Below are 60,948 nucleotides of genomic sequence, written 5' to 3'. Positions count from 1 at the left end.
TGGTGGTTGCTTACCTTTTTTTAACGGCGGGATTTAAATAATGTGTTAATGATGCAGTTTTATGTTGTTTGAATATGCCCCCCAAATATTCACCTCTGTCTTATTGGCTCTACGCCACAACACCTGTTGAATTCTCTGTCAAGGACTTGTCCACCGGTTGACGCGTTGTAGACTTTGGGGAAGTTGTTCTTTATCGCTGATCTGACATCAGTTTTGCTTTCACATATGTAGTGATAAAGATCGGGGTCTGAGCGGGGAGTGCTGCTCCTAGATCTGCGTAAAAGGGCCGCTTGACTTAGGAGCGCCGACTGTTGTAACGACATCAGTTACTCTCTCAGGGTTGTTCCGGGTTTAGGTTTCACTATTAGGAGACCGTCTATATTTCCCCCTGGACGCTACAAGTCTTTACACACCATGGCTCTTCTCTTGGATAATCAGTTCCCACCGCTTCCCGACAATAAAGAAGTCGATACGAAAATCTTTTTGGAGTCTGTCTCACATCTTCCGCCTTTCTTCGGTGAGTAGTTAAGTACAACTTGTTTCGCTGTGATTAAAGGAGTGGAACGCTCTTGGCTCGTGTGACATACATTGATCCGTAGAACCAACTTGCTGAATTTCAACGTTCTAAGACACTCTAGGACTGAGAAAAGACTAGTCTTCGTATGCTGTAGACGTTGATGTGAAGATCTATTTCCTTCACTATTAACTTCCTACGCTAATTATGTCAGATAGACCGACTAGCCCACGGTTCGGATATTGACCTACAATTGAACATTTCGCAATAGCATCTCGGCATCACACGAATTCAGCACTCATAATACGAAATGCCAGATTCCTAATCGAATGAAAGCCTAGATACTCTACTTGAACTGTCAGTTTCAGAAGCATCGTGCTCGTTATCACAAGAAGTCAGGCTGGCTGTATTGTCCACGCAACCTTGACATTTTGTGAATAAGTCCCAGTTGTTCTAACGTCATCCTTCCACAACACCTTCAATTCATAAGTGTTCCGCATCTGTTAAGAAGTCAGGCCATTGTTAAAGAGAGAGAGGATGTTTATTGTCTGGTACGTGTCCGGAGTAAACAGTATCGTTGAATCAGACGTTTGTTTTACAGTTTTTCCTATCGTTCATCCTTTTCTGAATCATGGACTAATTAAAAAAAGAAGTGAATAACAGAAATTTCACACAAATTTCAAACTGACTGACCAGAGATCAAGAATTATGTTACACAGAATTATTTAAATATCGCTCAGTTTCAGGTTTTAAATTCTGACTTGAACATTGTGAACTGGGTTTGTAAGAAATGATACAAGCACTTGAAAAAAAAGCCTCTGGTTCGCTCAAGAATTAGCTAAATAATTAACAAGTAGACAATGCAACTCCTCCCAACTTCTCTGAAGCATGCCAGCTCTGTTATTGTAGATATATACTGTCAGTAATCAGACAATCATTATGGTATAAAAACAATCAGTGAGGTACACTGACGTGTATCCTAGTTTGGAGAGGATCCGATGGCTACCGCGGTTTACAACAAATCTCTCCTTAATAAATATTAGGCTGTAGGGGGAGAACTGCGTAAAACGAGCCACTGGGTAAGATGAGACACCCCCAGTCTCTAAGCAACCATAAACAAAATAAATCACGTGACAGCATTTTTTTAGGAGGAGACAACTATTTCATTCAATCTACAGTGGAGGAGAGAACGCGGAGAATGTGGTCACTGATGTCCAAAAATGGGATTTTTCCCTTTTCGACTGAATTCCATTGAAGCTCAGTGTCATGACGATTTGAGGAAAAGAGAAGCTGGAGATTTTTCAGACACACTACGGTTAAGTTTGTCCTTTTCGTACCCTATGGTGTGAGAGCTGAAGAATCGAAAATAGCCCATTACAACTATTGTGTGAAGCAGTTTTGTCAAAATGCTGATGGTGGAGTTACATGAGACAACAGGCCTGGGGCCAGTGGAGTCACTGGTTCAACTTGCCCCATACTTATGCCATACACAGCAAATTATGTTTTCTGTCATTTACATGCCATGCAGCTCTACAAATTAATGTAGTGAAATGACCCCCCCAACCCCCCGGTATCACAGAGCACGTTTCAGGATGCCATGATTGTGTAAAAGGAAAACAGACAGGGGTTGAACTTCTCTTGAAGATATAGAGGGAGCAGTTGAGGCAGTGGGGGGTGGGGGGTCAATTTGATCACTTGCAAGGGAGTCACACTGTACGCAAATTAAAAGGCTTTTAAACACCGTTAGCTTAATCACTAAACGTCAGCAGAGTATTAAGTTTAGCTTTGTGGAATAATACAGCAAGACGCAATAATATTGCGTGATTTACAACATGGCAATGAGAATTTTGACTGAATTATGTAAAGAGTGTTTAAACAGACAGCAGGTCTATAGGCATGGATGCTGTAAGTCTCTCCTTCAGAAGTTTTGGAAATCTTTTAGAACGTAAGTAGGTGGCTGATAAAGACAATATTTTAAAGTGCAAGAGAATTAAACTGTCAAGGTATTTCATACCAACAGAATCAGGAGCCCAAGTTTGCTATGTCACAGCCTATAAGCCAGGGGCAAAAACTGACTGAAGTTAATGCACAGATCATGGGCACACAAGGTCGTAACCAACTCAACTTACCCCCCTGATCGGCTCAATTTACCCCTCACCTGGGGTAAGCAGCGCTAAAAGACGAGATTTTTAGCAGACTGTACATCCATGTTAGTATTTTATCTAAATGGAGGATGCTGATTCCCATAGAGGAACAACAGGTATTATTTGGTGTCTAAGTTGAAGAGATAAATACGTTTGACTTAATGACAAAAAGCGAAAATCATTTAAGCAGTGATAATACCATAAAGCTGCATTTTTTAAAACCTTATTTAACTTGGTTATAGCAGCCTGATCCAAAGTGTTTGATATTGCATTTGTCTAATCCTCATAATAAACTCCCTTTATTTCAGACTGCCTAGGTTCAAAAGTTTTTGCTCCAGTCAAATCTGACATCAGTGGAAACATCATTGTAAGTTTATACACTTGCATATACAAACAACTGAATTCGTTTCATTCAGTCACCATGGAGAGCGGGCAAGATGAATGGTGACACATAATGGCTTCTTAAAGGCAGATTTCAGTACGCTTTACGATATTTACAATCGTGTTTAGAAAATCAAGGCGGTCTACGACTCAGACCCTGAGAAGTATGCGACACTGCAGCAGATCCTCGAGGCGGAGAAGATCACGTATGGAGCGGAGTGGCCCAAAGCGGGCGCCACACTGGCGCTCATGTGGTTAAAGAGGTGAGAGCTTCTTCAGTTTCTCCAGAAACTCCTGATGGTCAGAAACTCTCCGAAATCCGCTCAGAATCCGGTGACGTCATTGAAAAAAAACGTCGTTTAAGTTTTCCCCACGGTCACTGTATGTCTACACAGATAATGTATCTTCAATGCTGTGTCTGTAGCCACAAGGGACTCTCACAGCACTGAACGGAAAGAGTGGAAGGTCACTGGAATAGTTCGATCGGCATTTAGGAGAAAATGAACGAGTCGAGTTGTTTTGGGTGATCGTTCTATCACCAAATATATCATGTCAATTTCAACGCAAATACCAAAGGGTAAAAGAAATCGCTTGTACTGTTAAACTAATCGGGATTTTAACGATTCCATTAATGTTCAAAAAAGGTGACATCTTTTATTTCTTTGTTCCTCCTCTTTCACAGAGGCCTTCGCCTCATTCAGGTTTTGTTGCAAAGTCTGGCCGACGGGGAGAAAGACGAGAACAACCCCAACCTCATACGCGTCAACATCACCAAAGCCTACGAAACAGCGCTCAAAAAATACCACGGCTGGCTGGTCCAGAAAATCTTCCAGGTGGGTGTTTTAAAGCCTGAGGGTAAGGCTAAAGCAAATAATCTGTTTAACATGAACATTTCGTACACTATGCAAACATAGCAGCAGAGTGCCCAAAACAAAATGGGGCTAACAACATGTTTACTTTCTTTTTTGTCAAAGGATTTTACTGGGGCGGTTTTTTGAGAATGTAATTTATTTCTTTATTTCTCTCTCTATCTCTTAGGCTGCTCTGTATGCTGCTCCTTACAAATCGGACTTTCTTAAAGCCCTATCTAAAGGACAGGAGACTTCCGAGGAAGACTGTCTTGCCAAAGTCCGGCAGTTCTTAGTCAACTTTACTGCCACCGTGGATGCTATCTACGAGATGTACACAACTATGAATGCAGAACTGGACTATAAAGTATAGAATCTCCACCAATCACCACCGAGCTCGTCCCCTCTCAGGTCACTGAACGTAACATTCAGATAACACCACCAGAACGTGACTCTTTTTCTTTTTCTTTTCTTTTCTTTTCTTTCTTTCTTTCCTTTCTTTTTTTTTTTTTTGATGCTTTTAAGTAATCGCTTAGAAGGGCTGCGTTTAAAGAAAGTGTTGCAACTTTCGCAAAACATTACCGAAAATGTCTCAGACATTATTCGAGTGATTAACACATGAGAAATATAGGAATAATGGAACTAATGTTTTAAACCTCCAAAATTAGGAACTGCGCATTTTTAGTGGACTTTGTCTTCAATGAATTTCTTGAGTAATTAGTTGTTGTTTTGTTTAACTTGGTAGGGAAACGTTTTGCCTCTGTTTGTTTGTTTTTTTGTTGTTTTGTTTTTTTTTTCCCCTCACAGTAGCATGGGTTTGCTGTTTTTGACTGTAATTTAAATTCCGGAACTAAGGGTTTGCTGTTCAAAACGTCCTGAAAGAATGTTTCAAGGACGTGTCAATAGCTGACCGTGCGGGAAGGTGCTCTAATTCGGGGGGGGGGGGGGGGGGGGGGGGGTTGTAATTGTTCTGTTTTGCTGAAGACATTATTACAGCTATGCAACAAAAATACTCATTCACCTGAATGGCCTCAAAAGAACAAGTAACAGGCGGCATCCCTGGTATGAGTTGTCATATATTACTTGAATAACCGTTCAGGATTTTATATTGTACCTGTCCATGTGTTTTTTCTGTGTTTCTGTACTTAAAAAGATGTTTGAAATGGGCTTTTATGCACAATTTGAAAAGACCACATAATTGCAGTGCAATTACCAAGGGGAATTTGACAGTAATCCCAAGTTTGGAAAAATGCAATGGCACAGAAAAAGATTGCAACAGAAAAACAATTCCAACAGAAAAAAACAACTGGCATATCCAATGTGACTTTAATAAGCTCGTTTATTACAACGCAGAACGCGAAGAAATAACCTCATGTAACACATGGGTTAGAACTATACTGAACTTGTCTCGTCACGTTTTCTTTTCGGCATGTTTGATAGGCACTGATATTAGGATATAATAATGTGTTATTTTATATCCTAGATAACCCAAAACACGCCGATAGTGTTCTTTTCAAAATGTGTTTCCTCTGAACACTGAAACAGGTATCAACACATTTTGCCCATACCAGCTGTTCTGTAAACAGTTTTATTAAATAGGCCTATTTTAAACTGAGGGACAACCTAAGATAAACGTCTACGAAGCACAAACATTTGATCAATGTATGTTTGAAGTTATGTTTAATAACTCTAGAGGGCGCTGTACAGCCACGTTTCATTTCATAGTCTGTCCACAGACAATCGTGATTGAATTCAATGACTGCGTGTTATCTGACCTCCTGTCTATATATAAATCTGGGCAGATTTCATCGCTCAGTTCTGAAAATATATAACGCCATGAATAATTTCACATCAAGACTGATATATTTTTCAGTTATTATTCACAGGGATGGTGCAAAAAAGGGTTACAGCAGTGAATAGTTTGGTGTTTTATCTGTCTTTGTTTTTCTTCTTTTTGAAGTGTTGCCTATTTGTCTAATAAGCAGCAAAGACACTAACACTGAAGATCCTGTATGTTCCTTTTTAAATGACTATCAGATGTGTTACACTAAGATCTTTTGACAAGTACCTAACTTATACTGGGTTCACGCGCACTGGTTCTTTCCTCATGGATGCGAGCGGGTAATACTACATTCTTACTGTGAGACTTTGGTTTCATATTAATAAACACAGTGTTCATCTGCAGCCGTGTCTTATTTTAAGCGGTCTAGGCAAAACAGATTTCTGTTTGATTGGAGCCTAGCAAGAGAATGGGAGCACGTGGAGCTTCTGATTAGCAATCAGCAGCCCGGATTTACTGGTTCTGAACAGCTTTCCATCCGCGGGGGAAATCAAGTCAGGCAGACCAGAAATGAATGCTACCTCTCTGAAACACAGCAACGTATGGTAACCCCGCCCCCCCTCCACTCCCGCCCCAGGGTTCCCGCAGCCTGAGGACAATGCAAATCTTGTGGCACCTCCCAGAGGAAGGTAATCCGCTTTCTGAATCTGAACAGGGCTGGTAATCCTGCAGTTTTATCAGCACAGCTGCCTCACCGCCGGGCCACGCAGGACAGCCAAGGCCGCGCCGTGACGGCTATGGCAACCTCTTATCTACAACTGTATTCCGCAGAACACACACTGCACTCCGCTTCTCAGGCGTGTCAACGGCACCGGGGAAAACAGTCCCCTTCTCTGACCTGACACCATGACATGGCGCTTTGTTAATAACGATGTTTCTATTTTTTATTACCATGGGATCAGGAGGGTGTGTGTGTGTATATAGCAGGTCAATTACAAGTCCAAAACCAGACAAGTAACACGCTCGGAGTAGAGCCTAGCCTATGCCAACACAGACTGTTTTTCCTGTCTGTCCTTACTGTTCTGCTTACAACCATCTGAGTGTTTTCAGACTGTCTGTTAATATAAACTAATATATTGATCTAGCTGTGTTGTCATACTGTTGGTTAAAGTGTTTCTTTTAAAAGACTTTACTATGAGAGATCAGTGGTGTTTTGGGGTGAGAAACCGTTTTCTATGTGTATATTTCTATATTAGCAAATGATATTAGTATATTCTGTATAACCACATGACAGTGTTTCCCCATCACTCACTCTGCAAAAAGACATTTGTGTGAGGTCAGATGCGTAGCCAAAACAATCCCCAGACAAATGAAAATCTCTGGAATTATATAAAGCATAATTTAAAATAAAAAAATCACGATTAAGGTTTTGAAGGGGTATTTTGGGGATGTCAAAGTGCGTTACATAAAGACGTCTGTCGTTGTGTGTGTGTGTGTATATGTGTGTGTGTGTGTGTGTGTTTTCTTACTGGAAAAAGCGCTCGAGAGCCGATAAAGTGCTGTGCAGGGATATTCCATCATTTTCGCAAAGTGTTGGGAAAACACTGTTCGGGAGATCTCGGAATAATGGGATCATATGCTTATTAAAAGTAATATATTCCAACATGTTTAACCTGGGGAGACGGCACATTTTTCATACAGAAATGCAACACTGCAGGGCAGGAGAACCCTCGTCTATAATTCCCCATTTCCATATATATAACTTATTCAAGACCACAATGGTCCAGGCTCCACGTTTCTCGAGCAGACTCACATTTCTACGTGACAAGAAGGCAGCGCAGCGTATAAAGACGTTTCCCCCTGCCAACAATAAAATATTGTTTGGATTCAATCAGGATTTTTAAATTGGATTATATTAAAACATGACTTTCAAAGAGTGGCAGTTGGTGGGGAAAAGCCTTTGATATCACTGGCAAAGAGCTAATTGCGCCTGATGACTGAATACAAACCCGGTTTTTAACGACTGTACCATGTATCTACTGACGCTACGCTACACCCTCCCCAACCCCCCCCCCCTTTTTTTCGTTTATTTTCAGCTGAGTGGTCTGTGGGTGGAACTAATGGTTGTTATGTGTACTAGATTCTGAGAACACTTTTCTCTCTCTTTCCCTCTCTCTGCTCCTTCTGCCCTTGAAGCACTGATAAAAGACGCTGAGGAGACGTGTGTGGGCTCAGGTCACACTGAAAGCTGATTAGCCTTTGTCCTCAGGGCCAGAGAGGGGATAAGGCAGGAGAAACCTCAGTGGCCTGCCCTCCGAGACTATCACTGTTACACTTCATCAAAATTAGAGGGGCTGGGATACAATTTAGGCAATCTACAGAACCCATCTCTTGGCAAAACAATTTCCTCAAAATATTTTCAGCACGTTAAATAAAAAAAAGAAAAGAAAAAAAAGGAAAAAGAAAGAAGAAAAAAAAAAAAACGGTAATCAAAAGTAATTTGAAAATGTAAAATACTGATATGGCAACCACAAAACTATTTGAAGTAGTGACAAAGGAAGTTGGGGGGGGGGGGGGTGAATTTGGGTTTGATGTCTGGTGCCCATTTTGAGATATTATTCATCATATAACTTAAGAACGTTCTGAGAGACCTGTACAAAAGCAGTTCTGTCGCAGATCTGTTTACCAGGCCCATCCCACAGTTCCACTGGGAACCGTTTTACAACCCAATGCAGTAGGAGGAAAACCAAGTGTGATATATTTATCTTGAGGAATGATGACAAAGTGTTGTAAAATATTATCGACAACTTAAAATGTAAGTGTGTAACAGCTCATTTGGGACTTGTTTTGTTAAAGTTCAGAATCTTTTGAAAAATGTGACAGTAAAGAGTCTTCACGCAGGGAGGAAGTACAATATAGTCTCCATCATGGCGTGAATATTTTTGAGTTATAAATATTTTACTTGGGAAACTTTTTTTTTTACCCCCTCCCCGACAGTTTTCCCTACAGGCACAATTTGCCAATAACTTTGAGTGCAGAAAATCTAGCAATGGTGTGAACATAGCAGGGAAGCAGTGTGAGCTAAAGAATCTGTCTTATCTCGTTCCGAAAACTTTAGCACCTCTAAAGTGGAGGTGCCACATACCAAAAATATACTTATCATATGAATCTCTCCAATACGAAAGTGTCGTCGCGTCTCGGTCTTGCAAGAGTATTTCCTCAAACGTAAGAGTCACAGGAAACCAACCAAGCTAACTGGCTCGAGAGTGCTTTGATCAATTCTTTTTGTGGTCGTTTGTGGCAGACGCCACAAGTTACTGTTGGACAACCGAGATTTGCACGGGGGGGAGGGGGGGAGAGAAAAAAAACCAGACACAGTCGAACAGGTATGAAAAAAAACATCCCTAAATTAGATTTATTTGACAATCTTAATTAAGATCAAGGAGAGGGTTTCAGTCACACACAGTCAGTCTGTAATTGTAGCGTCATACAAGGATAGGGCTTCTCTGCTGACATTTTAATTGCACTTAAAAAAACATCTTGCCCATTGTATACAATTTTTTTTTTTTTTATTCGACTTAAAACAAAGCTCCAAAACAATTCCAAACTCGGCAAAATTAGAAAAGAAATGACGTAGAAATGATTGATCAAGTCTTGCATCCCAGACTTAAGAGATTCAACTGTACCTCATATACTGAACAAGTCCAAACATCAATAAATTAAAAAAACAAAAACAAAAACAAAACAAAACAATAATGAAACCCCATGAATGAGATCCAGTGTATTCTCTGACCGCTGGCTGTCTGTCCTGCTGTGAGCAGGACGAGCCATGGAGCTAAACGGCTAATGCCTCAGCTCCGCTAGCGTGTTGAGCCTACCCATCTGTCCCCCTGGTTCTCTTATCAGCTCCCAGAGACACAGATGCCAACAGCATGCCACTGCGTCAGCTTCGTTAGTTTCAGTAATAATAACCAGGCAATGATTCATGGGAAAGCATAATCACATGGGCCTTTGGATTGAACCAAACTTCTGACACATATTGGTCACAAAGAAAATATATGTATGTATGCATGTATGTATGTATGTATGTATTATATATATATATTATATATAGAGATGAAACAACTAGAAATAAACAAATATCATAAATATGTTTACCCATCAGCAGCTAAAGACATAATACAGCAAAAATATTCAAGTTTTTTTATTTTAAATTATTATTATTATTATTCTTTTGTAATTGCAGAATAATCTTCATTATCTTATAGCAGTGCAATAATGTTGTAATAATTTTGTTATATGCTTTGTTTTGCTTTTGTCTGTCAGAATGGATTTTTTTTTCCCAAATACGTGTTAAAGTAAGGACAGCGTAGACCTGACAAAAGTCACAAGCTTCACAAGTTTCCAGTTATGTTTTTGGCAGCTTAATATGAAGAGGTTTCCTTTTGTGTTATCCAAGTTATCCAAACAAAACAAGAGGAAGTGAAAAACAATAAGAAAAATTCTTTGTTTGCGCTAAAGAAAGTCCATCTGGGGAAATTTGAGAGGGAAAGAAAGAAAGAAAGAAAGAAAGAAAGAAAGAAAGAAAGAAAGAAAGAGAAAGAACGAAAACCATGACACGTTGACCTTCACTATTTGTCAGGATAGCTGTTACCCTTTTGTCAAAGACCAGGTGAGCCCTTTTTCTTTTAGAACACATCGACTCAAAGGCATGTGTCTGATACAAACGAACCCATCCCTCCACTGACTGAACTAAATATCCCATACAGTTCCATGTTATGGTTTGACAGCGTCCGCCCGGGTTGTCCTATCTGAACACAGGCAGCTGGACGTGTACGGACTGGTGATCCAGGAGGTGGGGCATCCCCAGCGCCTCGTACCCCCTGCCCAGCATACGCTCCTTAATGCAAGGGGGGTGGATCTCGCTGATCAGGCACTCCAGAGACTGCAAACTGCTGCTGAGGACAGAGGCGTGGCACAGGTTCTTGCCGGGCAGGCCGCAGCAAAGCGCCAGGCCCCTGTCCGGGGGGTAGTGCTGGGAGGGGCCGTGGGGGCGGGCCAAGGCAGAGTCACACGCTCTGCCCATGACGGCGCCGCTGGCCGGCAGGTCTTGCGGGTTGTAAGAGTCGCCGTCTGGAGTGGTCAGCACGGTGTTCCACAGCGGCGGTGGCGGCGGCGGTGCGAAGAACTGGCTGACGGAGAACTCTCCGTGCATGGCGGCGCAGTTCAGCGGGGAGGAGCCGACCTTGTCCAGCACGCCGTTCGTACCGCCCGTCGCCGTGCCGAGAGGGTGGGACCTGAATGAGAGCCCAGCGCTGCCTAACACCGGGACGCAGACCTCCGGAGACCAGCTCACGGGTGCCCTACCGCCACCGCCGCTGCTAGCACCGTATAGCTGCAGCCCATGCTGATACTGTTGTTGCTGCTGCCTGGGGTGTTTGTGTTGCCACAGAGAGTAATCCACGCTGTCCATATAAGCTCCAGCCTTGGCCATGTCTGCAGTCTGAGTAGGCAACACTGCTCCTGAATAGCCAAGGCTGCTGTGAGGGGGCGCGGCCACGGCGAAGCTGGAGTCTGTGCAGGCGGCTGCCGTGGCAACCTGATGAGAGGGACTGAGATGACAGTCGCCGGACTGCAGAGGCCCCTGGGCGGGACGGGAAGGACGGCTCATTTGTCGCACGATGCCCCGGACGGGCAGATCCGACCGCGGGGCCAGAGCCAAGCTCTGACCCCCTGAGACGGAGACGGCGGACGCCCCCACGATGACGTTGGGCTGCGCGGGAATATTCGGCACTTCGGGAGGCTTACACAGAGCCATGTCGTAGGGCCTCAGCCTGTGTCTGTTAGCTACGCTGCCGTTAGCGGGCGGGGCGTACGGAGCCACCGCTATCTGCGCGGGAGAGAGTTTAGTCCGCTTGCCCTCGGAATTCTTCACCAGGCCCTTGGTCACGGTGGGAGCCTTGACGATGGCCAGCAAGCCTTGGTATCCTCCGGAATAAGGGTACGAGTAAGGGCTGAAGCGTTGCCCCGTGGTGTCTAAACCGTTGACAGTCCGGTTAATTTGTTTCTGCTGAGGGACCCTGATATTGGACGGGAAGATCTTGATGGATAAGGGGCTGTCAGCCGTCCTCTGCGCGTAGGCGTCGAGCTCGGCCGCGGTGGGATACCGAGGGGAGAGCACAGAGCCCAGTTCACCTACAGACAGACACAAGACACAAACAGCTCAGTTAGGTCCCTGGCTTAAACAGTTCAAACTAACATTTCAGATAGCAGCAAACATCCACGCTTAGTTCTCCGCTGCTAAGAACAAAAACATAAAAACGTACACAAACAGTTTCTCAAGCTTTGATCATCATATGAATGAGAGACGTCTTCCACCAAAAAGATTAGGATTAGATTAGGAGCGAGAGAATATGGTATATATACGGCGAAAATGGGTAATATATTCACATCGTGTAGAAAATATGAAGAAAACCCCCCATTTAAAATTTAAGATCGTGCTGCCCAATGGAGCTTATTATCCTAGAGATTCTTCGCTATAAATACAGAAAACTGATAGACTGAATGAATAAAAATGATCAGAAAGTAGACAGAAGACAAGAAAAATTGTTCAATAAAAACAGAGATATTGGAGTGTCTTCTTTCTCCCCCCCCCCCCCTCTCCTGCTCTCACATACTTGTCCTCTGCCTCATTTCCTCCCGTGGATGTTCATCCTACGACATCTGCATCTGTCTGAAAACTCATTTTGTGCAGGCAGACACCTCAGGCAATGTTTGATCAGTGCATTATGAAATTAATTCGGTCTTTCTTCAAGACAAAATTGGATTACCCTGGGAAATCAAAAAAAAAAAAGAGATTTGGGGAGGGAGGGGAAAGCTAATTTTGTGTGGTGGCTTGAGTGGAATTCATTTAATGCCGTTTGGCTATGCAACACACTCAACTGCGTACAAATATAAAGCGAGGGTTTTGCGTTGGAAATGAGCACAGTAAGAGATTAAGCTACGTGTGGATCGCTAATGCTAAGCACGGCGTCCTTTCATGTCGCTACTATCAGAAAAACAGAACAATGACATGCTCCCAGAGTTACTTTCGCCCGTTTTAACGTTTAATAAAAATAAATAAATAAAAAACAAAAGTGGATGAGTCTACAGGTAACTACCAAATTAGAAGAGTGATTACTTGACTACATGATTGACAAAGTACATTGAAAGCAGGTGCTTCCACACAGGAAACGTTCCTGTGTTAATGAAGTTATTAACCTCTTCTCATGCTTAGGGTCACGTGTTAAAAATGGTAGCCTGGCCCAGTCATCCATTATTTTGGCTACTATAGGTAGGAGAAGAGATCTCAATGACTGTGAAAAGACAGACGAATGTTGGGGCACACTAGGTGTGAGCTCTACAGACCAAGACTGCTCAAAGTTCTTCAGGAACAAACAAGGAAATCTAAACCAGACAACTGCGAGTGTCAATTCTAGGACGTTAACAGTCCAAGTCGTGAAACAATTTCCTAAAAATAACTCTACTTTGGTGCTGTAAAGATATTGTACAACACCAAGACAACTGACTTTATCATCTGATCGCCGGAATCATTGCTTTACCATGGGTGTGTGAGTGAATGATCTTGTCGTTACTACAGAATCTTTACTCAACACAGTGGTTCTTTGATTATGTCAACAAACCAGGGTAGGCAGCTGATGAGTGATACTGAAGAGTGATACAGGTAACTAGAGAATTTTACTAGTGGACCGCTTGTTGTTCAATGCCATTCATCCCCAGACGTCGTCTGACAAATAGCTCCTTTGCAGTCGCACTACGTTAAACAGTGGCCGACCATCACGACGCCGGCTAGTTAGTTTCACTTGAGTGAATTAACTAGCTAGCTAGCTAGCTGACATGAATTCCCTCCATCCAATGTCAGACTGATAAACTTTCAACCAAAGTTGAAATGCTTTTCTTTCAATTCAGTTTGCGCAAAGGGTTGAAATGCACGTTAAAATGAGGTACCCCTATATATTTTTATTTTCATCGCAAGACTGTCCTGGCGGAGGCCGGCAACATTTACATATAAATATCAACTAACCCCTGTGTTTACTTTCTTCACTGACACGGACGAAAATTAAAAGACTGCATCGATCAACGCTCAGCTTTGAGAAGGGTAGAGCTACAGGACAAGATGAGGAGATGGAGAGAAAAAGAAAGAGTTAAGGTGACGGAGAGGAGAGGGGAAGAGCAGGTACAGCCCACTGAGCCCAGGATAGGATTAGCATTATGTCCCTGTGCTGGTCAACACAAACAAAACCCGACTGACCCCGATCACATTCAAACAATGTAAGCCTATTTACCACAGAGATATACGTACTTTGGTAACCACAGCGGAACCTACAGGCTCAATTTAACAACACCACAAACCTAGCATAATTATAGTGTCAAAATATAGTGTTATTGTACAAATATATTATTGTACAAAACATATTTTGCTCACGTTTATGTACTGTTTGAGACACATCTCTATCATTCGAATCCAAAATGATGCAAACTGAAACACAAAGATGAAATGAAGAAGGTGTATATAATTTTACTAAATTATTTTTTAATACACTTTGGCAGGAGAGACAAGTGTGGCGTCACGGAGGAAGGGACAGGCGGCGAATACAGAGGGAGAGAGAGAACAAAGAGTAGAGGACAGAAGGAGGAATGAACAGAGAGAATGTAATGCTGAGGACAGAGAGGCAAGGCACACATACAAAATCGACACTGCTGCTCCAATATTTGGTTATGATTAGATCTCAATGGTGTCTGCAGTGTGAATTTCCCTTTACTTGAACAATTTGATTAAAACATGGTCAGCATTCATTTTCAGATGCTTCGTGATTATTTTAGCCCCTTTCTGCATTTCCAGATTGTACTGTGGATCATTGCAACATTTAACCTGATTCTCATGCATTACTGCTTGACAGATAATTAGCGCTACTGCCCACTGACATGGTTTTAAAGCTATTGTTACCCAATTTTCGACCTCCAAACGTCTTTAACAAAAGAACATACGTAGATCAGAGAAATCACGCATGCTCCCCGAACCCCCCTGGCACGCTCGGTTTTTCGGACCTCGGCATTTCCAAAACCCTGTGTGCGGCCACGTCACTATGGTCGGGTTGCGGTGCATAAGCCGCCTGTTGGACCTACAGATGCCTGTTTGCTAAGTCACATGGGGCAAAGAGTACAGGCACTTATCAAATGAGCAGTGGACTAAAAGTCATACTGTCAGATGAGTCATCATTCACCCAGTTCTTGAAAAGCGGATAAGCATGCACGTGGTAGGCTATACAGCAAAATAAACTGATTGACCTGATAGCTTGTTTCCCACGGCGATGAGTTCTAGAGTCAGGTGCGTTTTCCAGGAATGGTTTAGAATTGTTACGAAGCCAAAGTAAAGACAGAAATAAACACAAAGCGGAACAGCCACCTGGTGTTGTAACTGAACACAGGATGCTGGATACGTCCAGGCAGGTGATCCAGCTTATGGTGAAGCACTTCAGTGCTGATGGGAGTAGTCACTTCCAAGATGACAATACTCCCTATGTGTATGACCCCGTGTGATCACTAAGCGGTCTCACGAATACGATGACCATTTAAACCATATGACATGGTCAACGGCAGTCAGCTGATCTGAACCTAAAAACGAACATTTATGGGAGATTCCTTTGGGTGATGGCCTGAGACAGCAATTTCCACCACCATAAACAAAAAACGCCGAATGACCTGAATCTCTCACGGAAGAATGGTGGCGCCTTCTTTCCACCGCGCGGGATCCAGAAACACCAGTAGAATCTTTTTTTCCAAGGCACACTGTTGCTGTCCTGTCAGCTTGGGGTGGCCCAGGGCCCTATTAAAGGACACTTTATGTGGGCGTTGGCAGTATTTTTAGCTGGACTTCTGAACAAACAATGAGAGTAATAATCCAGGGGTAGGGTTTTATAATGTGCTGATGTCATGCGATGCATGTCCAGCCACAGTAACTGCACTGAATAAGTGAAAGCCCGCACCTGTTTACCTTGGGTGCTCAGCAAAAACCCCTATTATACATTCTCAATATCTGAACAGCTAAGGTACCTCAATTTATCACCGGAGAACATAGATCCATATTTACAGTGGCACCGGAGCAATATCCGCACTTGTGTACTTTGGTTTTAAAATGGGGGGGGAAAAAAGCAAAAAAAAACATCAGTCTCCAGAGAGACCTACATTCGGCTGCGTACGGCAAAGCTGGAGGGACAAAAACCGAGATTGGATTTAAAACACCACCATTCAGGCAATTTCATGGTTGTTTAGCTCTCCGCAACAAAGGAAAGGGCTGCAAAAGTGTTCCATTTATAAGCAATAAATCTGTTGGCAGAAATGACTGCCTGCCCTGAGACTGACACCTTTATGGAATTTTCTGACATGAAAAGAAAAGCGTCGAAAATGAGCGAGATTACACCAGTCAGCGAAAAAAGAAAAAAAAAAATCACTGCAACTATTAGAATAGACAGGCTGAATGGAAGAGAAACCACAATTTTTTTTTAAATTTTATTTTATTTTATTTTTTTTTAAACAAAACAATTCATTTCTTTTTCAATAACAAAACCCCATATTAAGAATCTTCTCAGCCATGCAGTGCACAGCTCACTTATCGCCCTTGTTCAGGATTGATTCGGGAGTTCATTTCATTTCGAGCCCCACAATGAGCCTCCGACTGTGAAAATGATTCAATCTACAAGATCCATCTCATAAAGGAAATAAATTGGGTGTTTAAAATGGAAGAAAGAGGAGGAGAGGCGGAGTGTGCCGTCACAGAATCTCACCGAAAAAAACCCCCAAAAAAACCCCCCACAGTACAACAATCCGCTGTCTCCTTTCCCGAACCTCACCGAGTTGCTACGGCAGAACAGTGACAAATTTCACCACAAATCAAAACAAAACAAAACAAAAAAACACCTGAGGTGCTGGCACGAGGAGGGCTGAAGCATTTACTTTAAAAACTGCTCATGATTACGTTTTCTTTATCATATAACAGCAAAGCTCTGCTGAGCTCCGTAGCTTTTAACGTTTCCTAAACAAATACCATAGCTTGAATGTGAAGAGGGTGTGAGAGCGCTTCATGCTTGATCAGTTTCAATGGGCCTGAGGTCAGTTAAGTCCCTGAGAGGTTACCTTGAGCCAGTGAGGAGAGGTGAGTAACACATGCGCAACTGAAAACCACAGTCAACTGAACCACCAGCTGTTGTTCTCAACCTGCTCCTGATAAACACATTACCGTTAGGGTTAGGGTTTTCCAGCCATTAGTTAACATGTCATCTTGCGACACATCTTACAAAAAACCCTCGGACTATTAATCAAAGTCACAAGTATTTAAAGTAACGGTTCAGAATCATTTTTAACTAAAACGTGCAAGTGATTATTTACTTTCGATTATTTAGCAGGAATTCAATGCTTCTCAGACGCGCCCATGAAGTCTGAGCAATCGCTAAAGTAATAGATTCATCATAAATTTCAATGAAGAAAAATGTAGTCTACTCCAATCCCGCTAATTAACTTTTGAACTTGCTTGTTTCAAACAGACGTGAACCAATTAGTCTTCTTTGGCAGCAGTTCAGTGAATAAAAATATCAAGTCTGAATTAAAAAAAAAACAACAACAAAAAACTAATCGTTTGCGAAAGGCAAAGAAAATTATGTGGAACATATCTCTGACACTTAGATTCGTTTGTTTCGTGGTGACAGAGGGAGGTAATTAGCGCTCTGACCTTAAGCAATGAGCTAATCACCTTGGGCACGCTAACTCCTCAAAACGCTAAACTGTCCGCTTCGTTAAGACTCAATCCATGGGCTCAAGGTTCATATCACGTCATCATCTCAACTCTTCTTATCTAAAAATGTCACATGACGCGATTCATTACCTGCTTACCAGTTTTGTGTTGGTCTGATTTTGTAATTGAGGTCTTGGCTAAGTTTCCTTTACTCAATATGTACTTGGTGGTATAATGGTCTTTAGGTGTAAGTAGCTTTTTCGTCATGAAGTGCAGGACCACAGATGAAGTACTTGTTCTGCGTGCACAACATTCTTCACACACACTCAAAGATTCTCATTTCATATTCTCTCTCTCTCTCTCTCTCTCTCTCTCTCACACACGCACACACGCACACGCACACACACAGCACTGAGCAGACTAAACCAATACTTCTTGCAAGGACCAAGGTCAACCTTTCAGTTGAAGGCACCACTTAATGGTGACTTCTTTTCAGATTATTTCGATCTCTGGAGGGAGGAAGGGGAGTTGAAGAGCAGTTCTGAAATCTCAATTAACACTCAGCTAATTAACCGCACACACAATCTGATACCAAAAGAACCCTTTAAAGTGGGAAGATAATGTCATCCAGTGGGGGGGGGTATTGAAGGGGGAGGAGACACGCCTTGTGATCCAAGGGGTGGATTGGCTTGTTTTGACAGAGAAACCCCTTTGCGAACGCTCTTTCGTTGTACGGAGAGATGCGAAACGCAGAGGAAGAAGGCAAAATTTGGACGCAGGGCTAACACAAACATCACAATTCCGTTATCGACGCTAACCTCTGTACCGAGTCCATTTTCCCCCGTCCGAGTTGTTTTCAGTCACAGTAAGCTCCCTAATCTTTTTTCCCATGGTCACACTTAAAGCTATTCCCCTTTGGATCAGAGTGGAGACCTCATTGTTTTGTAGCTGTTTGAGTTAATCAGTGATTAACTGGGAAAACAAGCCTCTGAGCCATGTCTAAAAAAAGGAGTTGAACTCCCTCATGAAATTTCCACAGACCTCTGACGACCAGACCTCAAAACACCTCTTGACAAAAAAAAAAAGAAAAAAAAAAAAGAAACACCAGCAAAAACGGCAAATTGGAGAGATTACTTAAAATCCTTGCAGTGAGACAATAACTCTTGACAAATACCAGAGAGTAAGAAAATGTTCAGTCATATCTTCAAACCACTGGCTCTACAGAGGTTTTAACATTTGGAGTAAACAAATTTACAGAGAGCTGCCGGCCTGTTTCCATTCAGAGTCGTGGCATATCTAGCGATAACACAGACGTCATAAAAAAAAAAAAATCCTGTTTACATTAACATCTTGATTCTCAGAAACAAAATGGTTATTAAGCCGTGAAAGGGATGGTTCACCAAGACAAATCACAGCTACTTTATCTTCTCTTCACGTTAATGGCTAGGTCAGTTGTCAGCGGCACAGGTTTCCCGTTATTCAGTTCAATTTGACGGCAGAGCACTGACATTACCGCTATTTGATGAGTCAACACTGCAAGTTAATGAGGCAGTTCAAGTCAAATCAAAGTTCTATGCCTGGGAAAGATCTTTCTTTTTTCTTTTTTTTTTTTTCTTTCTTTCCGTCTGTCTCTGTACATAGATAGTTAGATAGGTAGGTAGCCAGACTTTTATGCTTTCTCTATCACTCAATGGCACGACCACAGCGGATCTCTTTCTCTGTACTCTAAGCCTTTCAACATCGTGGAAAAAAACCCCAAAACAAACAAAAAAAAACAAACAAACACAAAAACAAGGGAAAAAAAAACAAACAAAACGGAAACCGTGGCAACGTCTTTCAGGCTCGTCCAGATTAGACAATAAGTCTTTACCGACCCAGCTGTCAAGACCCATGAAATGAACCGGGTCTGTGTCTGTCCAGTGAGTCTATCAAAAGTGTCACCAACTTAAACAGAGAGATACCACTTGAGCCAGCTCTCAGTCTCACACAACGTTCTGAGGTGCACCAGTGCGGTTCACTCCCACGATCAAGTCTGAGAGTAACCCACCGACAGTACAAACAGGGATTATATTATACACACGATTATACACAGGAGTGGGAAAAACATGCAGTACAGAACCTCACCAGAACCTAGAATGCCTTGCACGTATGACAAGCACAACTCCATTCAAAACACAACACCAGAGTAATTCAAAAAAAAAATTAACTTGCAAAGTGCACAGTCTGCCAGATTTAAAAAAAAAGAAAAGAAAAGAAAAGCCTAAAGCGATTTCTGATCACGCTGGAGAGCAAACGCTGAAAGCACGTAGGTCATGTTAGATCTATCATAGACCAGTAACAGCTGGCCAACAGAGTCAGGGGTATGAAAGAAATCACCGAGCTCTACACACACACCCACACCCCCTGAGGAGAACTGTGCCCTCATGAACCTCCACTGCTCATGCCAAAGTTCCAGCAGACCCTTCTTCCCCATTATTAATATTAACACAGCTTAACATTAACTGACATGAACCTCCAATACAGGGACCCATGTGCACACAAGAGTCATCTTCCAGCTTTACAGAGTAGTGAAGATAGAGATACCACCCTTTTTTCATGAGGACCTATGTGCCAAGACCTATATGTGCAACTATGTGCCTTATATCTGAGCAAAAGAGGAACCTGGACCACATTGGTCCCAGCCTCTTATAGTTCTCTATTGAACTGAATAACCTTGGAGCAGGGGTGGAGAGCAGGGGCCAATGGGGGAAACGGGGAACTTATTTATTGGTTCTTGGATAGTCTTTGAGTGGATACAGCTCCGCAGCACTGTCACTACCCATTTGTCTCTTGGCTGCCTGGCTGTGCTGTGCTTTGCTTTGCTTTGCTTTGCTGTGCTCTGCTTAGGGCAGCACTTGTTTCGATTCAGCCTTCAGGAAAAACAACAACAATAACAACAACAACAACAAAAAAAACCAGGCCAACAGAACAGTGTGGGAAAAAAAAAACCCATCCTTCCCCATCATCTTCACCTCATGCACGAGACCACTTTAACCCAAAACAGAGCTCTCATTAACACCGATCCAAGTGACAGAGACCGGAACCTCAATGTCTGCTTTAGTGCCTACCTCTTCTTCTTCTTCTTCTTCTTTTCAGTTAACGCAGGAAAAAAAAAAAACGAGAACGAGGAGGGGCAATGGAAAATCCAAGTGAACTGAAATGACTCCCACCTCTATATTAATCCGCAGCCCATACACACACACCACACTCCTCCAGACGAGATTTCGAATGGCAAGATATCTTAGAGGATACAGTCCAGGACTGGCTTTGTCCTCAGGGCAGCTGTGATAGAGGATCTGGCCTGTCTGTGGAGGACTAGCCGAACACTGGATGGAACCGCTACTCTCCTTTAGGCGAGAGACAATTATTGTAGCGAAATACCATCCCTACACCTCACTTGACCCCAGGGTAGTTTCCTCAAACGTTAATGAAATGCAAACACATCACTGACAGGCTGGGAAGGGTGTTCGAGATCTCGGCGACGAGCGCTGTAGTGCCTGAATGAGATTCTAGGACTACAAGAGGCGACGCTTGGCTTTGGGCGAGTTCTGTTGCGACGTACTTTTTTTCCAATTTCAGCTCCAACCTCATACTCATACCCCCCCCAAAGTTTTTAAAAGGAACGAGACGCATTAGCTTCGACCTGTCGTTAAGAGCGGTATTTTTTTTATCTGACAAACTACGCGCAAACTGTGCCCTATGTGCCGGTCCTTGTTTCAGCCTGCGCATCGGGGGGGTGGGATGGGGGTTTGCGAGGCGTCGGCTGGTTGTTGTCGTTGCGCATAAGGTTTAGGGGGGTCTGCTGAAGCCTGCAGGTAAACAGGAGGGAAGAGAGCCCCCACCCCACCCAATCCCCCCCCAGGCTTTGCCTGCGGCAGGCAGGGCCCTTCTGTTGCAGCATTTAGCAGACAAGTGCTCTGCAGATTCCAAATTAATATTTAATAACACAGAGACAATGAGGATTTACCCCAATGGTACATGGGCATGGGGAAACGTGTGGGTGGAGGAGAGAGAGAGAGAGAGAGAGTTACTGAAAGGGGGGGGGGTGTGGGGAGTTGTAAAATATCTAAAATCTTCAATCAAAGCAGACATTTCTATGGCTTCTGCATTTATTATTATTTGGAGATTCTTCTCAACATAATGACCAATAAACGGATATCGTCAATGGGTTTTTCAATTCCCACTGCTTTCCCAACAGCTAACATTCTCTCCCCACATACATACATACATATATATATACACACACACACACACATATATATATACACACACACATATACACACACACACACACACACATATACATATATATATATATATATATATATATATACATATACACACACACACACGCATACATATATATACACACACACACACACACACACACGCACACAATACATACATACATACACACACACACACACACACACACACACACACACATATATATATATTAATGTGTGTGTGTGAGCAACATTCTTGAACTGCTGGTACAATACAAGACAACATAGATTTACTGGGAGACAGAGAGAGACCCAGGGCTGTGGATCAGAAAGAAGGTCAGCTTCACTCGAAGGCTTTGCTGTGTGGAAGAATCAAATCAATAATAGCCTGGGCACTGCCTTATCATCGTCAGACCTTTCCTAAGCCACTGTCTACGCCAAGCTCACAGCAGCTCAATTAAACACAGAAAGGTCAAAGCACATATTTCTGACATTTAAACATTTCTCTGTCTCTCTTCCTGGGCCCCCACCCCCCTTTTTCTTTACCATCATAATTTCCTGATGTTCAAAAGAGCATTATGACAGTACATCTTGATTTAAATGGAATATATCAATACATGTTACATGTACGGCAATAAATTACAGATTTGACAGATTAAGACTAGAACTGGTTCACCGATGAAGGAAGACAAAAAAAAAATCCTTATTTGACATTAAGAGTAAACTTTGCTCCAAGTTCCACCCAATGACTTCCTTATGATATTTTCTGTGGAACGAAAGAGGAAGAAGAAGAAAGCAAACTGCCCCTGTTTAAAAAAAAACAACAACAACAACAACAACAAAAAAACCCAGCAGGGTTTTGGTTCAGGAGTGCGATGTGGCGGGTTGAAGTCTGCCCTTGGAAAAGAGAAACAACGTCAGCCTGTACTCTGTGACCGCGCTGATCAATGTGCCCATGAATTAAATTAGAGCAGGGTGTGATGGGTGTCACTGATAACAGACACAGGCGGGATCTGAGGAGATCTCTGACTCTGATAAAGCTTGGACTCAATTTTCCTGGGATAGGCCAAGGTGAACCTACCTCTGCTCCTGGTAACTAACATCAACAACAGTATACCCACAACTTGTCTCTGTAGTCTTCCACAGATCAGGAGAAACCTCACATCAACGCCAAATCATTCAGTGAGTTCAATTCTGTAAGCTGTGTTTAATGCCGCAGGGTCCCCTTCTCAGTTTCTACAGGTCGAGTACTTGGGCCCCTTAGGTCAGGGGAATTGAACGGATGGCTTGGGTTTTGTGGATGTAAAGTAAGTATAGAGGCTGGTTTAGTCTCACTTTGGGGACTGTCGTGCTGAAAGAGTGGAATTTTAACAAGTGTCATCATGGAATCGGTTCAATTTATGACCAAAACGGGTAAAAACAAACAAACAACAACAAAAAAAGAAAAAAGACTTTTGAACCCTCTCCATCATTCAATGACAACCACAGTGGATTGGGGGGGGGGGGGGGGGGGGGGGGGGGGGGGGGGGGGGGGGAGAGAAAAGAAAAGAAAAAAACCCCCAGAAACTATGACAACATCTTTCAGGCTCCTCCAAGTTATAGCTAGGACTACCGTTCATATCAGGCGTTACAGAGGCCAAATGGGCCTAGTGCTCCACACAGGCAAGAGACAGACAGACAGAGGCTCCAGACTACAGCACCAAAACACAGGACCTGTAAAACCGTTTAAGGACAAAGAGCGTCGACCTGACTCGTGTAGGAATCTGAAAAAAGCATAAGGAAAAGCGTCTCGGACATAAATTATAATTCATCGTGTATAACCTGCAGGGGGGCACTGACCTCAGACAGCAGAAGCATTAAGTGGGGGGGGGGGGGGGGGTGTTGGGTCTCACTGTGGGGTTAGCGAGGGCTGAATTTCACACACCGACGGGGACTTACTTTTTCTGTTGATGGGAGTGTCCAGCACCGTGACACTGGCACACATGACGTGCTGGGAGGTAGGGTTCTGCCTCCTCTGTAGACATGCCAACATGGTGCAGGTTGAGACTTTATGGCTGGATGAAGCTTCGAGGAATCTGCATGAAACAAAGACAGAGAGAGAGAGTGAGCGAGTGAGTGAGTGAGTGAGAGTATGTGTGAGAGACCTAGGGTCTTGCAGGTCCCTCTGAACATCAGAGGGACCTGACTTCTGAGAGTACAGCATATCCACGTTTTTTTTTATATTCACATCATCTCAAAAAGACCTGATTGATGTTATATGCTGATGAATGTAACGTTGTAATGTTTTGATTAGAAGCAGTACGCTCCATCACACGTCTCCTCCGCACACATGTATACAAGTACAGCCTCACTGTTGCTAGTCATGTACTATTGTCTCTTAGCCGTTTGCTTGTACTTTATCTCATTTTCATGAATAGTCGTTTCACCATAAGCAGAAGGAAATATTGTGTATTTAAAAGATAAATTTGTGAGTTGGGGGGGGGGGGGGGGGGGGGGGGCACTGCAAACATATAGCACTACACAGCTATTTACAGTGAGGTTTGGCCAGCAGTGTGTTTTGGGTAGCAGTGTGTTTCACAGAGGGCTGATGACAGGACTAATCAATCTACCCAGCATGCCATAAATCAAGCCACACCGCCCCTGCCCTTCCTCATCCTCCACAGCATGACACTGAGGGTCAAGCCAGACATGCGAGACAACGCAAATAATCAACAACAACAACAAAAACAACAACATCGTCTGTTTAAACTCGATACATCTCTCACTAATAAAACGTTCGTAAATGATCTGAAAGATTTAAAAAAAAGAATGAGGAAAGGCTGTTTCTTGACTCGTGCATGTGCGTTTGGTTTGTTGTACTGGTGTACAGCGCACAGTGCTGAGGATGTTAGAAAAATTACACGATGTTGTGTCTACAAATTCTATTTATAAAAACTTTGTTTTACCTGGGATTTGACTGTGTGTTTATAACTGAATCTAAAAAAAAAAAAATCAGATGGAAATGTATTTCCGTGAATGTTTTTCCCTTATCTGTTCTCTATACGAGTCTGTACACACACACACACACAAAATCATTTTCCCATGCACAGGAGCAAAAATAAATAAATAAATAAATAAAATAGGACATAGGCAAATACATTTTATCATTTATGGCGTTTCCATCACTTTAAAAAATTACAAATCTAACCCTGAGGCATTTGTGATATGTGTGTGTGTGTGCACTCTGTGTCTCAAATCTCGAGGGTGCTGTAAGATTTTTTCTTTGAAAAATATTTCCCTTTTTTGCGCCCCCCCCCCCCCCCCCCCCCCATTCATTTTCTGAGAGAGACAAATGTCTTCGTTTTATGTTTGCGTCACTTGGAATTAATTATGAATCACAATGTTGCAAAAACAGGGGAAAGAGGTAGGATTATGAATACTGGCGACTGTGTTCTATAGCCATAAACTGTGAAGTTTACTTCTCTCTCGATCTCTCTCTTTTTTTTTTTTTTACCCCCCCCCCCCACACACTTCTTTTATTTAGTTCCATTTCACGTTATTGCTTTCATTTTTCCTCAAGGTTCAGGGGGCACCTTAAGTGAGTTCCTAACTGGAAGGAGCACTCAAAAAGCATCTGTGTAAACATGATTACCTACATCTCAAAGGATGAAAGACACTGACTGGCTTTCATTCCAGCCAAGAGCCTGAAGAGATTTCCCCCACCCCACCCCACCCCACCCCCCAACCCATCTTTACTCAACATGCAGAGAAAGCATCACTTCAAACCCACATAGTCAGCCTCTGCTCACAGACGACTGAAAACCAAAAAAAAAGAAAAAAGGCAAAAAAGCACTATTCTCTGAGTTTTTCGCGAGTACCAATTTCAAAACAAGCCTTCCATTAGAGAGAATTTTTCAAAAGACATACAGGTTTTGGGAGGGGGGGGGGGGTGAGTTCAGACGATCCAGAATCCCAGGGGGAAATGCCAGTACAGCTCTATCAACAAGAAATGAGAGACAATTGTGAAACAACCTTCCATTACTCTCCATATTTGCTCAAGGATAAAAACGCATTAAAGCAACATTCTTTTCCACTGACAGGGCCCCCTGCCTTATTCAGAGGGAAGAAAGAAGAGGAAAGAAAAAAAAAATCAAAAGAGAAAATGAATGAGGCAGAGAAAATGAGAGACAGGCACTTTTGAGCTTAAAAAAAAAAAAAAGGAAAAAAAAAAGCTACAAAAAACCCCTGTGTTACAATACACGCATCTAAAGCCTTCGAGCTTGTGAGTTTATAAATGTCACTAAACCTTTACAAACACAGAAGAAAACAGTCAAGAAGTTAATTTAAATGACCCACAAACAAAAAAAAAGCAGCTCCCAATTGACAATGTTGCGTGACAGCCAAGATTCCCTTTTTTTTTTCCCCTTCATAATTATATTATGGGTCTGAAATTGCCTTTTGCTCCGCGGCTCTCCGCGTGAGAATTCCTCTGCCAACGCGTCCCCCCCCCCCCCCCCCTTCTTCTCCATGCTTACTTCTGCGACGTGCTCCGCTAACTCTAAAGTAACGCGTCGAGCTAACAAAGTTTGACTGACAAGGACGTTAAATCCTTGCCACTTCTATGTGACATCAGTTCCACTGATAAGAGGTCTTATCGCACTTGATGCGGCGGTGGCTGGGGGACGCCAAGAAGATAAGGGTCCTGCACACCACTGCTGATCTTTTGTCTCCTAGGATTCTCGATAAGATTGCTTTGGCAGACAAATTGTCCTCTCGCTTCCATACATATAAATATATATATATATATATGTGTGTGTGTGTGTGTGTGTACTGTGTGTATATATACAGTCAAGTGGAGGGTGGGGTGTCTAATTGTCAAAAAACATCAAAAAATCATCAGTTTGGCTGAGTCAAATGTGTTAAAAGATAATAGAGTTTCTAAGTAAAAGAGATGTAGAACTTATTTTGCAAAGGAAGAGCAACAACAAAAAAATGCATCTTTATACACTTACCCCCAATAGAGTTACTATGTTTTTTTGTTGTTGTTTTTTTTTCGGAGGGGAGCTTTTGGACGCTTTCTGAATCTAATCTAATCCGTGGAGTGTTGCTCAGAGAGCAGAGGAGTGGGGCTAATGGATTATGCATGGTGAGATAATTACAAAACCCTGAGTGAAACAGAACAGAGGTAGATTACAGCCTACTAAAGTGAAGCTATCTACAGCTCCCATTTGCATACCATGTTGATTTTAATAACCTCAGGGTCACGATCCATTCTGATTAAAAAAAAAAAAAAAAAAAAAGAGGGGAAAAAAAGGGGGGGGGGGGCACGGTTAGGACCAGACAACTGTTCCTGCAAGGACTGCTTTGAGAGTAGGTGAATATGTTCCTTTTAACTTTTAACTTTTTTTTTTTTTTTTTAACCAAATCATAAGAGTAAAAGTATTCTTGGTGCACTGAGATGAACTGTAAGTCCTTTTCACCTTCACACAGTGATCATCTGTCCTCATCATGTTATCCTCCACACACACTTTCTTCCCTGCACTTCAGGACGCCTCTTAAGGTTTGACTCAAATCAGAATCAAGTGGCTTTGATAACCTCGCATTGCTTCTGCTCTCTCCCTCTTCCCAGCCAGCCCTACACACACACACACACACAAATGCCTCAGCCACTTAGCTTTGCGGCTTTAAAAATCCTCGGTTAATAATTAGATGATAATGAAAAAGGTTTAAGAAGAGTGTTCTTTTCACACACTGGTTAGACGGGATTAGCACCAGAGTGGTATGGTAATTTCTTTTCTTCTATTTTTCCATTATTTAGTCTCATCCCGAGTAGGGCCCCAAAGCAACCCACGAAAAAGCCAACCTGTGTTCCCTGCATATGAACCTGATAATCGCACTGTTACAAATGCATTAAATTAGTCAACAAGCAGAATGCCTCAGTGCTAAAGTGACATCTCAGGCAAAACAGGAGGAGTGGGTTACACACTGCATGGTGATCTTGCTTATTTCAAAGATATGACAGACCCACCATACAAAAGATATATTTTTCACCAAATCTGAACTGATGGAGGATTGATTCACAGATATGACTGTTGACAAGAATAAGAGCAATGAATGTAATAAATAAATAAAACACATGCATCTAAAACATGTGCATCTGAAATATGAGCCAACATGTAGTTCACGTATTAGAGAAAACTCTCTTTTAAAGACACACTCTGATTTAAACTTCATTTTAAGAGGCGCTTTTCAGAAGCTGGTGAGGTAAACAGTTCATTTCTTTCAGCGTATCTGTCTTTCTCCCCAGGGCTGAGAGAAGAGAAATGCATGCAAAGGGAGAAGAAGGGACAAGAAGAAGAAAGGGAGAAGAAATTCGACGTTTGAAATGAAAGAGGTGTGTCTGTGTGAATTCTAACAAATTAGAAGGTCAACCACGAATCAAAAAAACTACATAACACAGAGAGAAGCCACAAGAGGAGGAAATAACACGCCGCAGTGATAAAGAGGAGTGGCTGGTTTGATACACTTTTTCCAGGCACGATTAAACAAAAAAAAAAAAAAAAGGCAAAAGAGAGAGAGAGAGAGAGAGAGAGAGAAGAAAGAGAGCAGGAGAAGGAGAAAGTAGCAGGATCAAAGCCTCCGTTTAGCCTCTCTCTGAATGCTCTGCTGTCAGAAGCCATGGCTGACCAGAACGCCGCGAATCGCACTGAATAGAGCCCCTCTCTGTGGAAATGGGATCCTGTCCGAATAATGAAAAGATAACTGAGCCATTTCCCCCCGGCTGGGGCTGGCAGCGCAGGCAGGAGGGAGGGAATTTGACAGACAACGATGCCGGATTCATCTGCAAAGCTCCTCATGCATTTTTAATGGAATCTATTAGCTCAGGACTGGGCGATAAGAGAGCGTCCTGTTTAAATTTTCCAATAGTTAGCATAATTGGTATCAGAGCCGCGTTTGAGAGACAAAGATTTCCTTTCAAACAAGGCCTCACTACATAACCTCAATCTAACGACTCAGGCTCTACTGCTGGAAGATCACATACAGGGTTTTCCTGGGCGAAGATTTCACTCATTTTCATTAAAACGAACTGGCGAAATCATTGTAGGATGACTTTTACAGTAATTTCTAGAGCTATGGGCACAACTCCCCCCCCCCCCCCCCCCCCCCCCCCCCCCCCCCCCCCCCCCCCCCCCCCCCCCCGCCAAACATATGTCCTTAAACAAGCAAGAATATGATTCAGACAACCAATCACTGCAGGATGTTTCACCACCAAAACATCAGATTTCTCCCTCTTCTTTTCTTTTTTAAGAGTCCGTATGTTTGATAGCGCATATGTCTGTATAATCCAACTACATCATTGAACAACACACTGTGTAAACAGATCATCTCATTACATACTTCATATTGACAAAAGATGATTCACTCTAAAGAAAAGGAGAAAAAAAAAGAGAGAGAGAGAGAGAGAGAGAGAGAGAGAGAGAGAGAGAGAGAGAGAGAGAGAGAGATCACACGACCAAATTGCCCTGATGTATGTGGCAATTTAAACCATTCATTTAAAAACAGATTTGACAAAAAAAAGAAAGAAAGAAAAAAAAAAGAATGGTGTAACCTTCGTACATTTAGCCTGTACACACACAATATGCTCACAGTACAGAAATGGCCTGTTTTCCCTCTTTACTTAGTTCAACCCCCTCCCAATCTCAGCAACAGAACACACAGGGCAATTCATTATGCTGTCAGGGGTCACTGATTCCTTCAAGTCATTAAAAATGTTAATAAAACACAGAACTAAGGAAAAAAAAACGAAAAAAAAAAAAGAAAAAGAAAAAAAACGCTTGGCCAAATGGTTCCCACAGGGTATTCACACGGGAAGCACTTCTTTTTTTTTTTACGCTTAATGATCCGTTCGGCGCAAAAACGACACATAGGAACCCAAATGTTCCGAGACCAAAATGGACTTTGCTTCAGCTAAGCTAACCCAAATTGACCTTCACCTGCTGCTAGCAGCTCAATAAGAACAGGTCACGTTGTCCCGAGGGCCAATCAAGCAGCACACGCATGTAATTATAAGAAGCACCTCAAAGTTGTTCGACTGTGTGCGCTTGTAGATCCAAAGGAGGACTAAATGCACTCAGAAATCTATAGACTCTGGCCTTACCCCCCCCCCCCCCCCCCACACACACACACACATACAGAGTCCAGCTCCCTTATCCACCCCCCACCCTCCCGACACACCACACACCCCCCACCCACGCCCCAAGCCCTCTTTCACCCCGACCCCTCATCCCATAAAAACAAAAAGACCAATTAGGCAGATTTCAAAAGATGGCAGCCCGCCTGTAATTACACACGACATCCTTAGGAGATAAAAGGTGATTACTGTGGATGTTGGGGAAGGTGGTGGTGGTGGGTGGGGGGGGTGTTGCTTAGCAACGAGAGATTGACATTATTCCTGAAAGTGGAACTGGATGACCATCTCTAAGCTCTCACACAGGGGTCACGCGACCTTACCCACACCACTCTGATCTCACCCCTGATACAACACATCCTCCTATCACTAGCATTAGCCATCACAGACCCATCTCAGCTGGTACTGGTGACGGTATTCTTCAGGTTTGTTTTAAGGACAGAAAAAAAAATAAATAAACCACCGGCCTCACTACTACTGGCTAATGTTTAATCAAGAACAATTATCATGCAAACCAACACTGTAAACATTCAATAAAGAGAGAGCGAGAGGAATCTTAATAGAGGATTCAGAAAGTACAACCAAACAACAGCCTGGGCAAGTTTGGAATAACGGGGCCAATAAACTGTATCTTACTGATAAACGAAAGCCGATATTGGCTCCATCCATTATGTGGCTGAGAGAAAGGCGGTGGAGCTGCCAACGACACAATATGGTAAGTGGCTGGACATTCAGTAACTGTAAGCACGTTTTTTTCCCCCTCCATGTCTGACCACGAGACAGGCAGAGCTGCCCACATTGGTTCAAACACACATACACGCGCGCACGCACACGCGGACTGTACAGGTCACTAATTTGAAACATAAGGGGGGTGGGGGGGGGTAATCTTATTTTGGATATGGGTAAGAGTGAGTAGGTTAATGGCAAGTTATGTTAAGCAAGTTACTTTAATGACGAAACTGCCCAACGGGAAAAGAGATGACGAATCCTATTCCTTAATACGACAGATAGCGGAGAAACCGCTGATCGGACGTAAAGACATCAGAGAAATTCCCGTGGAGAGCAGCATGCTACTGATTACTTTCCCTATCCATCTTCAGTTAAGTTGGTTTCCTGTCTGAGAGAAATGTTTGTTCAGTCGGCACAAACCCAAATCAAATCACTGGACGTTCAGTGGCGCTGTGTACATATTACATGTAATATTGGTATCCCATGGCAACACTATTGTATATGAAAGGGTCAAAGAAAAAAAGAACACTCGGCCCTAGTCATTAAATAACTTCCTTTAATTTATTTGTTCCCATGTTACACTACATCCCTGTCAAATATATAAAATGCCTGTCAGCCAACAATAAAGTCAACGCAAACACAATTTCTGAGAAATTACTGACTTCAAATGTCATCGTACACAATCACCAGCGCACAACTGACTGACAAGTAAAATTAAGATTTTCGGCTCCAGCTCTACTTGCCACAGCTTGTCAAATCTCTGAAACTGGACCAGTCAAACTGACTGGATGTCAAATCCCGCTGTATGAATAAAGCAATTTCCTTACACGGTGGGGGGAGGTCTCAGTCTTCTCTCTTTCTCTCTCTCTCTCTCTCTCTCCATTTAATTACATTCTCTGACTTAAAGGCCAATATGTTTCTTTCATGACACAGACAAAATGAGATGTCATAAAACTGTGATTGTAACAACTGGTCTGGAAGTTGAGGTGGAGCAGAGAAAATTCTTTAATCACAAATCTATTTGTCTCCTCATGGAGTCCAACCAGTGTTCTTGTTTTATTGACTGTCAGAAGAAGCCAAAAAAAACCTCTTTAACACAACAATGACTACATAGACTGTAACACAATGTTCAAAACGCTAAAACTGAAAGGAGTGTAAAATAACCCAGTGCATCCATTATCGACTTTATATTTACAAATAGATTATGAAAAGTTTTTGGGGGGAATGATTAATATTATGTCTTCCCATCTGTTCAGCTGAGAACACTTCAAACGTTTCCAAAGTATCTTCACCACATTCAGCTTGCACTCGCTTTACCGTTGCCTCAACAAGCGTTTTAAGAAACTTTACAGTCGTCATAAACTACGGGATCTTAGCATTTTACCTTTCATAGGGAATAAACCCGTTGATAAAGTATTCAATGCCTTCCTTTCTTCTCTGCAAGAACGGGGTGGATTTTAACACCTTTGCAGACACCAAATCCGAGAGGTCAACCTTAAATTTCTAGGTCTCTGCTTGTGAGGTGTGATTACTTCCGCCAGCTTTGTCAATACAATTGCCTGTCTCACCAGACGCCTTGAAAGGCCAGTAATATACTTCAAAGCGTTTCCTGCAGCCATTGGGACTCTGACACAAGCCCTCCTTTATTACTGTTGTATCAGTCAGGGAGCAGCCACCTGACATAAAAAGCAAGACGCATTTCCGACAACACTGGCTTAATTAATAACATTCCAGAAAAGAGCAACAGTAAACAAGGACTCGAAAAAGCAGATGCTACATTTTTTCTTTCCATTGTTAGGTATGGCAGGGCAGTAGTAGTCTACAGTCCTCTTTCTGCGTTTAGGCATGCTAGTGACTGACCTTTCGACTGAGGTTCGGTATATATTACGCTACTTTAACCAATGTTAAACTGTGCAATCCTTGAACATTAAAGACAACAATATTTACCATATATTCACACGCAGAGTGGTTACATCCACCGATCCAGTGTTGTTCAAAATGGTTTGGTCCCAAGAGAAAATATGAGTGCCATCCTAACGTTACATTTAATCCGCAATCACCTTTACTCTTATTGCTTCATGTTGTATTTATTCGGATGGTTGCCTTCTGGAACGACTAAAAAACAGAAAACTAATGTCCGCAAGTATTTATCATCGCAATCTCGTGAAGCCTATAGCTCGTTAGCAATTCAGATCCCCATAGCAATCCAGACGTTTGTGAGTGTCCCACGGCGACACAGTCGTAGCTATCCCAAAGCGTATTTCGCGACTGTAAATTTATATTAACTGCGGTCTTTGTCGGCGTCCTGATTAAACATCGTTACGTTCCACTGTCTGGGCATATTCCGATGTAATACTGGTGATGGAAACAGTTAAGTATCAGTTTCACTGAATCTGTAATCATGTAGCTACGTAGGTTACTCGAAAATAGCCCCGGTCCAGGCGGCAGTGGGCACAAGGGCTAAAACTAACGCACCTGCTATGCTACTTAGCTCGTTAAACGTAAAAAATAATGAAACTAATGATAAACATATTACAATGTGCATGCACATAACAACGATGAGATGTTCCAACCAAAACACTAATGAAAAAATCCGAGCTCTAAAAATGTGACTTGTTCGCTACGATTAATCCATGATTGAAGATTCCTGTCCAGAGAGCCCAAATCTTCCTCGCTTACGTGTTCGTGTATCTTGCAATATCGGACCCTCACTAAATAAAATGCAAGCACTCAATGTATGATAACTATGATGGGAGAAGGTAGTTCAGCCAGCTTCCCTGCATTCTATCCAAGTCAGTCCATCCCATGCCTAAAAAACAAGACGGAGTACACACAACGAACCGTTCATTCTCACGATTCTACAAACCGGTTACTAAACCAATCAATTTAGAGATCATGTTTGAATACGTCTAGCTGCTGACCAATCACTGAAAGAGGAAGGCGGTGAGCTGGTGAGTGACGCTGTGAGTGTAGAGGCAAAATTAAATGGACCATGCTTGAAATTCGCGGAAAAACTTGAACAAGTAGGACTGAATGGGAAATCTTTAAGTGTCAGCTAAATTCTGTTTTTAGTTGTTGTTGTTGTTGTTTGTTTGTTTTGTTTTTTGGGCAGATTTACATTCTGAATTGTCAAAAGCAAAGAATAACGTTTAATACCAGCAGAGGTACACATAAGACATTTAGAATAATGTATTCATTATTATATTTGCATATTCTGTCTAATTCTGTTGCGATTTGTAAAACCTTTATCTTTGAAGTGGAGTATTCATGTTGTTGCCTCTTAATGGTTCATTTATGATGTGCTACAAGGCAAAAGGACAATAAACCAGAGCGGTTCTGCCTGGCTGGCTCTACGCTCCTGCAGGCACTGTCATACTATGCTCTCAAAAGGAACTCCACCTCAACCGTCTAACTGACAAAAGAACAGCTGTACTCATCAATGCCTCAAAGCCCAATCTCCTCTCCTCAACATCCTGCATCTGCGCCTTTATTTCCTTGAGATAAGACACGAGCAAACAATAAAAGTCTTTCACACCCAGTCTCCACAAACCGGACTAATTAGAACACAGTTTGTGCAAGTTTTTTTTTTTTTTTTTGATGTTGACAACGAGAGAAACAACAACAAAAGTTTTATCTCTTCTAATCTCGCGTTTAAGAGCACAAAGGCAACATTGAGTGAAGCATTGTAAGGACTCCAATAATGAGGTCATATATCACGCGCGCTGGCCGATTGTCCAAGACATTAAGGTAAAAAAAAGGATAAATACGTTTGACAAAGACACATTCCAAATAGGTTCTCTGTGTAGGCTACTTTCATCATTATGAGCAATGAGAAAAAAGGCTGACTCTTCATCATACACATTTGAAAGGAGGGAGAATTTAACGAGGTTGAATCCTCCGAGAGGACATGAATCCCAAGCTGTAATTAAACATGATGGCAAAATATTCACAGCGCCTGAAATTATTCAGTAATGTGGATGAATGCGAAAAGAGAAACTGTCTTATTAGCATTATTGAATCATTTGAATTTCTTATCTGAGACCAATTATGAGGGAGTGATGTGCTCCTTATATTTATATGAAAATCTTTCCATTTATTTCAGTCATCCTAAAATAACCCAATGTGGTTTGCATGCATTGAAGTTAATTTCATTTTCTGATGCATTATTTTTTCGCTCTGTTTGATGTTTCATTATAAAATAATGACATTTTCCATGAAGAATGTCTTTGATATTGCAATTAACAAGAACCTGCAAGGGAAGGAATTAGTATTACTGTTTAAACTTCAAACTCAAGAGCTCATTCACTCATTTGAATGTACTTCCCACGCTTTAATTTAAATCAAATGCACATTTTCAAACAGACTCAGCACCATCTAATGCAAATAGTCTCCAATGAATTGAGATAACATTAAAACCATGTATCTTCAAGACATTCTCGGCATTACATAAAGCTACTGGGCAAACAGTCAAACAAACATGCCAGTTAAGTTCTAATCCATCTGATGATGAGATCTGAAGAAAAAAAAAAAGTTCCTTATTTGGATTTTTCAGAAAGATTTGGTGGAACAAGAGGGAAGTTCTGGAACAACCAATGCTAAAAAAAAATAACAAAAACAAAACAAAAAAAACACACACACACAAAAACAATACACATTAATATTTTGAATTGCCTTTCAGTACATACCATTTTTTTTTCTATTTAAGAACAAGGTGGTTAAAATATGCGGTCTCTCTCACGTGGACCATTCTCATTAAAATTTCATTATTCGGGTTATTGCCCAAAGTGGCTCTAATAACTAGAAAATCTGTGACTATGTCGATAGTCAGAGAGAAACATTGGGCCCAATTTCTCGACTGTTTTCACATGAGCAAGGTCAGTCCTTTACAAACTGGGAACAGCTTTTACATTCTACAGATACCACACTGAAGTAGTGACTGCCATTTTCTCTGTGACAGTTCAAATTTGTGAATCCATTTTATCGTCCATTTTACCTGCAGCCATACTCCAGAGGACACAAATATCAATTTAAATGAGGAATTCCAAAAGAAACAAGAAATGTCTCTTTGAGACTATCCTTGGTAAAGCAATTGATTTATAAGCCAACTCCATATACTATCATCAAAGGTGAACCCAAAGCTTTAGAAACAAAACCAACCAAACAAACAAGCAAAAAAAAAAACAAAAACAAGCAAACAAAGCACAGAGTGTACAATGTCTTACTCCATCCCAAGATGGGGGTTTTGTTTATTTAAATTTATTGCTGCTTTTTATGTCTTTCTCTGCGCACCACTACAAGGGTAAGGCCATTTTGCAATTACATGTTCTGTATATCAATGACATGGAACCTGCTTCAAAACATAAGGGTTACCTATGATATTAGTAAAAAGCTGAATACTTTGAATGCAGCTACAGTCACCCCCCTCCCCCTCCCCCTCCCCCAGCCAAAAAAAAGGGGGAAAAAAAGAAAAACTTGAACTCAAAACAAGATGACACATTTGTAAAATAAGGTTCTTATTTTTGGTATGTCAAAGGCTGATTCCCCCCAAAAAAAGCTCTTCAACACAATTACTGTATAGACATGCACATTTGAAGGCTTATAAATCTTCATCACTTGCGACAGGCAGTGAAATATGTGAGTGCTTGCGTAAATTACGTGCTTCAGCAGTCTGTGCTGTAAAGACTGGGTCAGGTGGACGGCGCACTCAGTTGGATGGCAATACAGCTCACTGCTCTTCAACGTGCTGTCATAAATCACATAATGGGAGAAATGGGAGAAGTATGTGTGTGTGTGTGTGTGTGTGTGCGTGTGTGTGTGTGTGTGTGTATAATAAATCACCTGGTGGTCAGCACCCAATCAGCTGCCGGTTCTCTGTATCATCTAACTGTTTCCTTGTGACTCAGATATAACATATAACATCACTATGCGCTTTTTCCACTTGTCATTGATCAGATGTGAAAAGGAACCCAACTCTATTTTGCACTAATCCAAAAAAAAAAAAAAAAAAGAAGAAGAAAAAAAAAAAAGAAAAAGTAAAAAAAAAAAAAGGATGAGTCGAATCATGTATGCAAACACCGTTTCCTCACTGGAAACCTCAGGGTGGAATTAGCTAAAGCGATGTAACACGCTAAAGTCTGTCAGCTCAGCAACTGACACCCCAGTGACCCACATTTCCCTGGAAGCAAACATGTGACTTTCATGTGGTTCCATATGTCAATCAACCATCACACAATAGTACAGAAGCGACATAAAACAGCAGGTGAAGTGCTAACCGTTGCTGTTCGTCTCAGCTTTTTCAGTTTGCTATGTGGTACGTGTGAGGCACTCCCCACATCCACAGAGCACAATATTCCTCCAGCAGTGAGCATTCCTCTTCCTAATTCTGTTCCAGTAGCGAAAATGATTTTTCTCAGGTTCTGAGACGCTTCCTTACAGCCCGACACTCCGCTTTTAGTTTCACTGTGTCCATATGTTACGCTTTCATCATTTGCTTTTCAAGGAGCTGGCCAGTCCAAGACGAAAAACAAATTCAATAGCATCTCACTTCGTGACATTTTTTTTTTTTTCATCACTTTTGATCATTTTCTGTTTTAGACTCTTGATTTTGTCATGGCACTATTTTTTTGTTTTGTTTTGTTTGGTTGCTTGTTTGTTTTTGTTTTTTTTATCTCTGCTCTCATTAAGGTCCAAGCACTGAGGGACTCGTGACATGGTAGCTTCATGAGGACAGTCATACTGCTATGACTTTTCTAATTCCATAAATATGATTGGTGTATGAATCTTTCTGTTTACATTTCCCGTGCAGTAGACATTCACACAGAAACCTTTTAGAGAGGGATGAATGAAGGAAAATACACAGGGGCAAAAAAAAAAAATCCTTTCAAATCAGTAGTAATTGTCCCCCCCCCCCCCCCCCCCGCCCCTCCCCGACCCCCAACCCCCCCTTCCCAGTCCATCTCTACAAAAATGATGTCAGAGCTTCTTCAGAACATCCTCTTCAGAATCTGGCTCTTGCACTAATAAACTACGCCATCTGTTCTAGACAGGAAGAGAGAAAATGAAGTGGATTCCCTCTCTCTTTCTCTCTCTCTCTCTTTCTCTCTCTCTCTCTTTTTTATTGCGTATCACCCCCCCACACACACACACACACACACACACACACACATCCTCCACTCAGCTCCGCTCTCCTTACTTATTGAGACTGGAGGGAGGAGTAGTAACTCGGTTGCAATGCAACCCAGAGGTAACAAGTTGTACCAAATGGTTGCAAGCTTATCGTAAAAAAAAAAGTCATCTGACAGATGTGACAGACATGACCAAAGATCACCGCACGTAACGTCATGTTTTAATCCAGCTGTCTGGTCTTTAGCGTGTTTTTACATTTCTCAAACTGGGAGCTCTAGTTCACCTTCCAGAGGGTTTGAATGAAAGAACGGCCTTCCACGATGAAACAGAACCACTGCGCTCCTGAACGGACGACAAGCGCAGAGCTTTACATTAAATCCATGTTTTATCAGGTCTGTGAAACGCCACTGACACGTTCTCCTTTAGAAAAAGATGGACGCCCTGCTGTGGAGGTTTTTACATATTCTTCCCAATGCTCACGCTGTACAAGCCTCAAGACGCCAGGCGGCATTTACAACGTACAGTAGTCATTCTGGCAAATTTAGACATGCAATATACGCACCAAGACAAGAATGAAATCTTTGTATTTAGTTTTAAATCTACTCCTCACGGCTAACGTTTAACATCATTTCATGTGTCACTGCGTATAAGCGGTTATGCTCTCTATAGTGAAAGCTGACCTAAAAGATGCGTTTTTAAATGACTACCTTTTTGCAGTTCACATGGGGCTGAGTCATTCAGTTGAGCTACAGTGCATCCATTTGAATTAACCAGCTCTCCTGATGAAAGAGGACTGCAGCGTACAGTGTCTACATTCAAGGCCTCTTATGTAAGTTATGTAGAAGACCTTACATACCGTGTTAGTTGCTTGCTGGACTGAACGCGTCACTCGGGCTCTTTCACTGTGACACTGGTTCATAAAAAGTTCACTCTGGTTACTCAGTTGTTAGATAAATGTGCACTGAGCATAGTATATGTTCCCAGAAAGTCACAGGATTGAGAGATAGTTTTAGCACTGGAGGTTTGGGCATTCTGCAATGGACTGGTGACCTGTCTGGGCTGTTTCACCCGCCTTTCGCCCAGTGAGTCCTGGGATAGGCTGGGATAGGTTTGGAAAATAAATGAATGAATGAATAAATGAATGAATGAATGAAGTTTGGGCATTAAACTAGACAATGAGCAGATGGTAGGCCCAACCATAACACAATATCATTCATCACCCCTGATATGAAATATAGTGACAATACAGTGACATACATAAGACTTATGATTGGTTACTTAGACAGTTCATCATGAATATATCACTTTTATTATGCTATGGGCGATATAACTCATTAATAAACCGATTTACAAATCTGCTCAGATTTCTTCTGAACTCTGTTCACAGCCTTGAGTAAGAACCTGGAAAGTAGAACACACATTGCAGTCTTACATTTTATTTGCATAATACCCATGTCAACAATTCCCCCTTTTTGTCTATATATATATATATAATAACGCAAAGTCTAAAGAATTGTAATCTTCACATCACTCTGAATTGTGCTTGCTGTGTATAAATGCAACTTTTAACACAATTTCAGCCAGGTTTTCTGGTTGACTTGTCGGATTGCTTAAAAATGTCTGTAGAAGCATAGCTGGCCAGATAAGCTCATTCTTCTCGTAACAAAATGTATTGTTTGTGCTCAACTGTGTGAAGTAATGGCAAAATCGGATTTCTTACTTTCAGTGGCTGGAAATATTATGTAAATTGCTATTTTGACATCTCTGGGCCTTGTTAACAAAATATGGCTAGTGTGTCTTTTTTCTTGGGGGGGTGGGGGGGGGGCATCTCTAATGGATATCTTTCTATATTTTTTTTTAACCCAATATTTACATGTATATGTTTTTTGCAAATATCTCAAAAAAAAAAAATCAAGAAGCAAAACACAAAGCAAACAAACAAACAAAAATAAATAAATAAATAGAATGAATACATTCTCATCTCTGATGAACCAAAAAAACACCAAATGATCGTGAAAGGGGTAATCACTCCTGTGTTCTCATTGTCCTTTCAAACCGAGTGAAAAAGCTGCTCTTCTTGTCGTCGTTTTTTTTTTTTATTGTTAATTCTTCTCTGTTTTCCGGTGGAAGAGAGATACCTGTGGGATCTAGTCCCTCTCTCCGCTCCTTCTCTTACTCATCTAAAGCCCCGTTGGACTTGTGGAGTTTGCCCCCAACATCCTGCCCTGCCTTTTTTCTCCTCCTTTTGGTGTCCTTCGGGTTGTTCTTGACGTTAATGACACCTCTCTTTCATTCATCCCTCGTCCCCATCCTTCCTCTCTGCCTTTAGAATCCCTCAGATTCCCCCCTTTTTTCCTTTCGCTTTCGCTCTTCTCGTTTTTGACACTGTGGCTTTGGCAAACACTCTCTCTCTCTCTTTCTCTCTCTCCATCTCGATGAAAAATAATTCTTTTTCATTGGCCAATTCGGCTCTCTCTCTCTCTCTCTCTCTCTCTCTCTCTCTCTTTCTCTCTCTCTCTCTCTCACACATTATCCATTTCATCTCTTTTTACAGCTCTCTCTCTTTTTCTCTGCTTCTCTCTCTCTCTCTCTGTACTCTCTTTCTAGCCCCTTCATCTTTTTCATCCATTCTTCTCAGCCTTATTCTCTCTATCACTAACTGCATGCTCTTTTCTCACTCTAAATTCAATCATCTCTGATCATTCTTTTGTTCATTTCTCTCCAGTCCTCTTCCTCTCTCTCTCTCTCTCTCTCTCTATTCATCGCTAATTGTATTTCTTCTGCCATCAGCCCTGCACTGTTTTTTTTTTTTTTAAATTTCTTCTTTTTCATTCATCCTCTCCACGTCCACCCTCTTCCTCTCTGTTTCTCTCTCTCTCTCTCTCTCTCTGTCTTATTTCGTCTTTCTTCTAACAGACTTTCAGTCAATTTGTCTCTTTCACTCTCTTCTTTTTCTTCTTCTTCTTCTTCTTTTTTTTTTTTGTTCTCTTTCAAATGTTATTATCCTCCCCATGTCCTTCAACTTCTCCTCCGCTATCATTCGCCGTCCCATCCTCCACCTCTACTCCTCCTCCTCCTCCTCCTCCTCCTCGCTCTCCCCCCCAGTCGCTCTCTTTTTCTCCAGCACCATCTTCATCACCTCCTCTCTGTTGTCATGCCCCCCCCCCCCACCACAAGTCCTCCCCCCATCTGCCTCATCATTTTTGGCCTCCTTCTCTCTCTCTCTCTGTGTGACTCTCCCTACTTTGTCATATTCTTCGCCGCCTTCTCCGTCTGGAACTTAATTCCCTCCCTTTTTTGAAATCTCGTTCAATCACCAGGTGCCGTAGCAGACGAGAATAAATCCTCGCAATCATGAAATCGAAGTACTTTTGCCACACGGCCTTAGCTGAACCTCCCTCCCGTCTATTAAGTCTCCGCTAAGAAGAAGTGTAAGGGGATTTGATCTAAACTCAGAGACCCACAATGCAAATTAAACTTACAAGCAACAAATCCAACTGAATTTAAACACGTTATAACACACAGTCGCACAACTTGTATTTGCAGCTAAAGGAACCTGAGTCAGAAATATAAACCGCAATCCTTCAGATCCTGGAGTAAAGCCTGGATCGGGTGAAGGGTTCCCTAGAGGACATTGTTTTAACTCCACGTCTTATCAACAGGTTTACCATGGGGATTACTCTCTCCTCAGGGCAATTCTTCACTTATTCTAGAGAATTCTCTCACAGTTTAATGTCCAGTGAATGATAATATTGGTGCAGTCAGCGATTATAGATGTCAAGAAAGGTTTGTCTCATAACTAGCATTAGCTTAGCCCAGCTCTCTTTATTAAACTCTTTTTGAATCGGGTTAAATTTTGAGCAGAAGTTGTTGTTTTTTTTTTGTTTTTTTGATCTTAGTAGAACTCTTCTTGAAAATGGAAAATTCTGTCTGTGCTCCAATGCTTGTCTTTTGTTATTCTTCTGTGGCCTGCATATGTGATGTAACACAGCTCGTGAATCCATATGTCACAATAAAGAAATTTCGAAGGTCAACGCAGTGTTCCACCGCAGTCTGTGGAAAAAATGTTAAGTTCACGAGTGCTTTTGAAGAAACAGAGCACCAAAACAAGACAAGATCCATTGTAACTTCTATAATGTAGAAAAATATTTTCATTCAGTTGTATCTTTCATGTAAATCTCAGTAAGTTTTTTTATATTAATAGATTACAAAAGATTGAATCCAAACAGGAATTTCAAATAAATACGCGGACCACAAATCACCCCTTTATACTGGCAAATTACTCCACACGTTGACTATTATACCACAGTGCCATCTCCCGGACAACAACAATGATGACAGCTCATGTTTCATATCTTTGGCTGGCCTATATGGTGTAGGCTACTCCTTTTTTTCTTTCTTTTTTTTTTTTAAATCTCGCCCGAATTTGCCAAATCTGTAGATTCCAATACACCTAAACGTGGTAAGACATCAAGGTAAACAATCTTCCGTATGTTTCTCATGTGTAACACAAACATAAGATATTTAACTGCAATCGCGAATTTTTCTTAACCTAGTTTATCGCCCAAACTGATCTTGGATCAAAAATTCTTCAAATAATCCAAATCTAACCGGGCACTTTATTAAGAACACGATACTCTGATCACCGATCCTGATTTTGGCAAATGTTCAGAAGGGTGTGGCGTCCTCATAACTCTTGGTCAGACAGGGAACATTTCCACGTTTAGCTCGAACCGGACTTGATGCCACTCCTTTGAGCCCGGGTAAGAACATTCCCAGAACATCATTGTCTTTATTTTCATACGTCAGTTCAAAAGCAAAAGTGAAAAATCAGAAAAGTTTCGCTGTTTTTTGTATTTTAACTTCCACGATAGCGCACCAACTTCACATTTTTTGTGGACAATGCCTCCCACTCAGTTACTGTCCTGACATTAATACTAGTAACAAATGAGCATGGTAGTACATGTCGTAAGATTGTTGTTTTCTTTTGGCATTAAGACATTTGAGACGTTAGTTAGTTGGGAAGGCAGTTAAAAGAGTGCTTAAGTAGAAAAGTTTCTGAACGCTGAGGTAATCCTTGTCACAGAATTCAACGGCTGGAAGTCGAGCACATTTTTCTGCGCTACGTGTTTCAAGCATGCGCACTAAGAAGTAAACAGTAAGGCGGCGCATCTGTAGTTCTGATATATTCTTCACAAAACGGCACGAGTAACGTAAGCAGAGAGGGAAATAGTGATTGGTAAGCAGTTTAGCAGGTTTTATTTTCTGTATATAAAAACTCTCATAGTTGTCATGTTGTTCAGAAGAAACAAGATTTGTCAGTAACATACGGTAGCTCTGTAGCGAGATCTGACGGTTGGCAGCAGCTGTAAAGCGATCTAGCTCGCGAGAACCCAACGGAATATACCCCTGTATTCCAAAAGTAATCATGTCAATGGTGTAACGTTACTTTGGGCTTAAGAATTTGTCTATTCTATGGAATGAACTTTAACACGGGAGCAGTATTCCTGAATGGTTACAGATGCATGCATCAAATTGTCTTTGTTAATATTTTACGATAAATTCTTGATGGAATTACGAGTTTTGCTAGATTTCAAGCAGATCTCAGATCACTTGGGGTGGTACTGACGTACCCGTCGTACACGAGCCTGTTTCATCGTAGTTAAGAGATATAGTTTTTCCTTAATTAAATATTGTCACACATTCATTCTATGTATTTCACTGCATTTGGCTCACTGGGAATGAATACCTCATCGCTCACTAGGCAGCGACATTATGGAGGCGGTCCTGAGCCGGCTGAAAGCACTGACCCCAGAACAGTTGCGGGAGGAGATTACAAAGGCAGGCTTGAAATGTGGGCCCATAACAGTGACCACGAGGGCAGTGTTTGAGAAGAAACTGGCCCGCGCCGTCCTTGAGAATCAAGCCGGGGACAGCAGTGTGAATGAATCAGAGAGCCACACGCATTGTGTGGATCATGCAACGTCTCAGACAGCTAATTCATCAGAGGCCGAGGCAAAAACAGAAGCTTCTGATAAGACAGACGAAACTGATGGAGATGCGAGTCAGCAGGTTTCCCATGAATCTTCATCTGTGTATTACGGAGTGTGCCCTCCTCTGGACGACTCTTCAAACAGAGATGGTACGTTTTTATTGTTTGGTATGTAAGGAATGTTATGTTATCTGTCTGTGTGGTATGTTATCTATCTATCTATCTATCTATCTATCTATCTATCTATCTATCTATCTATCTATCTAATCTATCTATCGCTGGCCACTGTGCCTTAGCCTACTGCTCTCCCTTCCCCCGGAATTGTCTACCCATAAAAAAACCAAAGAGGCAAACTTTCTGGATGCCTTTAAAACCAAACTTCAGACTCGTTTGGTCTCTCTAACCCGTGGATAATATAATTTCGAATTGACCATCGAGGGAGGGTCTGTCTCTGCTGTAGGTTCTCCTGGCGTAGTTTAGTTTAGTTTAGTTTCTGCCTGTTTAGATGTCTCTCACAGTTCTCTCTTCTTCTCCCTCCCCTCTGCTTTTTGTCTTGACCATACTGCTTTTCTGTAACTAACCCGTTCTCCTCTGTCTGTGTGAGCGGTTGATGCCTGTGTCTTGCTGCATGGATGTGGCTCCATCCTTAGGTCGGCGGCCTGATTTTGTCCCCGTGCCCTGTTGTCCCTGGCCCTGTTCACCTTGCGTGGCCCTGCTCCTCCTACGCCCTCCACAGCCGCTAGCTTCACTGCACTCATGCGTCATGGGTCATTACATTCTTTATTTATTTTGTGAAGTCCTGGTACCCTGCTAATGTTCTCAGTTTTCTCCATCATCTACTGCATGCTTGTGTCTCATATGTTTGAGCATGAGTGCCTTGGATGAATGTGGCTGCTTTCTTCTCAGGTGTGGGCCCCCCCCCCCCCCCCCCCCGTCATCTCGCTCATCGTCGTCATCCCCCCCTGTCCTGGCGGCCGCTGCGGCTTCCTGGCTGGTCATATTCCTGCGCTGCTGTGGTTATGTCGCCTGCCTCGGCCGAGCCCCCCCCTGCTGTTTTGTTACCTTTATTCTGTCTGTTAGTGTGTTTTCATTTACATTATTTCACTATTGTTTGCAATTTTCCACTGGGTCGGCACCTACCGCACACCTGTCTGCCCGTGAAGGGGTCTCCTCTCTCTGTGGTCCTTCTCAAGATTTTTCCCATGTTTCCTTATAACATCTGGGTTTTTTAGGGAGTGTTTTCTTGCCTGCTATTAGGATTAAGTCTGTTTTGTTTGCTGGAAACCTGTGGGCATGTAAAGCCCTCTGAGACTGTAAACTGTGATACTGGGCTTTAAATAAACTAGAACTAAAGACTATAACTAATGAACAAACTATCTAACTAACTAACTAACTGTCTGTCACGGTGGCTTAATGGTTAGCCCTGTTGTCTCACAGCAAGAAGACCCTGGATTTGAATCCCGGGTGTTCCAGTTCCTTCCTGCATGGAGTTTGCATGTTCTCCCCGGGTTTCCTCCCACCACAGACATGCATGCTAGGATTAGTACTCCTGTCGGTGACCTTGACCAAGGCCCTGGCAAAAAGGGCACTAGCGGCGGATGCCCACTGCTCATTGTGTGCGTGCGCTCACTGGTATTAGGATGGGTTACATGCAGCAGCTCCATTTCACTGCTCAGTGTGTGTGTGTGTGTGAGACAAATAAAGCACTTCTTCTTCTTCTATCTATCTGTCTGTCTGTCCGGTCGTCTGTCTGACTGCCTTATCTGTCTCTCTGTCTGTCTGTCTGTTTATGTGTTTGTTTGTCTGCATAGAAAGTCAATGTTCAGATTGTTTTCCTTCTTTTCCGACAGGAAAGCCTCATGTCTATGTGGACAGAGAAAAAGCTCTGAAGGCAATGGGGAGGATGAAAGGGTCAAGGTTCAAGGCCTTCCACAGCCGAGAAGACGCGGAGAAATTCGCCAAGGGCGAAACTGAACGTGGCCCGTCGCCCCAGAAACCTTCATCAGACGACTCAAAGACATCGCCGGGCGGGCTTAATCGGCACAGCGGTCTGTGACACCCAAGACTGACGCTTTTCTTAATATTTTTCCTTTAGCGTTCTTATTTCTTACAGCTGTCATGTGACAGGACCTGTCATTGTCGTTTAAGCAGTTGCATTTTTCTCTCACATAGAGCACAATTAAATCAACTCTCTGAGTGATGTTTACATAATTGCGTTAGTCCACGCAGGAGAGCCGGTGAATGAGGAAGCTGTCGGTGTGGAGAAAGCTAATGAATTCCGAAGTCCGCGCACACAGGATCTGACGGGTAAACTGAAGAAGGCAGTGGAGATGGGAGACGAGGAGGTTTTCAGCCAGCTGGTCTGGAGTAATCCTCGCTACCTCATTGGATCAGGAGACAACCCAACTATCATACAAGTACAGTTGCATGGACTGTTATGTTCAAAAAAACTCTTTATAACTTAACGTTTGCTTACTGATTATAAGTATAAAGGGGCGCAAAACTGGATTTAAATATTAAAAAAACCTGTAGTTTATTCTTAGTTGAATAAAAGACTGTTATCTACATAATTTACTAAATCTCGGTGTTCTCGTGTGTGTTTCCTGATATGGATTCACTTATTAGAAGATATGGTGCTTCATTAAGTTTTGAAAACGCTACTTGCTTACACCCTGGCTTTTGAGTGAACGAAGACTTACCATCGCGGTTTTCAGGAGGGGTGCAGATATAACGTCCTGCACGTGGCAGCGAAGGAGAACCAGCCTGGGATCGCACGACTCCTCCTGGAAACGCTGGAGAGCCCGGCGTTCATGCGACTCATGTACCCCGACGACAAGGAAATGATGCTATGGCAACGCATCCGTTACATTGTGGACCTGTACCTCAATACACCAGACAAAGTGGTGAGAGCAATTAAAAGATCAGGGTTTTTTGGGGGGTTTTTTTTAGAGAGAGGCAATGGCAGTCTTGTCTTAATCTGTGGCACTGAGATGCCTAATCAGAACCTGTGTGTTTAATGTTTCCTTAGAACAACGAGACCCCGCTTCATTTTGCCTGCAAGTTTGGGTGTCCGGAAGTGGTCGACGTTCTCTGCTCACATCCAGCCATCGATAAAAAGTGCCGGAACAAGTACAGTCAGACACCCTCAAGCGTGAGTCAGTATCTCACCTCACCACACTCCTGTCTAGACTTTTTCGTTTTTGTCATTCCGAAGAACTCCTGTCTAGACTTTTTCATTTTGTCATTCCGAAGAACTCTTGTCTAGGCTTTTTCGTTTTGTAATTTCGAAGGACGCTCGTTTCACATCACAGGGAGGTCAGTCTCTTGTGGCGGCTCTGGTTTGTTGTCACTGGGAATCAGCCTTTTGATAGGAGAAGAATAGACAATTGCAGCTTCGGTATGTGAGTGTGAGAGAGAATACACACTCACATACCGACTGGCATATTCAGTGAAGATGCTGTCTTATAATGCTAAAGGTCTATTCAACACTACCTCTGCCGCTAATGTTAGACACCACTATCTGTCTTCCCTTGAGTGGGTTCCTAGCATCAGCCTTTACCACCCCATTAACCAGTAGTCACTGACAGTAAGGCATCTCTGTTGCCATAGATATCTTTGTTGGCCTCCCCTTCAAGGGTGTCATCTGCCTCAGTGAAGTTGCAGAGTTTGTAATGTGATGAAATGATGCTGTTGCTGGCTTTATGTGCATTAAGAGAAGGTGTGTACTAACCTCACTGAGACAACTGCCCCTTAGGAAGGAACTCACAAGAGTTCGGGAGGAATTGGGCATTTGAAGTTGTGTATATACACACACACACACACACACACACATATATATATATATATATATATATATATATATATATATATATATATATATATATATATTTTTTTTTTTTAAGTCTCTCTGCTCATGTATTTCCATTTACAAAGAAGATACATGGTTACAAATACTTTATGCCTGAGATATTTACTGCTATTTAAGTGTAAGAACTGTTCTTCTCTCATCAGGTAATATGTGAGCGGAAGAACAAATCGAAAGAGATAAAACAGAGGATCAAGGAATACTTGGAAGGTATGTTTAAGTCCCGGTAAAGTATTAACCATTAGCGACTGCAGGGTCACGACCTGTGCTGCCATTCCCCTTTGTGACAGATCGGTGGTATGTGCCTTTGCTGAGAGCCACCGACAACACCCTCCACCCTCTGATTGGCCTCCCGTGGTCTCCCGGCACGTCCGAATATCATGAGCGTTCCCGAAATCTCGAACTGGCAGAGAGCCCCAAAGACCCAAGGATGGCCATGAGGGCTTTTGTTGGCCCTCTGAGTCGATCGAAGGTATCTCCACTTATTCTCCCACATCATCTCTCGATATAATGTACACTCTTCTTTTCATGGCTTTGTGGAGCACTCAAATAAGCTTGGTATAATGATGAATAATGACTATCTAAATCAGGGGTGGGCAAATCCGGTCCTGGAGGGCCATGGTCCTGCTGTTTTTCTTGTCAACCAACTAAATACAGTCTCTGATTGGCTGAAGAGCATGCACACCTGTTTTCAAAGTGAAAATCAACAGGTAGCTAAGAGGTGAAAACAAAAAACCGGCAGGACACCGGCCCTCCAGGACTGGATTTGCCCACCCCTGGTCTAAATGAATCATATTTCACAGTAATGACACGACTTAGCATCAGGCAGGACGGAAGTAACAGCCAGAGGTTTGGAGGGCAAACTGTCAACACCGTCAGAAACCAGAAACGTACAGAATGCCATAATAAACCACATACCATTGACCTACTTGAATCCCACATATCATTTACCATCTAGCATTTATCTGCTCATTACACGACGCGCTATCCTGGTGTTGTCTGTTGTATTGTATTTGGTATTGTGTATTGCATACTGCAGATTGATACATTGTACTGTAAGTTGTGTTGTTGTGTCTCTATTTACGTGTATTGCTGGTCCTGCATCGTGCATTGAATTCTACAGTAGACGTCTTGTACCCACTGTTGCATTGTACACTGTATTGTATTTTTTCTTGTATTTATTGTGTATTTTGTGTACTGCACGGAGAACACCAAGAAAAATTCCTAGTACAAGTAATGTACCATGGCAGATAAAGGTGATTCTGATTTTGATTCTGATTCTAGAATAGTATGGGGTACATACATTTTTGGGGTATGCAGCCGTGGCACAAGTGACATGATCCTGCCCTACTTTAGCGTCACATCATCGTTTTCAGGGATTATGTTCCTAACGCGTTCGCTGTGCGTTACTCCAAACGTATTCCGCGGCTTGAAATCTGAGTGAGCATTTTTGTCTTTCAGGCTGAGGAGTTCCAGAAGTTATGGAAGACTCCTCCTCGAGGACGGGCCAAATATTTCCACGGCATATTGAAGTCCGACCCCGACCGAGGAGCAGAGCGCGTGGGGAGGTGTGTGACTGTCTTTTGAGTCTTTATCACCCTCTATCGATCCGTAACACTACCCTGTCCTTAAAGATGAAGCCGTCTGTAGTAACTGTATCCGTACACGATAGAGTACCACCCTCAGGCTCGCTCTCTCTCTCTTTCTGCAGGGAATTAGCTCATGAGATGGGTCACCCCTGGGCAGAGTATTGGCATTTCTTGAGTTGTTTCATTGATCTGTCAGACAAGGAGGGATTAACTATGCTGGAGGAGTACCTCAAAAGAAAGAGTTTGCAGGAGAATTGCACACCACAACGCAGGAGGGAGTCAGACCACATCATAAAAAGTTGGTTTTTTTGGTTGGGGTTGAAATTCCTCTGGTTGAAATGTTTTAAAAGCTTATCACGACTGCTCTTTCCAAAACGAACAACGTGTCGTCATTTTCTATTTAAGGGAAACTACAGGAATGCGGACCTGGAATCAGCCCAGAAAAACCCGGAGAAAACACAAGATCCCCTGTCTGCAACCTTCTGCCGGAGTTTGAAAGGGTTACTTTTCAAGAAGGTCAGGCCACACCCCCGGCCTTCAAAGAGAAGGGAAAGAAGGCAGCCGCGTCGGCTGGAGACAGCCTCCCCCCGTCAGACGCGGGGCGAAAAAACCCGACACCCGAGGACGATCAGTGGAGCTGTAGTTCAGAGGAGTACTTCACGGCCGAAGAAGAGTCTGAGGACGAAAGCGGCGAGCGGCGTTTATCGGAACGTCACGTTCTCGCCTGCTCTACGCCGTGTAGCTGCAGAGAGAGGGGTCGGAGCTGCTCTGAATCCTCCGGTTCCTCTTACGAGTCTACACAGAACAGTTTAGAGAACGACAGCACTACAGAGGACCGTGATAAGAAGCTGGTCTTTATTGAAGGGTAAGCCATCATGAAATGATACTGTGGGGTTTTTTTTTCATATTGCTCACTGGTGTATTTCTTTCTTGTACGTAATGAGACTACTCAAATAAAACCAAAGTGTACTTTGCTCCTGAACTGGCATGCATAGACTATCATGACTTTTGCCAGTTCAGGAACAAAGTGGACTTTAGTTTTGTTTGGGCCTCATTTGATCTCCATAATGTCGCTCTGTTCTGTTTGCCATAACTCATTGTGCATTCAGTTAAGTTCTCTGTGACAGTGCTGCAATGCTATCATAATTGATGAAATCGCTATCAGTCACTGGATACTACCCTGTGCCTTTTTTCGTTCTGTAAAAATCACCAGCAACAGTTAGTGATATGAATTTTCCCAGTTCGCCCAAAACAGATATGTTCTTTGTAAATGTTTGTTGCCTCTGTTTTTATCTCTTTCATAGACTCTTGACTTCAGAGCACCACTGAAATCTCGTGCTTTTGTTCAAAGATTTTACCTTCTCAGCCATACATCAGGACACTACATTTGATAAAATCAAGTAGTTTGAGAAACATGACATTTATTATTAGTCGCCATGCAATACAGAAAACTGCAGAACATAGTCAGGTGTGGTTCAGTCGGGTTCAACGTAGGGAGTTTTAATTTTCTCACAAACACAATACCTTTTTTTTTCTTACTTTGTCTGAGATGTTCGAACGCGTTTGTCGTCATGCAGGAATGCGTGATAACTTTTAACTGAATTGTTTGTTTCGTTTATTTTAAGTGATTCGCCTACAAAGCTGGATAACGAGGTCCTACTGGCAATGAGTGGAAAAGAAATCAACAAAGACGCGTATCCATGCATCGCACGGTGGAGGGACTCCGTCTTGGCTCATCCCATGTCGGAACGACAGAGGTAGTCGCCGATCTGTTGGTGTGAAGTCAGTCATTTGTGAGGGGGTGCTGATTTGGTGAAAATGGATGCGAATGATTTGAGTTCACGCCGACTGTGTGATTTGACCCGCAGGTGGCCCAGCGCTGCGGGGGTGGACAAACACGACGAGACACAGGCCTTCTCACCCTCCAGGCTCACACACTGCTGGATTACTGGATCCCCCAATTTCACCAGTCCAACTCGCCTCTTCCTTACGCACGGCACACACAACTCGCCGAGCAAGCTTTCCTCAGGCTCCTAATAGCACTCCCCTTGGCCGAACTTTGCACTTGAGCTCCTGTTTAACCAGCCCCAGTACGTCAGGGAGACGTCTTTGACACGCTTCTGCACTTATAATTGTTCCAAAAGCCCTATAACATTGTTACTGCAAAATGTATTGACTTTGATATGAAGGAGATAAGTAGGGAAATTATCCATATGTGTACTTTTAGCTATAGACATTAAATGTCTCGCACTTTGATTTTTAGCTTTATACAAAAACTGTCTTTTGTATTTAATTTGCGCTCCTCTCGAGCCAGTCGGTGGACGAAATGCACATATCCTGTACTTGACTGCAAGTACTGATACTCTTGTTGAAATGTTACTCCAATAAAAGCCCTAAATATCCACTTAAGTTCAAGTGAAAGTAAATCAAAAGTTAAAGCAGCGTGGTTTATAATGGTAATAACGTTGTTATATATTTTTTGCAATTAGCTATGTTCCCTATTTTGCCTTAAACTACTCATTTTGGGTGAGGTTTGTTTCTTACTACCTCTATCGATTCGAGTAATTGAGTGATCAGCAGATCCGGTTTTACGATTCGTTACCGTTTACTGGACTGTCCCTGAATGTTACAGATGCAGTTAAAAAATGTATGTTCCCACCAAAGACAAACGATACAGCCCACATTATATTAGCAGACCACCGGAACGACCGACCGCCTGCTTCCCATTGCTTTAGTGTTAACGTTTGCTGTTGTTTGTGAGTGTGAGAAACAAAATCAAGACCTTCCATTTATCCTGGCAACATAAACTCAATTCGCGCCACAAGCGAGTTAATTAATGATGATTTTGCGCTGCACCATTGTCTGGAAGTTACCAACCAGCTTCGGTAAATGATCTATTTAATGATTTAAGTAAAGTTAATCTCAGATATAACGACAACGAAAATCGAATGCGGCACACAAACACAAATACCAGATAAGTAAATCTGGGGTCTTCTGAGGCCACCATGAGTATTTTGACTACAGCTTTAACAGTAGTCTCATCTATATTTAACTTAAGATAAAAAATGGCGGTAAAACGGTTATGGGGGCAAGGTCGGAGATACCGGTTCTACAAAGAATATCTCTCCTCTCTCAAAGTTTCTCACACTTCGCTAGGCTAAATCTGTTGGCCATTGAATACAAATGAGTTTAGGCGAGACTAGTATTTTTCCAGGAGGGAAACAGCGCCCCCACCCACTATTAACAGGGGACGTTCGATGGTCAGAAAGGTAGATAAAAACAAGTCACGAAGCGGCAACCATCTCCGAGTTTTATCAGCAAGATGAGCGGACGCATAGGAGACCTCAGCCCTGCACAGACAGATGTACTAGCACAAGTAAGCGCTTAATACACTTCGAATACAATATTATTGGAAGTTTTATAATCAGTTGTGACTTTACGTACTCAGCAAAAATCGTATCAAAGTACAGTTATTTTTTTCACCGTTGCAAAATCAACCCATGCCCGATTCGACCGTCATTCTGTGGGATTAGAACAACACAGTGTTTTTGTTTTCAACTCTTTGTGACTTGTTGGTTGCCGTTTCTTTTGCTTAGTTTCGGGGGAGAGTTGGAGACATACTTCCACAACTTCCGAATCAGAGCGACCACTACCTGCTCCGATGGCTCAGAGGTAAAAAAAACAAAAAACAAAACTTCAATATGAACCTGACATTGACAAATTTATCTATGCGGTGTTTCGTTTACAAATGCAACTCATTAGTATTTGATGCATCAGTAGGCAACTTTGTTATGTAAGCGTAATTAAAGTTCATTAGCAGAGCGAGGTAATTCACAGTGACAACTCTATTCTCCCTAAGTTCATAAGATGTATGATAGCAGTGTTGATCTCCATGCGCATTGCAAAAGCTGTGTTGAAAAGGTATTTTGCATTGGTTTGTTCAGAAATTTAAATCAGGTTTAGTTTCGTTTCAATAATATAACTGTGGCTTTTTGGCGTATAGACCGTCCTCTCCGTCCTACCTTACACACAATACGTTGGTCACTGACGCTGAAACTGATACCCTCCAGAGTGAGTGACATTTGCATTTTGACTATAGAGTGAAACTGGGTGTGCCCTCAGATTTTATGGCAATAGGGTTTTGGTTGTGAGTTTAATTTTTTTTTTTTCCCAGGTAAAAAAAAAAAAAAGATTCAATTTCAGACAATCATCGAGTAAGTTGAGTAGGTTATCGGGATAATTCGTGAGAAAGCACAGTGACTCTGCTAAATCTGTTCATTTGTGTTTTGCCCTCGTGTCTGTTAAGGTCATACTGTTTGTCAGGTTACTCTGACCGGTTCTGTTCTCAATACCAGGGTTCTCTGTGTTCATGGCTTCTCACCCTCTTATTCTATTGTTTGCCCAACAAAGCTCACCGACAAAACATTCCTCTGATACCCACATAATTCCCCACTGAGCTCTAGCTCTCTAAATGCCATCTTTCCTCCGTGTAACAGGCAGTTATACTATTACACAATCTGAATTTGATCTTCAGATTGTCGGTGCTTAATTGTACATCGCTGATTATTTGAACAAAGGCTATTCAGTTATGTGGCATCCAGTTTCCAAGTAGCTGTAAGTTTCAAGAATCCATACAGAGCATTTGTTTAGAAGATTTGAACAGGAGTGTCAGGAGTGTCCCCTCCTGAAAAGCAGCAACCCTACTGAAGTCTCTCTGTGATGTAACCTCTGGACATATGTCCAGTAATCTCATATAGATGGTATTAGACATCTTGGTTTGTAGATTATGCAAGGACAGATCATGTTTTAATAAGTTTACCTAGAGGAGAGTTCTGTAAATCTCTGAAGGTTACATTAAGAAAAAGACAAAGTTTTTGTTGGAGAAATGTCATGCACACCTATGTAATGAAGTAACATTCTCCCTTATAGTGACACACATTTTAAGGTATAAAATGTATTCATCTTCAGCCCACTGTCTTAGATCATTGGCTAACAGCAGTATCAGTAAACAGTATAGCCTAACATGGCGTCCATCTGCAGGCTATCCAAAGATAAGTCTTGATCAGTTATCAGTACATTTTGGACTGAGTGCATTTGATGCTAATGCTATCAGTAAATCCTCCTCCTGTAATAAGATCCAGCGGAACTGTTTTTTGGGTTTTTTTCCCTTCTCTTCTTGTTCATAATGTTTGTTCTCTCTGATATGTGTGACCTTTTGTGGTACAATAAAGCCAAGGTTTTTTGTTTTTGTCAATGGCTATGGGCAAAATCAACTGAGGTCTCTTTATTTTATGTTTCTTTACTGTATTAGATTGTCTTACAGTATTTGAGATGATAGATTGCTAATCAACGATTTTATATTTATTACTGACATTTTAAAAAGGAATACACACACACACATACACATATATATTTATATATACTGTGTATATGACAAGTCTCAGGGTCACTTCCTCTAATCAGTATGTGTTTGAAAGAGGATTGCCTTTTTATCCCAAATCAATGCAATATCTCTGTGGTCTTTGACATTTACTCTAGAAGATAGTAGTTCAAGGCAAAGCAAACAGTTTATGCGCAGGTAAATGTTTGTACTGCCAGCTCACCTCTTGAGTTTAAGAATTGCAAAATGTCGAGGAGAAAGCTTCTGAGAGTGCATCATCACCGCTTGTGATTAATGATTAAAATTTAGCCCAATTCAAACAGCTTTCGGCTGCCTTCAACTTTGACTAACTTACTTCACTTTTATCAAAAGTAACCGAGTTATGTTTTATCTGAACACGTAATATAAACCACCTAGTGCTATGCCCATCTCATTTTATTATCAATTCATAGTAATGCTATTATAATACTTGTCAGAGTTATTGCTATTCATTTACTTGTTATTGAGATTTAATGCTATTATTGCTTAATGCTATGACTGGTCAGTCACCTGGCTCTGCAGCAGACTGTGCAACACTGTTAAAGCCATAATAGGTGATAACAACCGTTAGTTTCCATAGCTTAACCTGTATATGACGTTTTCTACCATTTTATATCATTTATTTCTCATAGCTCTTTATCTTTTTTTTTTCTCTCTGTCTAAATCTCTAGATTCTAACTGTGTTTGAGGGAAAACTACATTTAGAAACTGATGAAGGGCTTTTTTTTTTTTAATGTTTTGAATTTAGAATGTGCTTAAGGTTTTTCTGTATATTAACGCTCATTTTGTTTATTGTTCTTTTGCAGCCAGGAGTTTCAATGTGGAGAAGGCTGAAGTCATGCTCAGAAAGGTAATGTTTTCAAAAGCCCGTTGGCGTTCGATTACAGAGTGACCTCCGCTTCCTGAGGGGACTGGAGGGGGTAGTCGCATAGTTTGGTCGTTCGGACTTGACGATTTGATTTTGCGCTTTGCGAGGACACAGGAGGGCTTTGTTCCTCTGCCTTCTGGGGTGTCATTTTTCTTTTCTCTCACAACTTTAAAATGCGAGATGTGACAGACTAGTTAAACCTGATCAATTGGTGAAGAACAAACCCTTGTTTAAGACCCTTGTGGATATGAGCAAACAGATATGGTAGATATTTGGTGAATATGTTCATAGTCATTGTAGCAGTCCATTAAAATTCTTGGTATATTGACTTCATATTTTTATTAACCTAATCAGTGAGCAGAAATTGGGCAAATCACAAATTATTACATATAACCTTACCTTTGTGAGCCATAAGCTGTATATACCCATATTAGTCAGTAACATGTGAAAGTGTTGGTTAAACACTCATGGGCACTTTTTTAAAATAAATTTAGCACTGTGGGGAGGGACAATGTTACTTCATGTAAATGTGGCATGTGAATATCCAACAGGACCATTGAGTGTGGATGTAATTGTTCTCACATGTTTACCATTTTCTGAAACACAGTTTGATCTGTTATGTTCAGAAGTGGACTCCAACAGTCTGTCAGTCATGAGTTGTCGTACAACAACACAGCACACTGACCAGTAGAATATTTCTGTCAACCCATGCATTTGTCAGTGCCTCATTAACTCTCTGGCTGTTTACACTGTCCAGTGTTAACTGTAAATACTGTCAGAGTTAACTCTAGCAAATATGTGAGACAGTACATGCATTCTCAGATTTAATTTAAACAGCGCATTCGTTGTGCAGGTGCAGTTTTTAATGATTTAAAATATGTGAACAAATGTCTGTAGGGGTGTGTGTGTGTGTCTGAGAGTGATGTAACTAAAGCACAGTTACTAAAGAGGCCTTTGTTTTCTAGCATTTAGAGTTCCGGAAGCACATGAAGGCCGATACAATTGTTGATGACTGGAAACCGCCAGAGGTACTATTTAAAATCAGTGCTGATTTCATACAACATCAACACGTATGATCTAGAGCTTACATGCAGTGGTCATCATTTTTAAAGCTGACATGGATGTTGTTGGTTTTTTTTTTCCCAGGTGATAGAGAAGTATGTGTCCGGCGGGATGTGCGGTTATGACCGAGAGGGAAGCCCGATCTGGTACGACGTGATTGGTCCCCTGGATCCCAAAGGCCTCCTGATGTCTGCCAGCAAACAGGACTTCCTCAAGACCAAGATCAGAGACACAGAACTCTTACGGAGAGAATGCGAGAGACAGTCGCAGAAGGTAGGGTTGTCTTCAGCGACAGGAAAACGCAGGCAGACGTTTTAATGCCACGGAGAAAATAAAACGCATAGTTAATTTAAGATGTATTCTTAAACGAACTAAATACTAATCTATAATCCTCACCATCCGTAATAATACGATCTAATGATAATAATACTATTATATTTGTGCCTCATCAGTCGTAATGTGCGTGACTGCCGGCCTTTGCTGTGCTGAGCTTTGATCCAGATATCTCATGTCTTGGTTTCTTTTCCACCAGCTTGGGAAGAATGTGGAAACTATCACTCTGATCTATGACTGTGAGGGCCTGGGTATGAAGCATTTGTGGAAGCCTGCAGTGGAGGCCTACGGAGAGGTGAGGAACACGTGTAAACTGACATTTAAATCATGCCCTCACCCGGAAGACGCTTTGGATAAAAGCGTCCGCGAAGTGAATAAACGTAAATGTGCATTTTCGAGGAAGAGTTTGACGTTGACTGGTATTTTGAAACCACTCAGCAAAACCAGCAGGGTTGTGTATTCAGAGTGAGTGTGACAATTCACTGCCAGTGCCTCCCCCAAGGCACCTCAATAACCCCAAAGGTCTCCTGAGAAACATATATAAACTATGATATTTATTGTAAGAGCCCTGAATAAAAGTGTCAGTTTAATGTTTAAGCTTTAAGTGGTGAGTGAATTTGATAATAAAACAAGCCCTTAGATTAGTGTTATTATATTACTGTAAACAGTGGTGAATTCTTGCAAACATTTCTTTTCTGCAAGCTTATGTTTCTCTGTTTTAAACTCCAGATTCTAACCATGTTTGAGGAGAATTACCCCGAGGGGCTGAAAAGGCTGTTTTTGATTAAGGGTGAGTTGGTTTCTCTCTGAATAAATGCTGTTTTCTTTTCCTCACCTGAAGACATGACTAATGTGTGCCATTTTAAACGCTGACGCTTCTCAACTGTCACTTTTTAAACTGCCACTTTCTTCTTTGATTTCTCTCAGCCCCTAAACTCTTTCCCATCGCTTACAACTTGGTCAAGCATTTCTTGTGTGAGGAAACCCGCCAAAAGATCATTGTACTTGGAGGTGAGGCATTGCTCTATGATCATTCGTTTATTTGTTTTTTTATCTTTCAGTTCAGGAGAGGAAGCAGCATGATATTCTTTGGATTCTGGAACAGTGAGGTGATTTGTGCTGTGGTCAAATTAGATAAAAACATAGTGCAGAAACCACTTGTACAGACAGATTCGTTCTTAAATGGCCCGTATGAGCGATTCAAGAGAATTTGCTGAGAATTTTCTCGTATTTAAAATGTTGTCTTTGAAAATGAACGGAAACAAATGAAATTCATGAGTGGCTTAGACGTTTTGTACAAGTCATTTTCAATTAATATGCTGCCCTACAAAGCTAAAAAACGTAATTCTTGATTAATGGGTTTTATTTATTTCATTACTTTGGGGAACTTGAATTGAGTTTGAATATATAAGTTTAACTTACAATTACAATTTACAATTTAGCATTTAGCAGACGCTTTTAACCAAAGCGACTTACAATCAGTGCATCAGTCGGATTCCTAATACCTCATAAGTAGACATCGCTAAATAGACTGAGCGTCGATTTACTCCTTCGTATTGCGCCCCTGGAATTCTTAGCCAAACATAGATATAAGACAAGGTTTTTTTTTGTTTTTTTTTTTTAAAGGAAGGGGGTTAGGCTTAGGGGGATAGGTGGGTTCTGAAGAGAGGTGGGTTTTCAGTTTCTTGCAGAAGATGGTGAGGGACTTCATAGTATGCTATCATGTTAAGTTTGTCCTGTTGAATGGTGGTATTTGACTGTTTTACTCTGCTATTCGATTGCAATATATTCCAACATTTACTAATATAGCGATATTATTAACTTTAACTCGGCTGTTGTATCATTCATTTTAAACACCAACATCTTAAAATGTATGAATGGACGTATTCTCCCCCCCCCCCCCGTCTCCCCGAGAAGGGTTTCCCCTGCCTTGGCCCCCTCCTGGTCCAGTTATAGACCACCTTGCTTTGACAAGTTTGTTTGTTTTTTTTTTTGTTAATCCAGTTCCATATCAAACCATGAGGCCTCAGGAGAAATGGGGCAGGATGCCTAGCCTTGTGTGGCATTTTTGGGGCGCATGGGGTGCATTTTATGGATGTCACTTACGACGCTTTTGTCAAGTCACGAACGTTTGTTGAATCCGACGTGGCAAGCTTGTATGAGCTCACCTCACAACAAAAAAAAAAAAAGTAGGAGAAAGTTAAGATAAGAATGCAAAAATGCTCTTGCATGAGGCCTAACATCCCTTTGTTTTCTCTGCTCGTAGCGAACTGGAAAGACGTCTTGAGAAAGTACATAGACCCAGAGCAGCTGCCTGTGGTTTATGGCGGCACACTGACGGATCCCGACGGAGATCCACGCTGTAGAACCATGGTAAGCGAGAGGACACATGGCTGTAAGAGTTAAAAAAGGAGAGAAGGTGCGACTGTGTCTTCAGTATTTACTACTGCGCCTTCGATTTAATAACTGGGATTTAATTTCAGATCAAATACGGCGGTGTTGTGCCGAGGTCTTACTACGTTCAGGACTCAATCAAAGTCCAGTACGACAAAACCGTCACCATCAGCCGTGGCTCCTCCCACCAGCTGGAGTACGAGATCCTCATCCCGAACAGCCTGCTACGGTACGGGCAGCGCTTTCTCCCCCTTACTGCTCTCTCTTTTCTTTATGCTTATCATTGCATGTTCTCTAGTTTGAAAAGGAGGCAGGTGAGTATTTACACATAACAAGATTTCTCAGGTAGAAAAAAAAAAAAAAAAAAACCGGCAAACCGTCAAAACTGTCAAATAGCAGAACAACTTCTGAACGTTTTTACTGAACAGTCTTGGGTTATTCCTGCTTTGTGGAATACCCAGTTGGACTGAACCGGGCTGGAGTGTGTTTATTTACACTTCTGTTTACATTTTTAATTAGACTGAGAGCATCATATGGCACAATTCATATTTCAGATGACACAGTCATTCTTCAAGATGCATTTTTGCCATTGCGTTGTGTTCTCGTTGCACACACAGCTTTGTGAGTATCTGACCTTGACATCTGGGTAAAAACACACATCTCAAGACTCTAGCCCCACCTGTTGACGGATATATGTGGTGGATAAGGATCTGAGTGAACGTGTTTATTGTCAAGAAATGAAAGTTTGGGCAGAAAGTGATAACTGGTCGATATTTTGTGATGTTACAGCCCTCAGTTAGGTTTCTGTGTTAGTCTTCTCAACTTTTCTCCTCTCTCTCTCACGTAACCTGGAGAATTTTCGTCTGAAGGTGAATTTAGGCACGCCTCGGCATATGCTGTGGTTGTAGATGCATACAGTTGTCTTGTTATGAATTTTGTAAAGTTAACAATTGTTTTGAAGTGACGTTTCAATAATATCAATGATAAAATATCCGTAATAAAGAGTGATATCAATGTGTGTCTTTTCTCATGTCCTAAGGTGGCAGTTTGCCAGTGATGGGGCTGACATTGGCTTTGGGATCTTTATGAAGACCAAGACGGATGGGAAACAGATAGTTGTGTTGCCCAGTGAGCGTTACAATGCCCATCTTGTGCCAGAGGTCGGCTCTTACACCTGTCACGAGCCAGGCACCTGTGAGTATATTGTAGAAGGCGCATTGTATGTTGTGTATTGCATGCCGTCTATTGTATATTGTGGATTGTGGATTGTGCGTTGTATGTTGTGTATTGTGTATTGTCTGTTGTATGTTGTGTATTGTGTATTGTAAAGCTGTTTTGGGACTGGTCTAATGCTCCAGTGGACCATGGACCAAAGTTCCTCTAGAACTTTCTGTTATGTAACCATTTTATGTGTTTTCCTTTTTTTATTTGTTTGACTGTGGGTGAGAGCAAACGTTTCTGGGATTACACTGTTTTTTTGGGGGGGGGGGGGGGGGGGGGGTTGCCAATATCTCTTTACTTTTTTACTCCATGTTTTGCCATGGTAACGCTCTCTAGGCTTTTGTACTTTTACCCTTAGATTTTTCATGCAGCATCTTGATATGTTCTCCCAAAATATTGTGTCATTCCTTAAGTTTATGTTATAAACAATAATTGCAATTGATGTCTTTTTCATATTTCTGATT

At 42.0% G+C, this 60,948-nt stretch overlaps 4 protein-coding genes across 9 annotated transcripts in view; 3 read left to right on the top strand and 1 right to left on the bottom strand.

Moving 5' to 3' along the window:
- Nucleotides 1-414: 414 nt before the first annotated feature.
- LOC115808383 (glycolipid transfer protein-like) lies at nt 415-4,342 on the top strand. Its single transcript, XM_030769734.1, has 5 exons — nt 415-517; nt 2,967-3,025; nt 3,169-3,302; nt 3,722-3,872; nt 4,078-4,342. Exons 1-5 carry the CDS (start codon nt 415-417, stop codon nt 4,258-4,260), a joined length of 630 nt encoding a protein of 209 aa, XP_030625594.1. The 3' UTR covers nt 4,261-4,342.
- Nucleotides 4,343-10,342: 6,000 nt separating this feature from the next.
- LOC115808349 (protein FAM222A-like) lies at nt 10,343-23,752 on the bottom strand. Of its 2 annotated transcripts, none has more exons than XM_030769692.1 (2): nt 23,659-23,752; nt 10,343-11,862 (listed from the first exon to the last, which is right to left on the bottom strand). In XM_030769692.1, exons 1-2 carry the CDS (start codon nt 23,750-23,752, stop codon nt 10,475-10,477), a joined length of 1,482 nt encoding a protein of 493 aa, XP_030625552.1. In that variant the 3' UTR covers nt 10,343-10,474. The 2 variants fall into 2 exon arrangements, with proteins under 2 accessions (XP_030625552.1, XP_030625553.1); XM_030769693.1 differs by lacking the exon at nt 23,659-23,752 and adding an exon at nt 14,716-14,796.
- Nucleotides 23,753-42,423: 18,671 nt separating this feature from the next.
- Nucleotides 42,424-51,564, top strand: LOC115808469 (ankyrin repeat and LEM domain-containing protein 2). 3 transcript variants are annotated; one of them, XM_030769864.1, is made up of 13 exons: nt 42,424-42,504; nt 43,506-43,883; nt 45,584-45,781; nt 45,963-46,150; nt 46,448-46,636; nt 46,762-46,884; nt 47,745-47,808; nt 47,889-48,070; nt 49,060-49,166; nt 49,310-49,485; nt 49,593-50,052; nt 50,813-50,944; nt 51,056-51,564. In XM_030769864.1, the coding sequence occupies exons 2-13, from the start codon at nt 43,517-43,519 to the stop codon at nt 51,222-51,224; spliced, it is 2,355 nt and encodes a 784-aa protein (XP_030625724.1). In that variant the 5' UTR covers nt 42,424-42,504; nt 43,506-43,516; the 3' UTR covers nt 51,225-51,564. The 3 variants fall into 3 exon arrangements, with proteins under 3 accessions (XP_030625724.1, XP_030625722.1, XP_030625723.1); XM_030769862.1 differs by having other exon boundaries at nt 45,954-46,150; XM_030769863.1 differs by lacking the exon at nt 42,424-42,504 and adding an exon at nt 42,962-42,980 and having other exon boundaries at nt 45,954-46,150.
- Nucleotides 51,565-52,464: 900 nt separating this feature from the next.
- Nucleotides 52,465-60,948, top strand: part of sec14l7 (SEC14-like lipid binding 7) — a 9,165-nt gene continuing 681 nt past the window's right edge. Inside the window, exons 1-11 of one of the 3 annotated variants that reach the window (XM_030769462.1) lie at nt 52,465-52,563; nt 52,784-52,859; nt 55,413-55,456; nt 56,440-56,502; nt 56,621-56,809; nt 57,069-57,164; nt 57,599-57,659; nt 57,797-57,880; nt 59,136-59,242; nt 59,353-59,492; nt 60,303-60,457. In XM_030769462.1, the coding sequence (XP_030625322.1) occupies nt 52,510-52,563; nt 52,784-52,859; nt 55,413-55,456; nt 56,440-56,502; nt 56,621-56,809; nt 57,069-57,164; nt 57,599-57,659; nt 57,797-57,880; nt 59,136-59,242; nt 59,353-59,492; nt 60,303-60,457 (1,069 nt within the window). In that variant the 5' untranslated portion in view covers nt 52,465-52,509. Of the gene's footprint in view, nt 52,564-52,783; nt 52,860-55,412; nt 55,457-56,439; nt 56,503-56,620; nt 56,810-57,068; nt 57,165-57,598; nt 57,660-57,796; nt 57,881-59,135; nt 59,243-59,352; nt 59,495-60,302; nt 60,458-60,948 lie in introns of those variants that run through there. The other 2 variants (XM_030769463.1, XM_030769464.1) reach the window with 2 other exon arrangements.

This window comes from Chanos chanos, chromosome 3 (genome assembly GCF_902362185.1).
Source record: "Chanos chanos chromosome 3, fChaCha1.1, whole genome shotgun sequence".
Classification (NCBI taxonomy): domain Eukaryota; kingdom Metazoa; phylum Chordata; class Actinopteri; order Gonorynchiformes; family Chanidae; genus Chanos; species Chanos chanos.
The sequence above is the reverse complement of the archived record's forward strand: the minus strand, read 5'-3'. Positions and strand labels throughout refer to the sequence as shown.

Bases quoted from the DNA above. Each gene is read 5' to 3' on its own strand.
- LOC115808469 (XM_030769862.1), top strand. From the start codon at position 43,517: ATGGAGGCGGTCCTGAGCCGGCTGAAAGCACTGACCCCAGAACAGTTG. The intron at 47,809-47,888 runs GTATGTTTAAGT...CCTTTGTGACAG, and splicing joins GATCAAGGAATACTTGGAAG to ATCGGTGGTATGTGCCTTTG. The intron at 49,486-49,592 runs GTTGGTTTTTTT...TTTCTATTTAAG, and splicing joins GTCAGACCACATCATAAAAA to GGAAACTACAGGAATGCGGA.
- LOC115808349 (XM_030769692.1), bottom strand. From the start codon at position 23,752: ATGTTGGCATGTCTACAGAGGAGGCAGAACCCTACCTCCCAGCACGTC. The intron at 11,863-23,658 runs GTAAGTCCCCGT...GTCTGTCTGTAG, and splicing joins CACTCCCATCAACAGAAAAA to GTGAACTGGGCTCTGTGCTC.
- LOC115808383 (XM_030769734.1), top strand. From the start codon at position 415: ATGGCTCTTCTCTTGGATAATCAGTTCCCACCGCTTCCCGACAATAAA. The intron at 518-2,966 runs GTGAGTAGTTAA...CCTTTATTTCAG, and splicing joins ACATCTTCCGCCTTTCTTCG to ACTGCCTAGGTTCAAAAGTT. The intron at 3,026-3,168 runs GTAAGTTTATAC...AATCGTGTTTAG, and splicing joins ACATCAGTGGAAACATCATT to AAAATCAAGGCGGTCTACGA.